Here is a 60,270-nt window from a genome sequence, read left to right on the forward strand (position 1 = left end):
CACCTTTGTAAAAAATGAGATGGAAAAAGTTAGATTCCATATTTAATATATGCGCAACATTTTATTGTAATATACATTTTCTAATTTTTATCTTATATTTTAAATATTCAACATAAAGCCCAATAAACATAGGCCTACATATCGACATGTGCTAAACAGCTTTAAGCTTCAAGGATGTTGTGCAACCACTAATGGTAAAGAAGACACTAAATCAAACTACTACATATTACACAATTACACTTCCGCTATTTCTAGTGTCGTCGAGCAGACCAGTTTTTTTACTTTCGTTTTCGCAGCAGAGCCGAAGCAAGACCGCATGCAGGTCAGTCACCTTAGACAAAATTACATCAAAAAGTAAGTAAAATTGGTCAAATGACTACACCAGGATGGTAAATGTAGTCGATAGAACAATATAATGTTAATAATAATGTAGTTTTACTGTATACAATATGTAGACGACTGGAACAGCGTGTTAGTGTGCAACTGAAGTTATGACCAGTCATCTTTGCGGGAGAGTACATTTATCTATGTGGGAACAATGTAGATTTACTGTATGATAAAGTTCTGCAGCAGCGTGTACTCAGTGTGTTATGAAAGTTATGACCAGTTACCTCTACAGGCTTTCTGAAGCAGAAACAGCCGACACCCATCAGAAAACAAGTGCAGAGGCGCCATTTCAGATATCAGGAAACGAGCAGGCGGACATGTTCTTTCACAGAGTAGAGCTTCAGTACTTTGAACAACGAAAATACATGTTATATCTGTATCAAGAGCTTTAGCTTACACTTTACATTTTACATAGGCTGTGTATCTTTTATTTTTAAACATGCAAAGGCTTTCCTGTCAGATGCACAACAATGGCTACAGCCTGGTTACAATCTAAAGTCCCAGGCCCTCCAACAGTGCAATATAGGCTACAAGATATTTGAAGTATACTTACAAAGACATATAAATAATAAATAATAAGGAAGGTTAGCGGTGCAAAAAAAGATGCAAGTGACGCAATGGTGCAAGTACAGTTCTGGAATAATTAAATCATGTACTGTACATGTGAAATAGAATAAACGGTTTAACAACTATTTAAAAAGATACTGGACATTGGAATAAAACAGTGATAGAAAGATAATAGTAATCATATTATTAATATGCGGTCTTTATGTTCTAAAAAGAACAGCTTTGGAGATGTTTCCTTTGTCTGTCAGTTGGATGTCAGGTGACCATTTCCTTTTTAAATTGTGTTTTTGAGATTTTATTTTTCAAACATCTGTTAGTGCAGTGCATACACACCTTTTTATAACTGGTGTTGCTGCTATGGCAACACTACAGCGGTGTGTGTCAATGTGGTTTATGGTGATCAGTGTAAGTTTTACTGTGATTTTCAGTTTTTCATTCTGGCGGAAAGTATTCTATGTTTATAAAATTGGACTTGTATTATGTGATGTTATATAAGTGCTTATAGTTTTTAATTGACTTAGTTGTATTGTTAATAAGCTGTGTCCACCTGACAGAGGGAGCACACACTGAAGAAAAAGGCTGTTGGATTCACATGATTTGAATGTCTACTTAAAGGGCCCATGTCATGGCCATTTCCACTGATCATAATTACATTGTTGAGGTATACTAAAATAGATTTATACTGTGCAATTTTCCAAACTCACATTGGTTTCGCATACAGCATCTCTGTCAAGCATGTGTATTCAGCAGTATTCACTCTCTCCACTAAACGACTCGTTGGAGCTCTTGCCCCCCCCCCCTCCCTGTGAGCCTAGTGTGCTCCGATTGGTCAGCTCGGCCACTCTGTTCTGATTAGTCAACCACCAGAGAGGCTCCGCCCATGTCTAACAGTGCTTTTTTCGGCTCGCTCTCAGCGGAACATCAGTCTTATAATGGCGTCGGTACAGCCGTATATTTTATACGCTAACTAACCGAACTGTACCTACAACTGTTGTTATAGAAGAGTGTGACGGCCCCAGGGCCTTTGTCTTACGATGGGGTGGAGCTGAAGAGGCTAATCAGCGCGATCACGGACACCTGGCCGGAGCCGAGGTGCTATTAAGCCCAGCTGCCCGGTGTCACACGGCGGCCCGTCTCTCTCCAAAGCGGCTCGGTGATCCTCTCCCCTCGACCACCTATCTCTGCATTTACCACAATAAATGTGCCGTGGTTTTGTAAACTCGTGTATGTCTCCTTGTCTTTCCGTTGTGGCCTACAAGCCGGTCATAACAAAGACTAAGTTATTTTTACCTGTAATAAACTACTACTGTTTGATGAGAAATCAAATCATGGTTTGCTATATATGAATGATATGTTATAGGAGCAAATAATTCAGGGAAGAAAGGATAGGCCTACTAAGTATTTCCATTAAACTTTATTTTTAGAAATGTACAAAATGAACATAAATATACATATATACACGGTATATCATCAATTACTCCCCGTTGTCGGCATCTTGCCTTTCGCAGCCGGGGCTTTTTAGGACGATGCATCAGTGTGGTAGTCCCGTCATGTATTGTCCGGCAGGATCTGGCTGGACGAAATCAAATGCAAATCACAAAATATTAGAGAAACTTAGTTGTTTTAGATTTGTTAGTAGTAGTTGTGGTAGGAGTGTGGATCTATCTAATGAACACAGTAGCTTGCCAGCTAATATGCTAACCTAGCTTTGTTTACCTTGGTAGCTAACACGATATGAACGCTAGCTCGGAGGAACGGCAACTATAATGTAGAGTAATAAAACTACTATGAACAAAAGCTAGTGGTTCATATTAGGCTAGCAATAACGTGTTTATAATTGCAATCTTATACGGGTAGTCTGCTACGTTCGGTCATTCATTGTAACGGTCATGAATACATTGTTTTTGCGCTAGCATGTATAGCTAGCCTCGTTAGCTATACATGCAGTATGTACATGTACTGTCACAATGTACGGTAAATCACCCGGAGTATACTGTATGAGTATTCCGTGTGTGACTGCAGACATTCTCCTGCTATGACAAACATGTAAGGCCATCTGCTGACATTGTAGTTGATATATTTAAACGCTAGCAACGTCGTTAGCCCAGTAAGCTGGGCTTGTTTAGTGTAATAAAATCACTATGAACAAAAGCTAGTGATTCATATTAGCCTAGCAAGAACGTGTTTACAATTGCAATCTTATACGGGTAGTCTGCTACATTCATTGTAGCTGGCATAACAAAAAGAAATTCCCGAGCAAACCCATGTCTAGCTCCGTTGGTTACCTCGGTAGCATACACGCTACGCCAGCTATAATGTAATTACGTTTCGCGACTGACCGTACGGCAAATCACCCGGAGTATACTGTCTATGAGTATTTCGTGTGTGAATGCAGACATTCTCCTGCTATGAGATACATGTACTGTATGCAAGGCCATCTGCTGATATTAGAGTTGATATATGGAAACGCTAGCAACTTAGTTAGCACAGTTAGCACTGTGTCAATGGCTTTGCAGTCCGACACAGTTTATACATTTAAACAGTCTTGTTTGATAAATACACAAATAACAATGCAAACTTACAGGTTGTGTACCCAAATCTTCCCCTGCTCCAAACGGTCCAAACAAACTAGGAATAGCATCGTTCTTCAGTTTCAAATGCTGTGCATATCTGGCCTCAAACTGGGCAATGTTTTGGAAGCTTTCGTCTTTGAAATGCCGGTTCTTCGAACCTCTGAAGGAACAGTATTAAAAAGAAATTTCAACCACTGACTTCGTCGTGGTTCTTCCGTCGGTAGGACAAACAGCTCAGATTTCTCCTCACATTTCAGGAAACAGGTCCTTGGCATTGGCATGACTGGATCGATTATGAACTGAACCAGAGCTTCCAACAGTAAATGTTAGGCTGGCAGAGGGTGCGGCCAGCGCAGCTGGGTGTGGCCATAGCTCTTCGGGATTGGTCCATTTTGTTCCGGGTACCGCATGACATCATGCCGTACCCGGAACTAAATGGAAGACTCAAATGGGCAGTGACGTATCTCCAACGAGGCGTTTTGGGGAGGTATTTTCTGTGTTAGAGTTTTACTCGCTACAGGGTGTACTTTGAGGGGTTTGACTCTGCACACCGTTTACATTTACAAAACCTTCATAACACACAAGGGGACGGGTAATAACCGGAAAAGCATGACATGGGAGCTTTAAAACTATTCAATTATGTTAAATACACACAATTATTTTATTTCAAGGAAACATTACATTTCTATGTTCATTTGAATATTTCCTTACCCTATGTTTAATCAACATTACTTTTAAATGTTCATTTTAGGCTTTGAATATGGTCAGTATATTGAATTTGTACCTGTTAAAGCAACATGAATGTTTTGTTTAAACTACATTCTATAGTGTTCTGTTTAATCTACCTAGCCTGCTCAAGGTACATTAAGGTAAAAACAACCTGCATATTGTTGTGGAGAAACCTCTGAAGTTGGGCCGGATGTCTTCGAGATCTTCACAACACTATGTTAACACTTATTTAACCTAAAAAAAAGAGTCAAAAGAGTTCCATTAGAATAAAGTTTGCTGAAGATTCAACAAAGTACAGTGTTTTGAACATGCTATCTTTATCTGCCAATTCCCTTCCTCACCGAACAGGTGCAAGGATTCCCATAATGAGAATATTCCACAGATGAACAGTTAACGTATGCGTTTCTGAGCACGGATGCTTTCAATGATTAGGGTTGTTATATAATCTGTCCCATACACACCAAACATATCCCACAATATACCACATAAGATTATTTCTGTGCAGAGATATCTTTTATGTTAAAGCTCCCATGTCATGCTTTTCCGGTTATTACCCGTCCCCTTGTGTGTTATGAAGGTTTTTATGCATGCAAACGGTGTCAAACCCCTCAAAGTACACCCTGTAGCGAGTAAAATTCTAACACAGAAAATACCTCCCCAAAACGCCTCGTTGGAGATACGTCACTGCCCATTTGAGTCTTCCATTTAGTTCCGGGTACGGCATGATGTCATGCGGTACCCGGAACAAAATGGACCAATCCGGAAGAGCTATGGTCACACCCAGCGGCGCTGGCCGCACCCTCTGCCAGCCTAACATTTACTGTTGGAAGCTCTGGTTCAGTTCACAATCGATCCAGTCATGCCACTGCCAAGGACCTGTTTCCTGAAATGTGAGGAGAAATCTGAGCTGTTTGTCCTACCGACGGAAGAACCACGACGAAGTCAGTGGTTGAAATTTCTTTTTAACACTGTTCCTTCAGAGGTTCGAAGAACGTTACTGTGTGCGCGGCATTTCACAGACGAAAGCTTCCAAAACATTGCCCAGTTTGAGGCCGGATATGCACAGCATTTGAAACTGAAGGACGATGCTATTCCTAGTTTGTTTGGACCGTTTGGAGCAGGCGAAGATTCGGGTACACAACCTGTAAGTTTGCATTGTTATTTGTGTATTTATCAAACAAGACTGTTTAAATGTATGAACTGTGTCGGACTGCTAAACCATTGACACAGTGCTAACTGTGCTAACTAAGTTGCTAGCGTTTCCATATATCAACTCTAATATCAGCAGATGGCCTTGCATACAGTACATGTATCTCATAGCAGGAGAATGTCTGCATTCACACACGAAATACTCATAGACAGTATACTCCGGGTGATTTGCCGTATGGTCAGTCGCGAAACGTAATTACATTATAGCTGGCGTAGCGTGTATGCTACCGAGCTAACCAACGGAGCTAGACATGGGTTTGCTCGGGATTTTTTTTTTTGTTATGCCAGCTACAATGAATGTAGCAGACTACCCATATAAGATTGCAATTGTAAACACGTTCTTGCTAGCCTAATATGAATCACTAGCTTTTGTTCATAGTGGTTTTATTACACTAAACAAGCCCAGCTTACTGGGCTAACGACGTTGCTAGCGTTTAAATATATCAACTACAATGTCAGCAGATGGCCTTACATGTTTGTCATGGCAGGAGAATGTCTGCAGTCACACACGGAATACTCATACAGTATACTCCGGGTGATTTACCGTACATTGTGACAGTACATGTACATACTGCATGTATAGCTAACGAGGCTAGCTATACATGCTAGCGCAAAAACAATGTATTCATGACCGTTACAATGAATGACCGAACGTAGCAGACTACCCGTATAAGATTGCAATTATAAACACGTTATTGCTAGCCTAATATGAACCACTAGCTTTTGTTCATAGTAGTTTTATTACACTACATTATAGTTGCCGTCTCTCCGAAGCTACCGTTCATATCGTGTTAGCTACCAAAGTAAACAAGAAAGCTAGGTTAGCATATTAGCTGGCAAGCTTACTGTGTTCATTAGATAGATGGATTAGATAGATCCACACTCCTACCACAACTACTACTAACGAATCTAAAACAACGAAATTTCTCTAATATTTTGTGATTTGCATTTGATTTCGTCCAGCCATATCCTGCCGGACAATACATGACGGGACTACCACACTGATGCATCGTCCTAAAAAGCCCCGGCTGCGAAAGGCAAGATGCCGACAACGGGGAGGAATTGATGATATGCCGTGTATATATGTATATTTATGTTCATTTTGTACATTTCTAAAAATAAAGTTTAATGGAAATACTTAGTAGGCCTATCCTTTCTTCCCTGAATTATTTGCTCCTATAACATATCATTCATATATAGCAAACCATGATTTGATTTCTCATCAAACAGTAGTAGTTTATTACAGGTAAAAATAACTTACTCTTTGTTATGACCGGCTCGTAGGCCACAACGGAAAGACAAGGAGACATACACGAGTTTACAAAACCATGGCACATTTATTGTGGTAAATGCAGAGATAGGTGGTCGAGGGGAGAGGATCGCCGAGTTCGTCCTTCTGCAGCCGCTTTGGAGAGAGACAGGGGCCGCCGTGTGACTCCGGGCAGCTGGGCTTAATAGCACGTCGGCTCCGGCCAGGTGTCCGTGATCGCCCTGATTAGCCTCTTCAGCTCCACCCCATCGTAAGACCTGCAACACACCTGCGCAAAGGCCCTGGGGCCGTCACACTCTTCTATAACAACAGTTGTAGGTACAGTTCGGTTAGTTAGCGTATAAAATATACGGCTGTACCGACGCCATTATAAGACTGATGTTCCGCTGAGAGCGAGCCTAAAAAAGCACTGTTAGACATGGGCGGAGCTTCTCTGGTGGTTGACTAATCAGAACAGAGTGGCCGAGCTGACCAATCGGAGCACATTAGGCTCACAGGGAGGGGGGGGCAAGAGCTCCAACGAGTCGTTTAGTGGAGAGAGTGAATACTGCTGAATACACATACTTGACAGAGATGCTGTATGCGAAACCAATGTGAGTTTGGAAAATTGCACAGTATAAATCTATTTTAGTATACCTCAACAATGTAATTATGATCAGTGGAAATGGCCATGACATGGGCCCTTTAATAAAGGCATTTTGTACTGATACACGATCCATCCTAATCTCTTATCTACAGCATTTATCAATACATTTTTAAAATAGATAATCAATACTAACAAAAACATTTATTTGAACAACATTAATGTGTTTTTTGAAGAATAAAACAATATTAACAACAGACATAACATCCATAACAGCTTTTGGCTTTTCCCATCATGCATCCTAAACTATAAAAAGAAAATTAACAAATACATTGAAAATAAAACACATTTTTTTATTAAAATGTGAAATGCTTTGCGTATACATTATTGTGACAGAACAAAGTACGGAAGCTTAAAGGAAACTATTCTCCTGAAAAATAAAGGTTCATTGTGCAAAATGGCAAAAAAGGCTTATTTTCTAACCATTATATTTCACAGTGAAGAATAAACTAAAACGGCCAAATCCTAGCAGAATGAATTACATTTTCTTGCAAATCCATTATTTAGATAGGAATGTGCTAATATGAAAGGGCACTTTAATACAAGAAAACAATGGCATTGCTTTGTAAAAATAAATAAAAGTATAATAATGGCCTGGTGCCTCACCACATTTGCAGTAAGGAATGTATAAAAAACAAACCACCCCCACATTTTAATATAGGGGAAAAACTGACATTTTGTAGCAGCTCAATTAGTTGAAATCTTGAAGTTAAATCTGACATCGCACTTTGATGCAAGTGGTAATGTTGGGAACTCATGACCCAAGGAAAAACACACACTTCTGAAACATGCTAATAAATACAGCAAAAAGCATGAACAAAGGAAGTGCAAGACAGTTTATACTGAAAGTCCAGTATAAATGCTGCTTTAAAAATGATATATTTTCAGTGTAGTCTAGCTATTAAACAAAAAACAGGGCTGTTCACATAATTATGGCTAGGGATGTCCCGATCCGATCACGTGATCGGGGATCGGAGCCGATCACGTGAAAATCGGATCGGGAGAAAAAAATCGGGGATCGGAATTTTTTTTTTTTTTTTTTTTTTTTTTTTTTTTATAAAATATTTTTATACATTTTATTTAATGTTACAAAACAAAAATGACCATGTTCACGTCTTAAAGTCATCCTGAGGCCTTAGTTTTGGGTTAAAATTACACAACATCATGTATGTGTTGCTTCTTTTGGGCTTGTTTTCATAGACCTGGTCAGTGGCGTTTTTATATGTACAAAAGTGGTGGGGCACAAAAAACTTAGATGTCTATATATAAGCTTCTGCAGTGACGTGCAGTGAGGTTCATGGCTGGTGAGGCACTGGCACTGACTCTTCAGGTTTACAAATATTATATTTTGACCTAAACCAAAATATAATATTATTTTCAAAAGCTTTTTTTGTCTGATGCTTCGATTAATTTTAAACAGACAGTTCAACAAAAGGATACCCAAAAAATGTAATTTTATCATTTAAATATTGAATTGTTCTCTCTTAGTAAGATCCCATTTTCAATCAAATTGCGGTCTTACCTTGACTTGAAGATGAAGTCCATTTGCCTATCCTTCTGGACAAAAATGTCTATAACTTTTTTGTAAAAGTCCTCCTTATGTTCTTGTAGTTTCAAAAGTCTATCATAAATCTAATCCATAGATTTATGATAAAAAAATTATAAAAGTAGGGTAGACATGTGGATGTTATCCGGCTGATCAAAACGTGCATTTATCTAACAGGTACGTTTCCCACAGATCTTATTTCCAGCTATTTTCTAAAATCCTCTCGAGAAATCTCATTGCTTTTTTGTCGAGGGAAGCCATGCGCAGCTTACTTCCTGGTTTTAGGACGCGTCACTGCAGCTCTCTCGTCTCCTCTTCACACACCACACTTTTCGCGGCACACGTACTTACAGCCAATCAGCTCTGAATGATTTGAGATGACGTATGGTGGGGATGGTAGCTCCATGCCCCTCTGGTCATTATTTTTTTGCCACACACATTTCATTACAAAATACTCTGAGCATGCGCAGTGTAGTTTTTACAGTCACCGTTGACTTCACAGCGAGAGGGAGGGGCATAATCAGGTTTTGTCCCACATGGCTCTAAACAGCTCAATAGGCACACACTGTGACTGTAGACACACTAATTAGAAGAACACAGACTAAAACAGCAATGTACAGACGAATCAGATGATTAAACATGATCTTAAAATATATTTTATATATTTTTTTATTTTTTTTTTTGCATTTTTGTAATCATTATTTGTAATACTTTCTGCTGACACTAGGTGGGGCTGTGCCCCTAATGACCAGTCGCCACTGGACCTGGTTGCTTATTTCTCTCAAATCTGGCAACAGTGGGCGCAGTGTCTAATAGTAGCAGTAAGCTAACAAGAGGCTACGTTCAGCTGGTGCCTCGGGAGTCGGGACAGAGAAAATGTCAGGAGTTTGGAAGTATTATAAAATTGAAAGCGAAGGCAGTGTAACAGCCAGATGCAATGTTTGCAAGGCGGAGGTTCCGCGTGGTGGAAAGAACAGAGCTACGTTCAACATGACCAATCTAATACAAACACCACCAACAACAACACGACGAGTACACAGCGGCCACTCAGGTAACGGCACTGAAACAACCGACACTTTCAGAGACTTTTAAAAGGAAAGAGAAACTGCCCCAGAACAGTGAAAAGGCCAACAAAATAACAGCCAAGATAGCTGAATTCATCGCGTTGGATGACCAGCCGTTATCTGTTACCTTTTTTTTCCTCTTAATGCATTGCATAAAGATCGGATCGGGAAAAATCGGTATCGGCAGATTGTCAAAATCAAATGATCGGAATCGGATCGGGAGCAAAAAAAGGTGATCGGGACATCCCTAATTATGGCTATATACTACAGATGGAGCCTCTTATTTTGGACTCCAGCATACAGCTTCCTGCCGACTGCCAGCCAGTTGCCAGCCAGTTGCCTGCCAAAGACCAGTATTCAGGAATGTTAGGCCCTCCCACTATTCTCCAATTTCAGGGTTTAACCAGGAGATGGCGCTATATATTAAATAACTAAGACTTAGTTTTTCACAATAGAAAATGCAGATATTATATAAAAAACTAAAGTTAAAATCTTGTTTTTAATGCCCCAAGAGCAATAACATCTTGTCACAAGCTTTTTGGAAGAAAAAGACTGACTCAAGAGACCTGTAGTTGACTAATTACAGGCCTCAATAAAGTTCTGCCATTGGTTGTGAAAAACAACGGTGGACATAGTGGAAAGTGAAATTGACATTGTCGAATTTAATAAAAATACAAAATAATGTATCTGTGTACGTGTTTTACTATGTGATCTGCACTTATCAAACATCTAATTAAGGCGAGACACCCCAGGTGAATAGGGTATTTTTAACTTAAAGATATCAGCTAAATATTTCTCCAGTTAATTACTTACAATAAGGCAATTGTTTTTTGTATTACAAGTTTTCTGAAATAGCATGTTTAAATATCCAAATGAACCATTATCTCATGAAATATGCGCATATTTTAACACATTTCAGGAACCGAAATCTGAACTTTGGATAAAGCCAGGATCAAAATTATTGTTTCATTTTGTAGTCATATTAGTATCTAAGGCTTTTACAGAAGGGATTTTGGATATCTCTTTGTATCACTCCATAAATCAGAAAATACTGTCAACAGCCCTAAAATATCAATTTTCACCATGTTTTTAGGTATAAAATGTTATATAATTCAGGCTATGAATTATATATGACCAAACCCTTCTGTAAAAGCCTTCATAATATTGATAGGAATATAACTGGAAGGTTTGGTGTATGTAACTGCTGAGTGATTCTACAATTTAGGGTACATTCCATGTCCATTGATGTCCATTGATGATAATTATAATTATTCTAACTATTTTCTTCAAAAATATCATATTTTGCCTATTATTGGAAAGCATGTTATAATATCACACAAACATTATGTGCATCCTATGCTTTATTTAGCTTGAAATGTGTCATGATGTTCTTAAATTGTCAGTTTTTGCTATGTCCGTTTTTCAGTTGAGGGTGTCTTGGATTCAAAATAATGAATAAAAACCATTAAAGTCAATTTAAAAAATGATTCATTTATTTCAAAAGTCTAAATACTAAAGAATAATAACATATTTTTAATTGATTTCCCCCTTTAAATAATTTAAATATCTTAATATATGAATGTCCGCAAAAGTTCTGTCAACTATGTTTCTAACAGAACTTCCCCCTTTAACTCAAAAATTGTTTGTCCCAATACCATGTCACCAGCATCACATGATGCCATGTTCCTCTTTGGCAGACATTTTGAACACACTGTGGTGATTGTCCTCTACATTTTTACAATATTTTATGTATAATAGCACATGGTCAATTAATATACTCATTGACAATCAACAATGTTACGTACATTGTTATGGTTTACAATTGTTTAATGATTTTAATTCAATTATATGTGCAAATGTGATGTTAACCTGTTCAAGAAAATGACATGTGGTCATCCAGGCAAGGCCTACCATTGAAATTATGGGTCAAAATAGGGAAATTGTCAACTAGGTTACCTGTCAACTGAGTTACCCAGTACTGTAATAACTGTAGTAACTTAGTTGACAGGTAACCTAGTTGACAATTTGTACGACATGTAGACGTCATTACACATCATTATCAATGGAATTTTGCACTTCTGCCTTGAAATTAACATAGTGCTGATGGTTAATAATGTGTCCAGTCAACTATGTTATTTGCGTCAAATGTTTGACTTTCATTGTCAACTATGTTGCACCTCATTTTTTCAAATTTAAAATATCTAAAATAGTGCTTCTGATATCCTTTATAGTATAATGTATATCTACACAGGTTGGAGTTTTACATGACATCTCTTAAAACTATCAAAATGACCTGTATGGTAGTTTTATAATACAAAATATCCCTAAACTTAATGACAGTGCTGAACATATCACATGAAAAAACAAAACTTTAATACAATTATTTTTTAAACTTTAAAAAATCTTTGGATATATGGTAGAATAGACTCAAGAGCCTTTCAAATTTGATTTTACTTGAAGTGCAGGACTTAATCAAATGATTGTAATGACATCAAGTTTGTCCGTAACATAGTTGACAAACTGAGTAGTGAAAACATCCTTTCCCTTAAAATAAAAAAATATATAAAAATGTTTAAGCTTTGCAACTAGTGGATATGTTACACTGAGGAATATACTAACTTGAACCACTGATTGTTCTATCTATACATTTTATTTGGCATTAGTAAATAATTATGCACATTTACAGATATTTTACATGATATGAGTGATAACACGTGTTATAAGGGCTATTTCGCACAATAGGTGTGCCTTGAGATTTTTACTTGTCCTTTGGTGTGCCTTGGGCACAAAAAGTTTGGGAACCACTGCTGTAGAGAAATGTAAACGTTCACCATCCCCCCCCCGCCTACTGTATGTTGCTTTTTGACATGTAAATGAGTAACTACCCCCCTCTGAGTGAATACCTGTTGTACCTGTCCGGGGCTAAGCCCATAGGACGATGCTCTGATGTCATCACCCTCGCACATTGGTCATATGTTTACAAAAAACGATGTTAACACTTTCTCGTTCTTAATATATGCTATATTTAGGGTCGATATGTGTTGAATTTACTTTAAAATAGCAGATCACTGTGATTCACTTCTCCGCGGCTCCTCCGTGCAGAGAGGCCCCCCCCCGTTGACAATTCACGAGCGTCTAACTCTCTCCCCCCTGTGAAGAGATATCACAGGGGGGGGTTGGGACACACACATTCCGATGGCCAATTCGTTTTAAACAAAGAGTGGGGTGGGGGCTGGTGAACGGTATGGTCAATGTTTGTAAACACTGTGACATTTTGACTTTATTTGATCATTTCAGTTAAAAACTAACGCTCATATTTCATATTACTGTTTTGCCTGGCTGGACCTGTAATTTACAGGAAAGGAGTGCACGCTACTAAAGAGACACGCTACCATGGAAACCAAACAATGGTGTTGCTGTATTGAAGTCCGAGTGGAAACAGTCATATTTGGAGCGTTATGTTAGAATGAAACAGCGAGGTCGTGACTCACAAAAAAAAAGTGTTACTTCACTAACTGTAAGCTTGTCACTCAGAGTAACCTACAGTTAACTTAACTGTTGGAAAAGAAAGATCAGAGTTAGGAGTGTGAACACACAGCTGAGAGCTGCCGTTTCATTCTGACTGTTTAAAAAACGGTAACAACGGACTATTTTTCTTAGCGGATGCATGTAAATTTAAATCAATACATAGAACTATGTTTTAAATCAATAAAAATATTTTCTAAATCCATAAAAGCATTTTAATTAATATTGGGAGTCATGTCGTTACTTTGTTGAGAATGTGGCCATGTAATAAGCGGGATAATTTGCAGCGACTTGGTCATTATGGGGAAAAATAACACCCAGGGATCAAGATCCCTCCGCGACGCGGAGGGATCAGTAATTTTTAGTGAATTACTGAGTTTAGGCACGTTAATAACATTTTAATGAAGTTGAATACAGTATATTCATATTTGTCAGTGATTTCATGTCAATTCGGCGAACATAAACGATTAAATTAGGATTAAAAATCGAGAGCCGGCTGCTGTTCGTTACGGTAACCCAACTAGGACACTTGACACAGTGGCTTTTGGCAAAGCACACAAAGAAAACAAAAAAAAACCGAGAGAGATGAGTTATTGTTATTACAACGTGACTTCACTATTATTTAACAACTATTTTTATTGGGTTCTTTTATTTGGGGTTAAGTACATTGTCAGAATAAGTGAGAAATGGATTTAACTTCTGTTAGACAGCTATCATACTGAATAAATATTTATGCAAAAATGTATGGCATTAATAATGTATATCTAATTACATTTAAAAATGTATGGCATTAATAATGTATATCTAATTACATTAACTGTGAATGTCTTTCATTTTATTTAAAATGAAATAAAATTACATAAAACATTTTCCATAAAAAAGTTGATTCAAGAACAAATCAGTACTTTTCTTATATGACTATTATTGCTAAATTTGAAAGGTCTTTACCAGCTTTGGAATTATATATATATATATATAGCACCTTCTGCCATCCCATCTCTACTGACATATGGATCTTAACAAAGATCCGCTATACATTAGTACCAGATATACTGTACACGGACATTTTAGTGAACCAGACCAGCTGTTTCCGCCGGGTCTTCGCTTCCCGGGCATCACGTTGTTTACAAGTGTGTTCAGATGCTAAATGACAAGTGCAAGTGACAATTGTTGTCGTCTTCTCTGTGAACGTTTTTTTCTCCGTTATTTTGCCATTTTCAGATTTAAATTTCGAGCGGAAAGCTAACCAGGAAGTAATAATTACTTAAGCGGAGAACGGAGAAAGTAAACGTTACAGCAGGCATAACAACAGCCGGTGTTTATTTTATTATAATATATATCATTTGTTTTAAAGCTCAATATATAGTTCTATCCGTGACATATGGATCTTAACAAAGATCCGCTATACATTAGTACCAGATATACTGTACACGGACATTTTAGTGAACCAGACCAGCTGTTTCCGCCGGGTCTTCGCTTCCCGGGCATCACGTTGTTTACAAGTGTGTTCAGATGCTAAATAAAAGTTTAGCTTGTACTTTTGATACCCCGCCTCTCGGCACCACAACATCCAGTTTACTGTATTTCACATGAGCGATGTCGAACATTGAAAAGTCCTTATAAAATCTCTGTTATTAGATCAGTACTTTTCTTATATGACTATTATTGACTTGAACACTGAGAATGTATTTATTAACTTCAGACATTTGAAATATTTGAAATCAGATGAAAACAAACTGTAACGGACCCTGCCGTGTTATCTATGATTACTATGCCTTACTGTACATTCATAATTTCAGCCGGAGGTAGGTGGTAGGCGTTGCGGAGGAGCAGATTGCGAGTGAGGTGCCTGTTCTAAACGAACTATTCCAGCTGTTATAAAGCATTAAATAAAAAGTAAGCAAGGAATACAGAATGTTTCGTTACGTAACTTTGTTGAGAATGTGGCCATGTACATGTAATACATGGGATCATTTGCAGCGACTTGGTCATTGTGGGGAAAAATAACACCCATCCTGATCGTTTCAATGAAGTTGAATACAGAATATTCATATTTGTCAGTGATTTCATGTCAATTCGGCCAACATAAACATCAATGATGATGATTAAATTAGGATTAAAAATCGGGAGAGCCGGCTCGTTCGTTTTTTCCGACTAAACAACATCTATTATTTAGAAGTTGATTTCACATGACTCCAGTGTGGAACCCCACTGCACCCCCTGGTGGATCAATGATCCATTGCAGCTGGCTTCACAATAATTAAATGTATTTATCATGGGGGCGGTATCAAGTCTGACTGGGGGCCGGCCGGCCATCACGGAACGTGCATGAACCGATCACGACCCTCGCACTTTAAACTGTCCAAAATAAGACGCTTCATCTGTATGTGGTGTTTCAATAAATATATATTTTAAAGCCCAACAAAAAAAACGTCAACAATTATTATATTCACCACAAACTCTCACCAGATCTGCTGGGTCCTCATTGAGGTTCACACCAGTGGCGGCCGGCCCATAGGGGCACTAGGGGCGCCGCCCCACCTCTTCCGCCATTCTAGATTGTCATTAAAAAAACGAACCTGTTTGATAAATGCACGTTTTCAGCTGGATAATATCCACTTTTGTAATTTTCGAATCATAAATCTAATCGATATATTTATGATTAGAAAATTATAAAACTAGGGTAGACATGAGATTATCCGGCTGAACAAAACGTGCATTCATCAAACAGGTTTGTTTTCCACAGATCTTATTTCCAGCTATTTTTCAAAATCCTCTGGAGAAATCCCATTGCTTTTTTGTCGAGGGAACCAGCAGCTTCCTTCCGGGTTTTAGGACGCGTCACTGCACCACTCTGTGAAAACTGAATAGACACACTGCACAAAAGGAATTTTAAGAAAGTAAAAAAAACTTGTTTCTGGGAAACAATTCTTATTTTTCGTCTAAAAAGTTGAATAATCTTGTTAAGAATGTTTTGCTTAAAGGTGCGGTAGATAAGTTTGAGAAACCGACTCGAGATACACTTTTTGTTATATTCCATGGAATGCTCTAAACATCCTGATAGCAATGAATATCTTAAGTGCTTTGACAAAAAATCCATAACAAAATATCATCTGTGGAAGCCGTAGTACTGTAAAAAGCACGACCAATCATCTGAGCCGGCCAGGCTAAAGTAACTGGATGGCCTACCTGCCTGTCAGCCTTCCATCTGTGCACAAACTTATCTCGTGCCCTGATTGGTCATGTGCGCGTTCGTGTGTGTTGGAGGAGGGGCTCTGTAAGGAAGTGGCAGATTTTTTCCAGTTGTGTATTTTCAAATTCTAGCGCACTCGAGCTGGTTTCTCCGAAATTACCTACCCCACCTTTAAGAAAAGTATTCTTACTTTGAGAAAATATATCTTACTTTTTCTTATTAAAAAATGTTATCTTATATTGAGCTAGAATTATTTATTCATTGTTGAGAGCTGTCGACAATGAATAAATATATATGAAATTTAAAATTGGTGTCTTTTCATCAGATTCTTAAATTGAGAAGTTGTGTGATTGTTTATTTCTTAAAATAAGAAAAAATAAATCTGTTCCATGCCGGGAATTTATGCAAACCAATACTTTAACTTGTCACTGGTTAATTCTATGAACAAATGTAATAGATAAACAGTTAAAATAGTCAGCTAAAATGTATGGATATTCTTTTTTGTACCTTAACAATACAACTAATGCTATTAATACTTACTCAGCGGGGGTAATGTTAGCATCGGGACGCGCACACAAGTTTCAGTCACACAGTCAACATTTCTCGGAATTTTCTAGTTTCATAAGAGATTCCAAAAAGAAGTGCCCTGGACTGCCTTTTTTCAAAACACAAGACAATATCAAATAACTGATAATACCGGTTATATATACAGGGTGCGTACGGGTGCTGGAAATCCTTGAAAATGCTTGAAATTGTACGAGGTGTTTTCAAGGTTTGAAAAGTGCTTGAATTTGGGATAAAGTGCTTGAAATTGTAAATGCTTTACTTCGCTTTTTAGATTAAAAGAAAATAAAGAAGTCGGAGCGCCTTAATTGCTTCGCTTTTACATAAAACAGCTCCGCTCCGGCCTTCCCGCGCAATGCGCGTGACCGGCAAGTGTTTTTGTTACGTGTGTGACCTGGGCATTCTGATGAGAGTGATAGATGACAGTATGCCAGGAGGTTGCCGTTTCAACGAGCGTTGGCTAGCAGAAGACAAATACAAGCCATGGCTAAGACGAGGGTCAAGCGAAGCCCAAGAGTAGCCTCCTGCAAAGTGTGCAACAATAACGATGCGAGAGTCTGCGCTGACGAGCCACACACCACACGAAAGGTACGCTGTAGTAGAGCATTTTAGATTAGGCTATCGTTGCATGTAAAATACATGACACTTTTCTCTGTGCGGCAAAACAAGCTCGCCAAAATGGCTTCACTAGTCTGGCAGTATTTTAAGTGTCCGAAAATGACAATAAAATAGCGGCATGCAACGTGTGTGTGAAGCAGAAATCCTGCAGCTCCACCCGCTGTGACGGACCGGTGAGCGGAGCAGAACACACATTAAGAGTTAGACCTAACGCACTTAGCTATTTTATCTACCTCTGGAACAAGCTAAACTAGTTATAAATATATTTATTCTTCACTGTCGGGTCGCTCATTACTGGATCAGTGAGCTGCAGGAGATACTGACGGGCTGTCAGGAGAGAGAGAGAGAGGGGGAGAGAGGAAAAGAGAGCGGTATCGGTATCGGCCGATACTGATTCCGGCGATCGGCTCCACAATTGGCGATCGGAGCATCCCTAATAATTGTATATGATATGTTTTATAATGATTGAAAGTGTTATCAAAGCTGGTAAAGTTGCAGCTAGTTTGAATGACTTTGTATACTGCAGGGTAGCTTGTGGATTTACTCCAGGTGGAACTAAAGTCTGATTTAACACTTGATTATATTTCACATCATTCATCCACATCTGTGAAGTAACTAAAGGGATTAAATACATGTAGTGGAGTAGAAGTACACCATTTACCTCTGACTTATGTTTACTGCCAACCTAAAAGTACCTCAAAAATAGTAATCAATAATATATTGAAAAGTTATTTGGCTGATTGTTTTATATTGGCTCAGCCAGGTTATATGGGATGCCCAGTCTACGTACAGATGGGTCACTCATTTTGAAATATTAAACTTAGTTTTCTTTTCTAACATTTTTAATTGTTCATCCTCATGTAGAATGCTATTACGAAACACACATTTGGTTGTTTATAGCATAAAGAACATCTGATTTAATGTGAGGTAGGGAAATAATCATTTGAGTATAAGTATGTGTATATAAACATGTAATTTACAACAGCTGTAAGATACTTGAAAAGCTTGAAAATGCACCTTGAAAATGCTTGAAAAGTGCTTGAATTTGACTTTGGAAAAGGTGTAAGAACCCTGTATATATATATTTAAGCAATAGCTCACGACAGGCCTGAAGTGAGCTATTGCTTTTATAAAACGGTTACCAAGTGTGGCAATATGAAAGAAAAATACACACTCTAATTTAAATAGTTTTTATTAGTAAATAATGATGTTCAAAATAAAATAGTCCCTCCGTTGCCTTCTGCACGAAAAACATAGTGCGAGGTGGTTGCTATGCAACAACACTAACAGCTAGCAAACATATTAGACAGAGAGCGTTGATCCATTATTTGGCTATTTATTTACATTCATTTGTATGTTGCCGTTTATTGTGCAGCCTCTAAAAAACTGTCCAGCATCAGTAGAGTGGCTTACGAGGTTACGTGTATAGGTTGAGGTTGTTCTAGGCTGTTGCTTGGCGTGGCGAGAATATTGCTCCACTTTCTCCGGCCAGTTGGTCTACCTGCTCTTCACGTAGCTCTGCATGTCGTCGTTTAGGTGCTTTTTTTCTGGAGATAGGCACTGCTCAATCCACTCCTCTATAGTAAGGCCACCCCGGGGGTCGAAGTTAACTTTAAATGTTTCCATCTTAAAGATCCCATGTCATGGCCATTTCTACTGATCATAATTCCATTGTTGAGGTCTACTAAAATAGATTTATAATGTGCAATTTTCCAAACTCACATTGGTTTCTCATACAGCATCTCTGTAAAGTCTGTGTATTCACCGGTATTCACTCTCTGTCCTAAACGGCTTGTTTATATCTTATTTATTTATTTATTTATGCATTTTGTTTAATCTCTCCAGTTTTAAACGATATTTCTGGTTTACTGTCCTATAGTATACATTGGAATGATTTCAAACCTGTTTTTATTTATCCTAATAATTATAAAGGAGTGCCTTGGAAATATTTGTTAACATAAATTGTGACCAAACCGTTTGAGACCCACTGAGATAACTTAGACTAAAGTGAACTATCTGACACTCAGAGTCCTTTACCTCACTGAGCCTCTCAGTCTGACAGGACAGAACTCTCCCTCCACATTATTGTAGAAACAGCTTCTTATATCCGTTAGCGCAGCAGAAGCTAACAACAATCCCCGCCGGTACTGGTGCGCCCCCCACCCCTCTCTCTCCCTCACTTTGGCTGTGAGCTGCGGGCGCCTGATAAGCCCCCATCCCCCACTTTCATCACTTACAGCGCCCATCGTACAGGGCAAATGGAAAATGTAACCGGGGTGAAAAGGGTGTTATCTTTACTTAATTATGAATGTTGTTACATCAAGGCTGAAAATTCTTTTTTTTTGGTATTATATTTGTGTTTAATCTTGTGGAAGTGCAGATCCCCTGTCCTCCACCAGGGGGTGCTGCAGCACCCTCAGCACCCCTACTTCCCACGGCCCTGGCTGTGAGCCTCACGAGCAGTGAGGAGCTGCTGTAAGGAGCAGACAGGGCTTCCGTGTCGGCGAAACAAATACAGCGAGAACAAGCGAAACTCATCCTGAGCACACAAACACTCACAGCCGAAGTAAAAACAATAAGTGTGGCTTGATATTGAGTAAGAAAAAGGTTTATAACGCTGTGAGCATGGGTCTGCGGAGAGCATGGGTCTGCGGAGAGCATTTCTCCACGATCCCAACGTAGTAGTCCGAAAAACGTTTACCCATTTAACAATCGTGGTAGATACCTTGTTTGTTTTAAACATCATAAATACACAAACAACAATGAATACTTACAGGTTGTGTACCTGAACTCCCGCTGGTCCAAACAAAGTAGGAACAGCATCGTTCTTCAGTACGCTGTACATATCCGGCATGAATCGCTGAAAGGTTTGGGAAGCTTTGTTTCGTGAAAGGCTGGCAGAGGGTGCGGCCATAGCTCTGGTCGTGGCTACTGGGTATCCCTACGTAGCGATACCCAGGAAGTAAACAATGGAAAATGAGAAATCTCCAACGAGGCGTTTTGGGGTTTTGTTAGAGTTTTACTCGCGACAGGGTGTATTTTGAGGGTTTTTGACTCTGCAGACCTTTTACATGCATAAAAACCTTCATAACACACAAGGGGACGGGTAATAACCGGAAAAGCATGACATGGGACCTTTAAGCTTTGTTAGTTAGTTTCGTAACGGACGTAATGTAACAGTTGTGACGGTTGTAGCGGAGGGATACTGACTGAAAAGTAACTACAATTCTACCCGTGATATACGCTCATTATATCAGATTGTGTGTGTGTGTGTGTGTGTGTGTGTGTGTGTGTGTGTGTGTGTGTGTGTGTGTGTGTGTGTGTGTGTGTGTGTGTGTGTGTGTGTGTGTGTGTGTGTGTGTGTGTGTGTGTGTGTGTGTGTGTGTGTGTGTGTGTGTGTGTGTGTGTGTGTGTGTGTGTGTGTGTGTGTGTGTGTGTGTGTGTGTGTGTGTGTGTGTGTTGGGGCTGCAGTATTTAGTATCAGGCCAAAGAGCAGAATTAATTGTAATTCTTCTTCCTTTAGCTTCTCGTCCTCAGGAAAGCTGTTTTCAGAAGAGCACAGGATGGCGACTGCAAAATCAGGTGAGTCCAGTCAGATATGTCCACTCTGGATTCAAGACTGTCTCTGTCCATGAATATAAATTAGGTGTCACCCCAAACAAATATTCTGTAATTAAATACAAATAAACATTATGTAATAAAGAAATGCATCACAGCTACTTAGCTGTCTGGTTCAAGGGTAAATGGACTGTACTTAATGTATAGCGCTTTATCTGGCATTTACGACCCTTCAAAGCACTTTATCTACAAGTCTTCACCCATTCACACCTAATTCATCCAGAGCAGTGCCACTTTCTCTGGGGAACTAACACATGCCATCGGGAGCTACTCAGGGTTAAGTATCTTGCCCCGATCCGTTGACATCTTGACTGCACAGGCTGGGATCTAACCCACAACCTTCTTGTTCAGTATTTTGTAGTTAAAATCAGTTTTTAGTAACTAAACCCCTTCATAGAGAGGCTGAAAACATTTTTTTTAACATTACAGCATGTTAAAATATTCTAGTAGTCTCAAGAATATTTAAATAAACCTGAAAAGGTGTAAATATGTGACCTAAAGAAATGCATCGCAGCTGCTTGGCTGCCCTAGGTTCACTTTCCGGATTTCTTCTCTTTTTTTGTTGATATTGTGTTCTGGTAGGTCTGGGTGTCTGTTTCCTATCTTGTTTAACATTGTAGACCACTGTACTGTCTATTTTAAGTTACATGTAATAAATAATCAAATTCTTTCTCTTTCAAATAACAGATCGTCCATATCCTCTAAAGCGCCGGAGCAGCCTTGAGTGGCTGCCACCTGACAGTGAGTAAAACTGAGCTGTGTTACTCTGCTTTAAGAACACCTGAGTGTTCAGTATTTTGTAGGTAAAATCTGCTGTTAGTAACCCTTAGGTTACACAGCAATGAAACTATACATTAATACATGGAAGTCTGCACATAGTCACCATTTCTAATTCTTTGTTTCTCACAGTGTCTGAGCTGAGGGTTGTTCTGCTGGGGAACAGCTGGTGTGAGAGGAGTTCAGTGGGGAACTTCATACTGGGAGGGACTGTGTTCAACACTGAGGAAGAACTGGACCACTGTCTGAGAGTGAGTGGAGAGATGGAGGGGAACAAAGTAGTTGTGATCAACACCCCAGATCTGCTGCACGCCAACATCTCTGAAAACAAACTGACAAAACATCTGGAAGACTTTGTTAGGCTCTCTGATCCTGGACCTCATGTGTTCCTGCTGGTTCTACAGCCTGAAGACTTCACTGAGGGACACAAACGGAGACTCTGCAGAGTCCTGGAACTCTTCAGTGATCAGTCATTTGATCATTCACTGATGCTGATATCACCATCCAGAGAGGAGGGTTCAGGTTTAATGGAACAAGACATGGAACAACCCCCATTACAAGACATGATCAGAAAATGTAGATACAGATACTTGAAGTGGAAGAACCTTCAACTTCCAGAGCTGTTAACACGTTTGGGTCAAACTGCAAAGGAGAACAACGGAGAGCCTGTGAGCTGTGATGTGTTTGAGGACACCACATCTGCTTTACCTGGTGATCATCTAAGTCAAAAACCAAAGGAAATATGGCATCCCCTCACCCTCACCGAAGCTGTTAAAGCTGCTGGTATGTGAAGGACAATGAAAAGTTGTTCATTTAAATCAGACGTGATAACATTTGAATATTAAGCTGCAAATTAATGATGTTCCCTTTCACAGGGCTGCGTGCGGTTAAGACAATCACTGCACAATTCCAATGGTCAAACCCTGTGACTGACAGTAAGTAAATTCGTCCCAGTGCTATTTATGTATTTGTAGCATCCTTTCTTCAGTATTAACAAATCCCACAACACAATTTATTTTTCTAGCCCTTAAGGGAAAAGAAACACTAAGATACAATTAAATAATCCACAATAAATACGAGTTAACTACTGTTTCCTGCAGTGGGTATACTGAGTTTTTGTAAAACCCGTTTTCATAAATTGGCTGCAGCGGCTAAACCAGAACACTGGCTCATCCAGGAAATGATTGGAGATAATGTGAGTGTATTTTAATTCTCTTAATGAGTTAATGTAATTGAATTCTTCTATCTGTATTACAGCATCTGCATTCAGAATTGTGCTGTTGGGAAACAGTCGAGACAAAAAGCAAAGAATCTGTAACTTTATAACCGAGGGCAAAGGTGTTAGTTTCCCAATAAACATCTCAAGCACACAATGTGGGACAACCCATGGAAAGTGGAAAGGAAAACAATTAACAGTTCTGAAGACTGCAGACATGTTCAGTCTTTGTGAAGAGAGCACGAGAAGAGAGGTGAAGAGCTGTGTGAGTCTTTGTCCTCCTGGACCCAATGTCCTTCTGCTGTTAGTGAAGCCTTCTGATTTCACTGAAGAGAACAGACTAACACTGAAGTTCATCCTGAGTCTGTTTGGTCCAGAAGCTTTTAAACACTCAATGGTCATCATGACACACAAAGTGAATCAAAGAGAAGAGAAGTCCCACATCGTGAATCAGCTGCTTGAAGACTGTGGAGGAAGACTCTACAACATGGTTGAACAGAGCCATGATTCATTGATGGAGAAGATTGAGAAGATAGTGCATGGAAACAAAGGAACGTTCCTCACCTTCACTGAAGACATCAAACCAGCTTTGAACCTGGTTCTGTATGGGAGGAAAGGAGCAGGGAAGACTTCAGCAGCCAAGGCCATTTTAGGTCAGGCAGAGTTTCCTTCAGTCTCCAACTCCTCAGAGTGTGTTAAACATCAGGGAGAGGTGTGTGGACACAGGGTTTCCCTGGTGGAGCTGCCTGCTTTGTGTGGAAAACCTCAGCAGGAAGTGATGGAGGAATCATTCAGGTGTGTCTCCCTCTGTGATCCTGAGGGCGTCCATGCCTTCATCCTGGTCCTACCTGTGGGTCCCCTCACTGATGAAGACAAGGGAGAGTTAGAGACCATCCAGAACACATTCAGCTCTCAAGTCAACAACTTCACCTTGATTCTGTTCACTGTGGAGTCAGATCCTACAGCTCCAGCTGTTGTTAACTTACTAAAGGAGAACACGGACCTCAAGGAGCTGCGTCAGAGATGTGGAGGAAGACATGTTGTTCTCAACATCAAGAACCAGCAGCAGATCCCAGAGCTGTTGGATGCTGTGGAAGAGATGAGAGGTAAAGGATCTAGGTGCTTCACAAAGGACATGTTCACCAAGGCTCAGATGGAGAAGGTTGTAGAGGTGGATAACACTAACAGAAGACTTAAAGCTGAACTGCAGGACGTTAAAAAGAAAAGTGAGATGGGAGATGTTGAAGAAAGTCAGAACAGAGAGTGTCTCAGGATGGTGCTGATTGGGAAGACTGGCAGTGGGAAGAGTGCAACTGGAAACACTATTTTGGGCAAAAAACCTTTTACATCGACTCTAAGCTCAGAGTCAGTGACCAAGTTTTGCGAAAAAGAAACAGGAGAGATTGATGGACGACCTGTCGCTGTGGTGGACACCCCCGGTCTGTTTGACACCACACTGTCCAATGATGATGTTCAACAGGAGATGGTGAAATGCATCAGCATGTTGTCTCCTGGACCTCATGTGTTCTTACTGGTGCTGACGATCGGCCGATTTACACAAGAGGAAAAAGACACAGTGGAACTGATCAAGAAATGTTTTGGCAAGAGATCTGGAGATTTCATCATCGTCATATTCACCAGAGGAGATGATCTGAAGGGTGAACCGATTGAGAGTTACATAAAACGGTCCGGTGACTTTTTGAAAAAACTGATAAATGACTGTGGAGGGAGATACCTGGTCTTCAACAACACAGATCAGACAAACCGCATGCAAGTCAGAGAGCTGATGGAGAAGACCAACAAAATGCTGAAAGAAAATGGTGGCAGCTGCTTCACCTCAGAGATGTTCCAAGAGGCCGAGGCGGCCATACAGAAGGAAGTGGAGAAGATCCTGAAGGAGAAGGAAGAAGAGATGCAGAGACAGAGGGAGGAGCTGCAAAGAAAACACGAGGAGGAAATGGAAGAAGTGAAGAGAAGAACGGAACAGGAGAGAGATGACATTCAGCAGGAGAGAGACAAACAGCTTCAGGAGATGGACGAAAAAATCCACAAGGAACGAGAGGAGAGAAGGAGGGAAGAGGAACGGAGAAGAAAAGAGGACATGGAGAAGAAAAGGCAGGATGACATTACAAAAAAGGAATGGGAGGAAAAACTTGAAGGAGAGTTGGACGACAAAAAAAAAGAGATGAGAAATCAGAAAGAAGACTGGGAGAAGGAGAGAGGAGAATGGTGGGAAAAACAACGTCAAGAAAATGAAAAGAGACGACAAGAGGAGCAGACAAGACTTCAGAAGCTGCAAGACGAATACGAGCAGGAAAGAGAACAACTTGAAATGAAAAGAAGAGAAGAAGATCTAAAGAGAAGTGAACAGAAGGAGAAGGAGGGACAGGAATTACAGGGAAAACATGAGAAAGAAAAGGAGGAGATGAAAAATAAATATGAAGAGGAGGCCAGAAAACAAGCTGAAGAATTCAACGGGTTCAAACAGGAATACTCCAAGGACTATGCCGCCTTGGTGGAGAAGCACATGGAGCAAATAGAGGACCTGAAGAAAGAGCATGAAGAACAAAAGAAACAGTCCCAACTGCTACAAGATCTTTCCAGACACAATGAAACACAATTGCAAAAGACAAAAGAGAGTCTTGAAAAAGATATAAAAGAAATGGAGGAAAAACATGAAAAAGAAGTCGAAGTACTAAAAAAAAAATACAAGGACAAACGGTGTGTCATCGCCTGATCTTCCCACTGACTCGTGCTCATCATGATGATACCAGATGGAACATCATGTCAACTTCATTCAACAGCAGGTTTCTGGATGATACTTCTCAACAGGGTCCAATCAGGAGACTAAGAAATACAAAACCAATTGTGACATTTTCACCTTGTAAATATTTTTAAATGACGATTGCACAGTTTCCAAACAGTTTTAGTTTTTTTTGAAGCCCCGAAAATGTTTTTACTGATTGCAAATGTTAGCTTTAAAAACAACTTTTTACTTTGTTTATCTGTTGTAATATTCTTCTGGACACTGTATGTGAGCACTCGATAACGTTTGTTGTATTTTGTATTATCAACATAAACAATTTTGCAAGTTAGAGAAGTCATCTATATTGAGTTTATGTGTCCAAACTCATTCTATCCCTGTGTAAAAATGACTGGCTCTTAGCTGCAATAATCGTCACAGTAAAGCTGCGTTCACACCGGATGCGATGAGGTTTTTGGGGGTGGCGCGATTACATGTAAAGTCAATGCAAAGACGCGGTGCGAATTAAGCGGTTGACGCGAATGCCGTGGCGCGATTGAGGCGATTGGAGGGGGCCGCGACAACCGCTCGAGTTACATTTGTTCAACTCGAGCGTCAAATTCGCTTGACACGTTCTCGCGGTAGCCAATCCGCAGTGAGGATCTCAGCCTGCCGTCATTGACGTTGAAACAGAAAACCAAAACATCAGCCGTTAGCTGTTAGCACTCAGAGCTCACAGCTCCCCATATATTTTCAGAAACTGGACGAAAGTTAAACAAGTACAAACCACAGACTGTCAGTGTCATGGTGAATACAGTCGCTGGTTTATTTATGTCTGTAGGCCGTTGTTGTGAGTGTGGACGGTCGGAGCATAACGTTAGCTTAGCCTCATCGATCCATTCTCCATTCAGACAACAGGCATTTTAAAAGGTGTTTCGCCTGCCGTCTGTCTGCAGACTTGTCAAAGCATTAATTCATGGTTTTTACTAACCGGTATCAGTATGTTGTTACTTCATCATCATTTTGAAACGTGTATTACAATTAAATCACGGTCAAATATGTTCATTTAATATTCCATATGTCATATATTTATGTATATATATATTTGTATATATAATATCTACATGTATATTTTCTATTTCAACATGTACATGTACATTTTCTATTTTATCTTGTTTTATTGTAAAATGCCTTGTCTTTTATGCTGCTGCAACAAAAACAATTTCCCAAATTGGGATCAATAAAGTACCATCTTATCTTATCTTATGTTATTCTACGGACATATTTTTTATTATTCCGCCGGAATTTTGCACCTCTTCGCCTCCTGCATTGAACATCGCAGAAACTCCGTTCAAACATCAAACCGTTCAGCTCGGTCGGGAATCGATGGCTATTACTTTTCTCATTCATAACTTTCATAATTCCAGAGATATATCCCATAATACATCACATTTTTAACATGGAAGTCAATGGAGAAATTCTTCAGACTTCAACAAATCTTCATGCGACTTCAACTGCTAACTGTTCATTCATACTTTCACTCAGAAACCTCATTCCAACTTTAAAATGTTACACATCTTTCTGACATTATTCGTGTAACACAACTTTTAAATCTGATTCTTACTTTTAGAGATATTAAACATTGTTCAGACCTTGTTAAAGAGGTTTTCTTCAGATTTTAACATTAACTAGAGTGTGTGATGTCAAAGCTAGAGGGTAGGAAATCTTGAAATGTGCCTTCATATTTCTTTTTAAAACTGCCATAATTCCCAAACCCTACATTCCTGAGACATAATTTTTCATGGCAAACGTAGGAAAACATCTCGTAGCTTGAAAAAGGACAAATAATTAAACAAAATAATTAAACAAAATGCCTCTTGAGGGCATGAAGTGACAAAAACGTTCAACATGTCTCCATTAACACCCATTGTAATTTCAGGCTGATATTTCCTCACAGCAGCAGCCGCACACCTTTAGTTAAACTGCCAAAAAGGCCACATTATTAACCCGAAAGTACACAAAAATTACACTTCAGATACTCATCTTCCTTGACATGCTTCACGTTTTTGAAATTTCACAGATATCTGTTATCGTTCTTCCACAAAACGTTCACATGTAAGAGGTTTATCTCTCATTCAGAACAATGCACACCTTTGATCTCTACGGAGCTCGTTAGCTCAACTATAAACACCTGTGTAATGGAACACGATGATGTCATCACTCCAACTGACAGCAGTCAGTTCTAACTGTTCATTTCATACTCACACACACACACACTCTCTCTCTCTCTCTCTCTCTCACAAACACACAGACACACACTCTCTCTCACACACAGTCTCTCTCTCTCTCTCTCTGACACACACAGACACACACACTCTCACACACAATGTTCCAAACGGCCCAAAACTTCACAGGTTTGGTAACGATGCAGCCATCAGCGCATCTAAGCATGTTATGGGGTGTCATCAAATGCCGTTGCCATGGCGACAGATCATTCACCATCAAGTTAGTTCAAAAGTTTGCAGTTCAAATATTCTGCTGCTTTTCCAAGCCTTTTTACTTTCGTTTCTTCACTCATCACACATTCAAGCCCCCAGTGTTCATGTATCATTTCAATCTAAATTCTTCACTTTCTTCTTACACATTACATTTCAGCATAGCAGTTTAGCGTCAGCTTTTCAGCATAAAGCATTCCCACTAGCAATTTCTTCAGGAATTGCATTCTCTAGTTAGCATATGCTTCCTGTTCCTGTCATTATCATAACTATCAGTCATTTTTGTTTTACAATGTGTTTTGCCTCATTGTTGCTTTAATAAATATATAATTCAAATAATTACATGTTATTTCCTTGCAAATATCTATATATTTAGATTTATTTTTATATTGGATAATATTTAGTTACAATGTAAAGCTTTGGATCAAAGCACATACACTTCCTCAGCTGATAGAGGTTTCCCAGTAATGCATCAATAACTTTAATCATGTAATATAATTCTGAAATGGGCCATTGTGCTTTCTGGAGTACTTCAAGTAACTTTTGTTCTTAAGTAGGATTTTCATTCAAGGAATTTTACCCTGCGCTATTACTTACGTAAAATGTAGTACTTCTTCCACTTCTAGATATAGCAGTGACTAATAAAACATGAACCTAACAGTGGTGATGATTAGTAGAATATATTATGTATGCTACATAATATAATTGGCATGTACTGATGTTCTATTCTGATACTGATTAGAAGAGAACTTGGTTTATTGCAAAGTTCTTAGAGGAATTTACTTTGGTGTATTGGTGCAGAACAATGAACATTAGAAGAGGGAGTAACATAAATGCCAAGTACTACAAAAGTCAAGAAACAAAGATATATATATCTAAAAATACAATTATGTAATAAATAGGAAACAAATATTTGTTCAAGGTAGAAGTTTTGAGCAAAATATTGTCAATTGAAGGGGATGTGTAACAGTTCAGAATGTGGCTATCAATTGAATATAAAGTGAAGAGATACAAGTCCAAAAGTAGTTTTTGTCATCATGATCAGTTATGATTGTACAACCCCTGTCCCTAAATGTATTAATGAACTGCTTATTTGTTTGAGTTTGTATGTAAGCATTTTAAAGACATCACAGACATTCAATAAAAGACAAGGGAATTATAATTTAAGGGGATTATTTAAATTCACTAATGTTAGGGTGCGCACATCCAAGCAAGGTTTTTGTATCTCTGTGTGTGGGGTAAAGCTTTGGAACAGTTTGAATGAGGAGCTCAGGGGATGTCCTAACGTAAAACTGTTTAAAAAAAAGGTATAAGGACATGATTTTTGCAAGATACAGGGATGAAGTTGTTTAATCAGGTGTTTACGGTTTATTTATTTATTCAAAAGCTGATACAAAAATACAAAAAACGAAGGAGCAGGCGAGGTAACAAAATAAAATAACTAACAAACCACATCCAGCGGACAAAAGGAACGGGAGCAGACAGACGGACGGACGGACGGGAACAGGCACAGGCACAGCACATGGACAAGACCAGGGGTCCTTCTCAGGTCGATTAAATGGAATCCTTGCGTCCCTGGGTGTTTCTCAATCGCGAGTACGCTTGCTTGGTAGCACATGTCTGCCGAGCATCTTGCTTCAGAAGCGAGTCAAGAATACTTCCTGGCATTCAGAAAACAAAGAGTGGAACACGCTAGCAAGTGTGCAGGTGTGCGTCATATGAGAGGCCCCGCCTTACATCTTCCGCCACAGATTTGGGGAAATTGGTCCGTGCGCAAAGCATTGTGGGGATTTTAAGACCGAGGAGTCTACTCATGTGCAGCCTCGATATTTCTCCAAACGGAGTACGCCGGGCTCGGTAGATTTCCAAGTATGCTGGACATTAGAACAGTCCTTCGGCGGCACTCGATGACGTAGTATGCTTGAAATAGTGGCTCTGCAGCAGCTTTACTCGCGATTGAGAAACACCCCCTCACTTGCGTCGTTTCCCTGCGTCTAGTCCCTCCCACCAGGGAAGCATGGAGAGACGCAAGGAAACCACGAGAAGCAGGGAAATTAGCTTTAAGAGCAATGGGACGTCCTTTCCTCCGGAGCGTCACGTGAAGCGACGTCCGTTTGTGATGACGCCGCACAGCTGATCGTCTGACAGCAGCTCTGTCCCCGTTATTTTCACAAACACCCCCGCTATGTTGGTACACATTTACTGACACAAACATTTGTATCATCTGTTGTAGACCCAAATACATTAAATAAAATAAGAACTCATTCTCAAAAAAGATAAACGCCATTCTTAAAATGTATAAACGAACAATAGTTAGATTAATATTGATTAGAGTGCACAATAGAAATAAAATAATTGAGAGAAGAAAAAGAGATATGTTATCTATCAAAACCCAGTTAGATTAAAGGGGACCTATCATGCAAAATGCACTTTTGTACGTCTTTTATTCATGAATATGTGTCCCCGGTGTTCCAGGGAACTCACCAAGTGTCAGAAAACACAACCCTCTCTATTTTCCTCCATACCCAAATCTCTAAAAAAGGGGCTGCAACGGATCTGATAAAAACTGATCCAGATTTGAACACTGTCCTAACGTCAGGACAGTGGCGCTACGGCTATTGGGCCAACTCCACCAATCAGGAGGAGACAGCCACGGCCATTGCCGTTCGAAAGCGCTGGAGACACTGTAGTACATATGCCAGGCCTCTAGATGGTGCTGTTCTGCCCTTATCTGCCCTTACAAACACAGAGCTAAACAATGTCAAATTGAGCAAAATGAGGCATGGCTAAAATGCATGATCTGTTTGGTATTTTGCAAAAAAAAAGTATAAATATGCCTTATATAGGTATGGTCCTACACTATATTATTCAAATATACCATGATAGGTCCACTTTAACAATCATTGGATTGCACACTTAGTTTGTTTGTGTGGATATGTAGCACATTAACATGTTAAATAGCACTTAATGACTGACTGAATGGAAATGACAATAAATGAAAATGTAAAACGAAAAAGCGATCATGAAAATGTTTCCAATAAATGAATAAAATGATTTTTCACCACTTTGTTGTTCAGATATATCACATATTTGTAACTGAATGATGCATTCATTGAAACAAAACACAGTATGAACTGAGGAGTGAGTCCCGTGAGTTTCATGTGTTTTCTCCACTCCGCTGGGAAACTGCTCTCATGTCAAGAAGCATCAGATCAGTGCATGCACTGCATCGTCCAATCAGTGAGCGATACACAGTAAGGGGGCGGAGCGAGTATCTGAGGATTTCATCGGAGGATGGTCTGGTGGTTCCTCGGTTATCGCTCCTCGCTCCTCGCTCCTCGCTCCTCCGGGAAACAAATAAGAGCCATGGGACGCTACTCAAGATGGCGCAGACAAATCAACTTCCGGTGATACCGAGGACCGAGGAGCGAGGAAATGAAAATAGTCCACCTGAGACGCAGCCTAAATAAAAAGGTGGAAAATGAAAACATAAATCCAAAACCATGACAGATATAGCCTTTTATATTTATCTTATACAAATATGACGTAAAAGAATAATATATATAGATATATATATATATCTATATATATATTGTAGTAATAATTATATAATCTATTTATAATTGTAAATGTATATTGTATGTACATATGTATGTACATACATTTAGATGTACATTTTTGTTACGGATGTGTAATTAGGATGATCGAAATAAAAATAAATCAAATCAAATCATGTTGATTTCATTATATCATATAAAAACTCTTATCTGTTTGATGAGGGAGATCTGCATTCATGATTACATGCTATTTTGATTATTGTTAACCAATTTACCGTTTAAGCAAAACGGTCATTCACATTCACTTTTCACATATGTGTTGTATTAGGTAGAAGATCAGAAACTGCATTGTCTCACTGAAAACAGCTCTAAAGAAAACCCAATTCCATACAAAGTACTTAACTTTCTACCAGTTGTAAAGTGTTGCTCACTTCAAAAGTGTATCTAAAAAAGTATCTTAGTAACAAAAACAAAAGCAAAAAGCATTAATGTTAACAACGCCTCTTATTTACATCATCCAGGGAAGCACACCAGTACATCTTCCTTATAGTTAATAAAGTAATTAAACAATAAAAAAGACAATACCATGGGGTCATTAAGATCTTTAAATTATTATTACCCTCTTCAGAGAGACTTCGTTGTAGTTAATAAAGTAATTAAACATTAGTTCACAAGCCATACAGCTTAAGAGCACATCCAGTTCACAAGCCCTACAATTTCAAAAGAACATCCTTAGTTAATAACAACTTCATAGGGGGTTTTAAAGTTGTGTGAATTAACTAAACATTACAAATACAATATCAGGGGGTGATTAACCTCTTTTTTAATTATTATTACCCTCTTTCAAAAAGAGAGTCCCTTGTAGTTAATAAAGTAATTAAACATTAGTTCACAAGCCATACAACTTAAGATAACATCCTTAGTTAACACAAATCATATTAAAAACTAATCTAATTTAGAGAGGACAATAAAAGTTTTAGGTGACTTGGTGAGTGGAAATGACTGGCTTTTTATCTAGTTTGCACGGATTTCTTTTTTACCTAGCTCCACCCCTCACTATCTTCTGGCATCACAGCAAAAGGAAGGGGGGGTGACAGAAGAGGTGAGAGGGGGACTGGGTGCGAGACAGTCTCACACAACTTCAAAGAGACTGCCTTAATTAACACTAGTTACAAACACTGATCAAAGGACAGACTTCAGAGGGTAATTAGATTGACATCAAAGGCTTATAACACGCCGGTGTGATATCACACCGGCATGTCATAACACCTCACCCCCCTTACATCAAAGGACATACATCAAAGGGCTAACTAGATTGACATCAAAGGCTTATAACATGCCGGTGTGATATCACACCTACATGTTACAACACCTCACCCCCCTCACATCAAAGGATATCACACCTATCTGTGATATCACACCTACACGTGATAACACCTCGACCAAAGGGGCTCATTAGCATATCAAAGGAGGTCATTTGCATAAGTAGTGGGGGGATGTGACCTGTCACTTTTTATGCATACTAATGTGATGGAAGCGGGATCAGTACTACTACTTCTGCTGTTTAAAGACATTTTATTTGTATCATTCTTTTATCAAAGCATTACTAAACTAATGTAAGGTCTGTAAGACAGGCGGTTGCTGTGGTTGTTGGGGCAGAGGTAAAGTTGAGTATTATCGGCAATGTAGTGGAAATGGATGCCATGTTTGCGGAGGATATGTCCGAGGGGAAAGATACAGGATAAAGAGCCAGAGGGTCCCTGTGCTACACATACCTATTTGTTACCAGTGTTGGGGTTGTTTCTCAAAAAAAGTAATGAAAGACAAGCCAAGACAAAGCTAATGACGTTCAAATCAAGTTTTATTTATTTATAAAGCACATTTAAAAGCGAGCCAAAGTGCTGTACATGTAATAAAAACACATTACTACAATCACAATCAAAAACAATAAATTACAACAGATATATATAAAAGAATAAATAAAAAAAAAACACAAGGAAAAGTCAGGAGTCGTGCTCCGCTCTAACTAGAAGGCCAGAGAGAAGAAGTGTGTTTTTAGTGTAGATTTAAAAACCCCTAGGGTCTGGGCCGACCTCACATGGAGGGGCAGAGTGTTCCAGAGCCTAGGGCCAGCTGCTGCGAAGGCTCGGTGCCCTCTGGTTTTAAGCCTGGTCTTGGGCACTACCAGCAGCAGCTGGTCAGCAGACCTTAAAGCTCTGGCTGGGGTGTAGCGATGGAGGAGTTCGGCTATATAGGCCGGAGCCAGCCCATTTAGTGCTTTAAAAACAAATAAAAGGATTTTAAAATCAATTCTGAACCGAACTGGAAGCCAGTGTAGTGAGGCCAGGCTTTTTGTGGCCAGTCAGCAAACGTGCAGCTGCGTTTTGGACTAGCTGCAGGCGTTTAATTGAGGCCTGGTCCATACCCACATACAGAGCGTTGCAATAGTCCAGTCTTGAGGTTACAAAGGCGTTAATAACCCTTTCTAAGTCATTAACCTGTTACGCACGGCCCCCCCCGGTACCGGACGGATAAACGCGTCATTTGCAGGAAACAACGTCTAAGGAATCTTAATATTTAATAAAACTATGAATGTTTTATATCCATGTAACGGGAAGAAACTCAGCTAACTGATCTTTTTAATTTTTTTTTCCAAAAATAACCCACAATGCAAACACTCAGCCTCTGAATTAGCCACGAGCAAAAAAATGTAACCTAAAACGGCACTTAAACTCACTCTAAGTCCCTTATTACTTATCCTAGATGCACAGCCAACCACTCGTTGTTGGTGTCCTGGAGACACTGAATCTAGTGGTGCCCTCCTCAACACTCAGTGATAAACATTTGCGACGCTATAAACGAAAGCGTACATCATAACATGTGGAGCTAAGTAGCTAGAAACGCTAACATGGCTTACCTTGGTCAAAACTGGTCTTCAATGGCATTAAAACGATAAAAAAACGATGCTGCAGTTAATCCATAGGTTAATCCAATGTGTCTGTGTCCTCTTTGAAATGATTTCTGATAATCCATAAGCAATAAAACTGCTTTTCCGTTTCCAGATGTCAGAGCTAGAGTACAGGCTCGCTCTGATGCAAAACTGCATGTGCGAAGCCCCCACCTTTTCTTTTTACCATGTGTGTGAGAGGGAGCCTCCCCCTTTGATTATATTGGCTCTAACGGTCAGAAAGGTGTGTAAACCATCAAAATCGAGCAAGGGGGGCCAGAGATATAGAAAAAAACCAATTTTCACCCAAATCACCTCAGAGGTGGGGTGGTTTTGGCTAAACCTCTCTAAAAAGGTCAAATGTCACTTGTTTTGCATCAATCTTGATACAGGGTACTTATTACATGTTGTACTTTGGATTCCTAAAGCTTTTAGTCTACTAACCCATCATTCAAGGGTAGTTTTCACTATCTGTAAAAAAGAATTTTTGGACGGACACTATAATTTACAGTTTTTTACTATGTAAAATCTGAATTTTCTTTAAAATAAAAAACATTTATATTGATTCTGACACCTCTACATCCAACTCACAGATGTAACCTTGCTTTGATAAAAATAATTATTCATATAACCCTTTTAGAAGTTAAGTTGTAGTCATTTGTTTTGGGCATGTCATTTTCGAGCCTGAAACATGAAAAACAGGCTTGGTGCTTAACAGGTTAAAAGATAAATACGACTTGGTTTTGGCCAATAGTCTTATTTAAAAAAAGCAGGATTTGACTACGGTGCTGACCTGCTTGTCGAATTTAAAAGTGCTAGTGAAGGTCACTCCAAGGTTCATGACAGAGGGGAGGATGTTTTTATTGAGAGACCCCAGAATATCAACCGGAGAGGCTGGAGGTTGGGGTCCAAAAAAGATGACCTCAGTCTTGCTCTCGTTGAGGTTGAGAACGTTTTTGCTCAGCCAGGATTGTATCTCTGTTAAGCAGTCCATCAACTGCTGTAGTGAGTGTTTGACATTTGCTTTGAGAGGCAGATATATCTGTACATCGTCGGCGTAGCAGTGGAAGGGAATATTGTGTCTAGTGAGAATTGAACCTAGGGGCAGGATGTACAGTAGAAAAAGGATGGGGCCCAGAATCGAGCCTTGGGGAACCCCACAGGTAAGAGGGGCTTTGGCAGAGGAGAAGGCACCTAGCTGCACTGAGAAGCTACGGTCTGTCAGGTAGGACCTGAACCATGCAAGGGCAGAGCCTGTGATGCCAGCAGACTGTTCAAGCCGTGACAGCAGGATGCTATGGTCCACAGTGTCAAAGGCAGCTGTCAGGTCTAACAGCACCAAGACAGCTGGGCTACCTGAGTCGGCGGCTAGGAGCAGATCATTAAAAACTCTTAAAAGGGCTGTTTCAGTACTGTGCATGGGTTTGAAGCCAGACTGAAACTTTTCATGGATTCCATGGATGGTTAAAAAAGACTGCAGCTGGGCGTAGACTACTCGCTCCAGGGCTTTAGATAAAAAAGGTAGCTGGGAGATGGGCCTAAAATTTGCGAGAATGGAGGGTTCGAGATTTTTCTTTTTAAGGAGTGGCTTAACCACGGCATGTTTGAAGGCAGCTGGGACACATCCTGAGCTAAGAGAGGTGTTTAAAAGTAATAAAATACTTGCTCCAACTGATTCTAAAACATCTCTGAGAAGGCGAGAGGGAATGCTGTCTGAGGTGCAGTTTGTCGGCCGCAGGTGCTTGACTACATCCGAGAGAGAAGAGAGGGATACAGGCTCAAAGTGGTCGAGGACAGCAGGGCACAGAAAAGGAGCAGGATCTGGGGTAGCACTAGTGTGGGCTAGCCTAAGAGCAGATACCTTTTCAATAAAAAATGTAAGAAACTTATCACAGAGAGTAGTCGATGGGACAATCGAAGAAACATCACAGGGATTAATGATAGAGTTGAGGACATTAAAAAGAACCTGAGGTTTATGGCTGTTTTTGGAGATCAACAGAGAAATGTGCTCTGTTTTGGCTGCTTTGACTGCCGTCTGGTAGTCAGAGAGGCAAGCACGAAGGATTTCTAGGGAGACATGGAGTTTATCCTTTTTCCATTTTCTCTCTGCACGCCTGCAGGTGCTTCTAAGTGCGCGAGTACAGTCATTGAGCCACGGCTCTGAGACAACTTTGGTGCGTCTAAGCGTAAAAGGAGCAACAGAATCCAGTATTAGTGTGCATGTCGAGTCAAACATGGAGATAAGCTCATCAGCATTAAAAGCACAGTTCACATCTAATTTACAGATCGGAGAAGCATTAAAAACATCAGAAAACTGTGAGGGGTTAATCGAACGCAGACGACGCGCCGGGGCACGTGATTCGACTCCTGCGGAAGGGATGGAGGTTGTAAACAGAACCGGTAAATGGTCTGAGATACGCGTTGCTGCACATATTTCATCCACAGATACAGACAGTCCAAACGATAATACTAAGTCCAAAGTGTGTCCTTTTTCGTGTGTTGGGCCACGGACTGAACGAGACCAAAGGAATCAAGGAGATTTAAAAAGTCCCTAACCAGAGGTTTGGACTCGCAACACACATGGACATTGAAGTCTCCGGAGATCAAAACACGGTCATATTTCACCATGATCCCGGACAGAAAGTCAGAAAAGTCATTTATAAAATCCTTATTGCACTTTGGCGGACGATACACGACTGCGCAGAGTATAGGCGAGGCCGGGTTCAGTTCAAAAAGCTGCAACTCAAAGCTAGCATAGCTAGTTACAGGGTGAAGCAATCGGCATTGGAGGCTAGCTCTAAACACTGATGCTATGCCCCCACCATGGCCGGTGGCACAGGGGGAGCTGAAGAATGTACAGTCAGGAGGAAGAAGTTCAGAGAACGGTGTATACTCGCCAGCGTGGACCCAGGTCTCCGTCAGGAACATAAAATCCAGTTCACGAGAGGTAAAGAAGTCGTTTAGCAGGAACGTTTTGTTTGCTATCGACCTAGCATTTAGCAAAGCCATGCAAAGTCTTCGCTCCGGGCTTGCCGAAAGCAAAACCCAAGGTCTTGAACCTTCCTCCGATGCAGGGGTCGGAGATTGAATCTGTGTTGCAGTATAAGTATCTTGGAATTATAATTGACAATTCGCTTTCTTTTAAACCACACATTGTGGAATTCTTGAAAAAATTAAGAATACAATTAGGTTTTTTCTTTAGAAACAAGTCCTGTTTTTCCTATGAGGCCAAAAAGAGACTAGTGTCTGCAACCTTTCTGTCTGTGCTGGATTATGGAGATGTGGTTTATATGAATGCATCGGCTTTGCTCCGAGAACTTTTTCCTTTGAACTGAACCAAAGGTCCGTACTGAACTGGGGAAGAGGGCGTTCAGTTACGCTGCCCCTCAAGCTTGGAACCTGCTTCAAACTGAGCTGAAACTCAGAGAGCAGGGGGGTATACTACGAATCTAGTTCAACATATCCTGGATATGTTTTGAGTTATCCGGTTGACTAAATCCAAAAGAAAAACGCTCTCGCTAAACGGTCCTACAACGCTGGCTATCAACTCGATCGCTCAAGCCAGCCGTGTTCGATCTAGTTAGGTGCGCGTTCACATAAAAGGGGTGGTATTTGGAGTGTTCGACCAATCACAAACATGGACAAGCCGTGTACTGACAGCGCAGCGCGTCATATATTTGCTGAATGAAAAGTCAACTAATATTAGTCAAATATGAAGACGTTACACTTTAAACATTCATGTCTTAAACACTTTATCCAGGATAAAAGCCACATAGTTGCACCTGCAAGGTGAATACAGCTGGTAAAAGAAAAAGTGTTTGAATACGTTCATTAACAGGTTTATGATATCACTGCCCCGTCCAAGACACGAGTGGATCTGACTTTAATTACATTTGACTCAAGTGTTTCGTCAACTTAATGTGTTGCTTAAAATCATACTTCTGCATACAGTATGTGACACTGTGAGTGTTGCACGGCCAGATACGGCTCAAGAAGCTGACTCAGATAAGGAAATATATGATACATTATGATGTGATATGATATGAATGATAATGGGACACATCGCCGTCTGCACTCACAGTGCCGCGGACTGTACTTAATGTTACTCTGATCCGGTTACTTATGTTGTGGCAGATATTTAAGTAAGCTTTCTTAACGCTAATGTTATAATAGTCAGATTGCTCTGAAGATGGGAGGGGATATTCTATTAATTTTCACGTTCACACAGTCGGTGATTTTGGCCGGCCGTCTTTCCTGCAACGGCAGTTTAAACTGTATTTCCTTTCTCCTCCTGTCATATGAATTGATTGCTTTAAACTCCGCACACTGAGCTCTGATTGGTCAGCAGGCAGTGCTTTTATGGAACCTATCCTGCTCCGGAGGATAGCCGTTCAGAATAAGTTATCTAGCCCGCTAAAAAGTGAACCAGCTTCGTAGGACCGGAAACCCCTGAAGTTAGCCGGCTAAACGAAAATCTTGCTTCGTAGTATAGGCCCCTGGTCTCATTAAACACACTCAAAGCTACTTTAACTGTGTTGTGATTAGGGCTGTCAAGTTAACGCGTTAATAACGCGTTAACGCAAAAAAAAATTAATGCCACTAATTATTTTAACGCGATTAACGCATGTGTATTTTTTGTCCTCGGCCGCCGTAGTTTCAGAGCGCATCGAGTGTAAAATACCATCTACAAGCTGATGCTGACAGCCCCGCTCCAGCCGCCCGCTTGTGGCAGACCACACTTCCACGCAGGCCCGGACTGGCCATCGGGAGGACCGGGAGGGAGTGTGTATGTGTGGCGCGACTCGTGCGAGCGAGGCACACCTTACGTGTTGTTGTTAGCATCTGGTGCTAGCTAGCTGCGCTAACGGATATAAGGAGCTGTTTCAATGACATTTTGCCGACAACTGCGCCGAGCACTTGACTTTATGCAGGTAGCCAGACAGTGGGACATTGTACGAAAAGTCAGCACACTCAGCACGGATAGTACGCGCAACATGATTGCATACATGCCAACCTTTCCAAATCCAAAAGAGGTAGGTTTGCTCGCGGCAAATGTGCACGCCCAAATTAGGTAATCAGAAGAAATGGAACCCCAGTAATTACATGTATAAACCATGTATTTAACATATATTGCATCATTTTATGCATTTTTCAGAAAAAGTGGTAGTTTGGTAAACAGTGACATCAACGACATGTTTGGTCTGTAAAATGCCCGAAAAGTAAAAGAATGGGAGATAAATATCCCAAAGTCTCCACATTTTATTATATTTTTAATGTGTTTCTGGTGCATAATCTCTTTCAGTTGCATTGTTGGAGAAGCCTGTGACATAAGATTTTCAACGACATAATTACTCTGTAGCTATGTTAGTTTGACAATAAAGAACCTTGAACCTTGAACCTTGACAGTGTAGAGCAGGGGTGCCCAACCTTTTTTGAACCGAGAGCTACTTTTAAAGTGGCCAGTCTGCCGAGATCTACAGTCCAAATAGAGAGGCGCAGCCATTACTGACAGCCTACTACCAGGTAAATACACACTTCTACTTGTATAAAACTGACTTTGTACGATTAATACTTCATAAAATACTGCAGATCCTTTATCTTACCTCTTTCTAATCTACACACACACAAGTATTTAACTGAAGTTACACAACAGTGTTGTTGATACAGAGTTGGAGTTTATTCACACGTCACAAACTACAGTGGGTAATGTTTTCAAGAAACATTGAACAGTGCTGCCACATATGACACAGGAAAAAAATAAAAGACTCTGAACCCTTTCTTTGTCATTATATAAAAATAGTGTTGCTACAAAAGTATAAATTAGTTTTAATAATAAGACAACTCAGATCTGAAGCTACACAGGAATCTGCTGCCAGAGTGCAATAAAAAAGACTAAATTAATAGAATCAAACCCTTTTTTTGTTGCATTTTAATAGAGTATAAAATAAATGCCTTTAAAATAGGATGCAAGCAACACTAGTTTCTTAACCTGAATTGATAATAGACTATAATCAATTTAAACAGAACAGATCTTAAAGTTTGCATTCTTATACCATGTTGTACAATCATTATAATGAATAAGTTCAAACAAACTAAAACTTACAGCTGATTAATAACGGTATCTAACTTGAGTTTTTATTATATCAAAAACCTGTTGAAATGCTACTGTTATTTTTACTGTCCCCAAAAAGCGTGTCGGCAGCCTCCAGGAATGCTTCTTTCACAACTTCGCCGTCTTTGAAAGACTTCATGTGTTTGGCAGAACGTGACTGACACGATAAGATGCTATGGTAGCAGCCTTGCTCTTGTTGTTGGGCCTGGTGAAAATGGACTGCTGTGCATTTAGCTGTCCTTTCAGGTCCCTCACCTTTTGGGAGCGTAGGGCAGAATTAGGAGGGAATTCCGTCTCGTAGCGTTTGTGCACTGTTTTGAAATGCCGCTCCTAAATTACCCTTCTTCGATAAAGCCACGCTCGCATTGCAGATGAGACAGATGGACTTTGAATTGGAATAGATACAAAAATAATCATCCTCCCCACTCGGAGTGAAAATTATATATTTTGGGCTCTTTTGCTTCTGCCATAATTGTTGTCTTGTGTGTGCGGACTGCACAGCAAACTAGTGCCCACTGCCTACCAGCCACGCCCCGATAAATCACAAAGCTTTGATGCGTTCAAGTGCATTATTCTGGCACAGGAAGATTATGTTATAGGACATTAACGATAAAACAGAATATTGTCGTTCTATTTTTAGACACATCTCGCGATCGACTGAAACACAGAGGACTGTTTGTATGATGGGATCACAGACACGCTGCAAACGGTGTCCGCCAAAAGTCGAGTCCAGTGTCTATGTAGTGTCATTTTTATTTGTTATAGTTTGGGAAGATTGAAAATCGGTAGGGAGAGTCAGCTAAATCGGTAGGCGGTAGAAACATGTCAAAAGCGGTAGACTACCGCCCAAATCGGTAGGGTTGGCAGGTATGTGATTGCGTCCAGGCAGCTCCCGTTCGAGCATATATGTCTTGAGCTGCACATAGCTCCAACGATCCATCACAGTGTCTCCACATTCATTCACACACACACACACACACACACACACACACACACACACACACACACACACACACACACACACACACACACACACACACACACACACACACACACACACACACACACACACACACACACACACACACACACACACACACACACACACACACACACACACACACACACACACACACACACACACACACACACACACACACTGTATTATTGTATGTAATCCTATTGCATTGGAGGTGCAAATCTGGCTTTATTGAGGAGCAGAAATACACATGCTGTCGGGTCGAGCCGAGAAGACTAAGACAAAGTGAAAGGGACACACACACTGTAGGTGCCCCGGAGGTACCGTCAACATATATGTCCGGGCGGAAACAATACCCCCAACCCGTAGTTCCATGCGTGAATTATGTACCCTAGTTAAATAGTGGTCACTACACAAGCCCCCCCAGAATTCAACCATGGACACAATCCTCGCGTCCGGGAGGAAGCACCACAGGGCCGAGGAGGGCGGGCCATGGAACGGGCCGTCGTCAGGGGGCCGCAGGAGAGGGTCGCGTCGTGGGGACAGGCGTGAAACACCCGGAGGTCCCCAGCAGGGAGGAGCACTGCCCGGCCGCAGGCGAAGGCACAGCGGCGGCGGGCACGAAGTCCTCGGGAGGAAGGAGCCGTGTCCCCGGGAGGAGGGAGCCGTGGACAGGGGAGAGGCCAGACGGGGCGCCGCCGAGGCGAACCGTGAGCCGCGGTTAGAGGAGAGGCCAGGCAGGGTCCCGAAGCGCGCCACCCGCGGGCCGATGAAGGCACGGGTGACGTTCGAAACCGCCGAGGCGAGGGAAGAGGCGAGACGGGGTCCAGAAGCGCGCCACACACGGGCCAAAGAAGGCGAGTGTGACGTCCGAAACCGCCGTCGAGGTGGTGAAAAACGAGAGGGTCCACACGAGGCCGACCAGACATGGTCGAACCTCCTCTCAGGCACCAGAAAAAAACCTCAAAAGGTCGTCCTGTCCACGAACAAAAACAGGTGGGCGAAATAGCGAGAGGATCCACGCGAGGCCGACCAGACATGATCGAACCTCCTCTCCGGCACCACAAAAAACAAAAACAAAAACAAAACAGTCGGATGTCGATAGCCGCTGGTAGCTGCTAGTCATCGTCAGCCGTTGCTAGCAGTCGTCGTTAGCCGTTGGTAGCAGCTAGCCGTTAGCTGTCGTGGCTAGCTGTCATGGCTAGCTGTCGTCAGCAGTCGAGGCTACCCGGTCTCGACGGCCGGTAGCCGCTGTCGGCGGCGGCGGCCCCGGAGCCTCTGCTAGGCGGCGTGCCCTCACCAGGGAAGGTGCTGCAGCGTGCAGTGGCAAGCACCTCGGGGGAAAATCGCGGGGCGGCCAGGAGGAACCGGCATCTTCGGCCAAAGCGCGGGGCTCAACACTAGCCGAGTTAGCTAGCGCAGCCTGGACAAGCAGCCGCATGTCCCGAAGAACCAGCTCCACGAAGCAGAAGTCGGGTCCCTCCATACCTAGCAGGTCGTGCATCGTCTCCTCGTAGCAGGAAGGCTTGCTGCCCTCCAGCGCCGAGACGAAGCGGGAATGGCGAGCGACGTTCCCAGCCATTCCGTGGCTGGGAACCTCAGTCTCAGTCCGTGCGCACGAGGCAGCCACGGAGGTCTCCAAAAATCTCCGGCATTTCGAGAAAAACAAGAGTTTTTTGCCGTGTTCGGTTCAGTCCCGGAACCTTCGCGAGACTTATGTCAGGGTCACCAATGTAGTGCCGAGAGAAGGGAGACGGAGGCGGTGCATTGGAGGTGCAAATCTGGCTTTATTGAGGAGCAGAAATACACATGCTGTCGTGTCGAGCCGAGAAGACTAAGACAAAGTGAAAGGGACACACACACTGTAGGTACCCCGGAGGTACCGTCAACATATATGTCCGGGCGGAAACAATACCCCCAACCCGTAGTTCCATGCGTGAATTATGTACCCTAGTTAAATAGTGGTCACTACAAAAGCATATTTGTCCACTCATATGTTGATAAGAGTATTAAAAACTTGAAAAATATCCCTCTAAGGTACATTTAGAACAGATAAAAAATGTGCGATTAATTTGCGATTAATCGCGATTAACTATGGACAATCATGCGATTAATCGCGATTAAATATTTTAATCGACTGACAGCCCTAGTTGTGATAAATAAATAAAATAAATAACAATTATAATGAGATAGCTAAGTCATTATAATGAATTAGCTATCTCATTATAATGACTTAGCTATCTGAGCAGTAGACGAGCAACTCTTGAAGTATCCAAAGTTTATGTGGATGTTTCTTCTAGGTGGCTAAAATTCATTTTTGCATTATATTATTTTGTTTTTTAGAGTGTTAACCTCTTGTGGGCAGCGTGTAAACACAACATTAACAAACAGTATCAATCGGAAAATTCAGAGACCTTTACCTGGAGGACAAACAAGTAATTGTATGCATAATTTAGAATATTTTCACTGCTATATCTTGCCGTCTTTAATCAGTTTTTGCTTCAAAGCCAGGAAACAAAGCTATTATCTATGATCTCCCCAGGGACCCAAACTACATTGACAAAAACGGTAATTTAAGAACGCAGAAAATGGTAAATACGAGTGTACAGCTGCAGATACTGGTTATTTATTTTGTGTTATTGTGTGACTTTGGTGAATGCAGACTAGCCAAAGCAACATAACTAATTAAGCAATTAACCAGCAAGACCAGCAAGAAATATCCAAAGTAAAATGGATGTTTTATTCAATGGTGTCTTTGGCGAGAACTTAGAAAACTTGAGTTCCAGATAAAGCAGCAAAAATATTCTAAATAAAGAGTTTTATCTTAAACTGAAACAGATGTTTTTAGGTGGATGTTTCTTTTATGTGGCTAAAATACATTTGATTTCAATGTATTTGCTTGTTCACCACCTACAAACACAACACTAACATACATTATCATCAGGAAATGTAGAGACTTTTACTTTGAAGACACTGAACTACAAAATAAAACATCAGAGACGAGTCGAATAAAACACTGTATTTGAATTTTATTATTTTCTTTCGAGTGATACATCTACGTAAAAGATTCATGGCCTCGCATGACAAATACGGTACAGTTTTTTTTACAGCTATTACAAGATATTTAAAGAACAATAGTGTTTTTACATTCTGCGAGATATGTATAGGACCTAACAGGAGGTCAGTATACGCTGCGGCTCGCCCAATCAAGCCGTTAAAAACAAATCTCAACATCACAGTTATGAATGTAAACCAAAAATGTAGTGCTGCAGATAGCCGTCATCTTTCAAAAGTGATACGAAAGGTCCATGGTCATCCCTCGGGGGCCATTTATTTAAAAATAGAGGGACCATTTTCCAAGATAGCCGCCATTTCCAGTCGTGGAATCAGTATTTTTCCACATCATTTTAACCACTGGATGCATTTTGATGATTGGTGTTGGATCATATGTTTTTGACTGTGGGGAAATCACAAAAACTTCTCCAGAGCTTTGTGTGTCATTTCAAACTCAAAATGTGGGGCTTATTAGAAAGCATTTGAGACACTACACCACATTAATACTAGGGTTTTGTCTACACCGGGTAACAGGAGCGCTGCGCCCTCAAACCAAAATGCAGATTTTCCCCATAAAATGTTAAAGTGATACCAAAAAACAATATTTCTGTTCGTCAAAAACGGTATAATTCCTCCAGAAATGTGAGTATCAAACGGAGCGTAGACGCAGAGACAGCTTTGTTTTTACGGAGCTCCGACGTCACGTCGTTGTTTACGTCCGCAGAGACATCTTGTTTACGAGTGTCATGTTCTCGAGATAATTGATATATCTTATAAACAAGATCAGAGACACAGTACTCATACTATATCTTTCTAGAAAAACCCCTGAATACTCATACTAGTCTTCTAGCATTTGTAATTCCTGACGTCTGAATTTGGTTTAAAATGCTTAATTGTATGATTTGACACCAAGATAATTTATATAGGGATTTTATGGCAAACAAAATGACATTACCGAGTCATCATTGGTGGCCATCTTGGGTTTTGGCTAACGGGCTTTTTCTACCTCAAAGTTTGCTTTTGAAAGTGTACAAATATCTCCAGCACTATACTTCATCTTCAGGGAGCGTTCCCAGAAGTCTACTGAACAGAACGACAACATTTTTGGAAACTTTAAAGATAAGATTACATGACATTGGATCTTAAATGGTGTGTGATTGACAGTCTCTCACACACACACACACACACACACAGAGATGTTGACGTGTGTGGCCAAGGTGGCAATGGCACATGAGCTCAAACGCCTCGTTTCGTGACGTACAAAAAGGGGAAATTCACAAGAGAATAGCAAATCTTAAAGGTTTCCCAGCCTCTTCTGCAGAGTTACAGTCAGGTGTGTCGAAGCACCGGTGGAGTTGTTGTGTATTTGTTTCAAAAAGTTTTTAAAAAGCACGTCTTAAAGGGTCGGGAGCGGAGGTGAAAGCATTTACACGCCTGCAAGCTCTTTGTATGTAAAAATAATACAAATGATATACTGAATGCACGAGTCAGCCATGTTTGAGATGATTACAGTACCTTTTATAGCATCATCCCTGCGGGGGGGAAGGACTCCGTCGCGTTTCCCCTCGTTTAAAAACATTCTGTATAATCAGCAGTAGATGGAGACACTGATGCAGCTTTAGAAAGCCTCAACATAACACCACGTTTTTAAGTATTTGACAGTAAAACACAAATTAAAATGTTTAAAAAAACTGATATTTTTCAAGATATAGTGATAATCAGTTTGTGTTATGGCGAGCAGTTCCTCTGATTTCTGAAGAAGAGTGGTGCAGGAATGAGTCCTAAAAACCTGGACATGAGTCAGCATTTTAGCACTTCCTGTGCCCTGGTCTCGAGGTCAATGGGTTTCTGAATGTGTTTTTGGTCTGAAATCAGGTCTATGGTTAACAGAAGCTGAAGAGATGTCAACGTTTTGTTTTACGACATAAATTACTTCAGTAAATACCCCACTGGTGGATTTAAAAACGCCGGTTGCTAACAAGTGTCTAGATGAGACGATTAAACGTCATCACGCCCAACATTAGCCGCCTTTAGCTTAGCGGTGGTGACGTGAAGTCATGTGACCGTGCTGTAGTTCCTTTATAGCCCAACATTAGCCGCCTTTAGCTTAGCGGTGGTGACGTGAAGTCATGTGACCGTGCTGTAGTTCCTTTATAGCCCAACATTAGCTACCTTTAGCTTAGCGGTGGTGACGTGAAGTCATGTGACCGTGCTGTAGTTCCTTTATCGCCCAACATTAGCCACCTTTAGCTTAGCGGTGGTGACGTGAAGTCATGTGACCGTGCTGTAGTTCCTTTATAGCCCAACATTAGCCACCTTTAGCTTAGCGGTGGTGACGTGAAGTCATGTGACCGTGCTGTAGTTCCTTTATAGCCCAACATAAGCCGCCTTTAGCTTAGCGGTGGTGACGTGAAGTCATGTGACCGTGCTGTAGTTCCTTTATAGCCCAACATTAGCCACCTTTAGCTTAGCGGTGGTGACGTGAAGTCATGTGACCGTGCTGTAGTTCCTTTATAGCCCAACATTAGCCTCCTTTAGCTTAGCGGTGGTGACGTGAAGTCATGTGACCGTGCTGTAGTTCCTTTATAGCCCAACATTAGCCACCTTTAGCTTAGCGGTGGTGACGTGAAGTCATGTGACCATGCTGTAGTTCCATTATAGCCCAACATTAGCCACCTTTAGCTTAGCGGTGGTGAAGTGAAGTCATGTGACCGTGCTGTAGTTCCTTTATAGCCCAACATTAGCCACCTTTAGCTTAGCGGTGGTGAAGTGAAGTCATGTGACCGTGCTGTAGTTCCTTTATAGCCCAACATTAGCTTTTTACTTCAGAAATCATAAAGTGGTGTGAATATGTGGAGATTATCCTGCTGAACTAAACGTGTCAGTATCAGAAACGTTTGTTTGACACGGAGATTAATTTCAGAAATAATCCAAAATTACATGGAGAAATCCCATTGGACCAGGGAGATGCTGCCTTCAGGGTCCAACACAGAAATACCTCATCCCTGCACCGCTGTATTAGAGTAAGAACTATAATTGTGGGAGTGTCGGCAGGTCGTTGTGTTGACGGAGTAAGACTTGCTGTTCTGTAATTCCCTTTTTTTTGGTTTATCCTAGTTTCCATCAAGTGAACACAAGTGGTAGCGAACACAGAGCATCGTTAACCCTTCACTTCACTGAAGGATGCACACATTACAACACGGGAACAAAGTGTTGTAAGTTATGATCTAAACACTGAACAAAAATGCACTCGGCATCTTTGGGGATTCCTTCAAAGTTTTGTGGACATTTTTATATAAATACGACTTTAAGTCCTCATTAAATATCTGCTTCAAGTATAAAATGATTAATCTTCAATAATTGTTCGGATATAATTAACTTCCCTTGTTCTTTTTTCACCTTTTAACACATACATAATTTATCTTTCCACCGAATCATACGGTGGCCAACAGGTGCAAAACCGTCAACATCTCTTCCATTAGGAGAAACGATGCAGATAAAAAAACACGTTCTAAAATACACAAAGAAACATCTTCACCGGAGCGCTTGGGGACGTTCAGGCTGAACAACTGTCTCAGAGTTAGTCGTCTCATAACTGGGAGTGTTTGTCACCAGAGAAGTACACACATCCTTTACTCAGGTAGAAGTACAGATACTCGTGTTTAAAAATACTCTGGTAAAAGTAGAAGTACTGACTAAACTTCTTTACTCACGTAAAAGTAAAGTAGTATGGGCTTTGAAATGTACTTAAGTAAAAAGTACCCATAACTACTAGCTGTTTAAAGAGTACCTGATACACGGATCGTGTTCAAATCATGGATGTATAATAAGAACTGGATACAGCGTGGGAGGCGGGGTCTCGTTCTTTCCCATGAGAGCTGCTCATTGGCTCATGAGGACAAAATGGCCCAACTTTTGAGAGAGCGAAACGTCACAGATTACCCAGCATGCCTGGCTGTCAGAGCAGAAGAACCCGTATGTGCGCTCACAGAGCATGCGCAGTTGAGTTGCCCCTTAAGCCCCGCCCCCGAGCTCCCACTCTCAGATGCGTGTTCATAATGCCGAGGAAAATAACTCTCAGAATAACGTTATTAGCACATTTTTACAACTTGAGGACCGAATGTTTTTAATAAGGGCTATACAAGTGTTCATACTGGGTAGTTTATTTAGTTAAAAAAAAATTATCCAACGATTTACAGATGTCTCTTTCCCAATGTAAGTCAATGGGAAAAAGTGTTTCCGGGCCCAGAGACTGATACGGAAGTGTAGTACCGCCGTTTGGCCACAACGAATATTTTCCTCAGAGTCCGGCGCACTTCCTGGGGGCTTGGTTCAAATCAATAGGCACGCAATGACTCTAAATAATAATGATCACACCACCAAACACACATTCAAACTAAAGTAACCAGCCTGTTTGGAAAATGTAAGAAGTAGAAAGTACAGGTATTTGGGTTCAACATGTAAGAAGTAGAAAGTACAGGTATTTGTTTTCAAAATGTAAGAAGTCAAAGTAAAAAGTCGTCAGAAAAATAAGTCGTGGAGTAAAGTACTGATACCAGAAAAATGTACTTAAATACAGTAACAAAATATTTGTACTTCACTACTTCCCACCTTCAGTATATCTGAAATGACTAGGTTAGCTACGTTAGCTAGCTAGCTCACAGCAGATCTGCAGTAACATCAGAAGGAGTCATGTGATCACATTGTTAAAATAAGACCATAAAACATTTCAGGTAAGTTTCCAACAACAGAGACAGTTCTCTAAACGCTGCACGTGTTGTCAAGCTGCTGAAGATGTTTCGGGAACATTTGTGTTTTTATATCTGCGTCCTTTCTGAAGCTGCAGCGTGTTTCTCCTGATGGAAGAGTTTTGTTGACGCGTGTTCGCACCCGTCGGAAAGCGTAGAAACACACAAGGAAACACTGCTCTGTTTGTAGAAGTGTTAACTGTGCTCTTTCCCAAACACATGGAGAACAATTATTTTTAAAAGGAAACTAAAACTGCTTGGATCCATCTATCCGTCCCAACTCAAGTTTATAAAATAATCTTTTAGATACGCCTGCAAAGTGTCTTCATTGAATGTCGCTACTAAATCTAATATATGTAATCTTTAATAAATACTTTCCCTCCCTTTAGAGCGCCTGTTTGTTTCTCAGCGCCGACGCCTGCGTTTGATCTACCGACGAGTCCGCTTCTTTCCCTCGTCTTTCTACTGATGAAGACGAGGGAGAGGCAGTTTCAGTAGAGGGGGAGGACAGAGAGAGGAAGAGGGGGAGGTGAAATGGAGAGGAAGGTGTTTCCGTTCCCTATCCGTCGGTGCCGTTCTTGTTGGTGTTGATGCTGTCGGGTGTCTTCCCGTCTTTTCGCGGCGGCATCCTCTCGTTGATACGATCTAGACCGCGAGCCTCCTCGAAGTTTCGGATCTTCCTCGTGGGGGAGATATCTTGAATGGCTGCGGAGAAACGAGAACACATCAAATGAATCAAAAGGGTGGAGAAACCCTGGAGGAACTTCCTACTGATGTCCCAACATTTAAACATTCAGGGTTCCCAATGGCTTCAGAATGATTCATAGGACGTCTTCATATTCAGGGGGTCACTGTACATTATTTAAATATATTGTTATTGTATTTAATTATATTCTAACGCACACTATAACTTGAATTGTTTAACATGTTTTTTATTATTTTATAGCAACTGTGCCTGAACTCGTCCGGCGGTGGCTCAATCTGTAGGTAATTATCCTGGGAACCATAGGGTCGCCGGTTCAATTCCCCGAACAGACGTTAATATAGAGAGAGTGGCCTGGTACTTGGAGAGGTCCCAGTTCCTCTCTACGCCCTTGAGCAAGGTTTATTTTTTAGCTTAAAATCAATGATAAGAAGCCGATGTACCGAATGACATCATCTTCATAGTGTGCATTATTTAAACATTAGATTGTATTTACTTGCCAATCCCTGGACTTTTTCAGGTCTTCATGAAACACTTGCATGTCCACCGTGACCTTTGACCCCTAACCCATCACAGTCCTCCTGCTTTTTATTCATTTTACTTTATTATTTGCTATTTGTTTGTTTTGTTGTCTGTCCTGACCTCATGTAAAGCTGCCTTGGGTCTTGGGGTTTAAAAACACTCGATAAATAAAGTATTTTGCTTCTGAAAATGTAGAAATAGAATAATAATACAAGTCCTTTCTACCCTCTAGTGCAGCGGTTTTTATTTTAATTAGAAATGGAGCTGGCCATCAGTAACAAACAGACATTTGCATTACACGGTTTAGTTGAATACTCGATTCTGATTGGTCAATTCAGAACATGTGACACGTTGTTAATCCAGTAGAACAGACCGCTGTCAAAGACTTTAATGACCGTTGCTAAGGAGGATCAAGAAAGTAATTAAAAAAATCTTAATAATGAAAATGTTTCCACACAAATCATAATGTTTTACAAATTATGTGGCGGCCCACTTGTAATGCCTTCGCGGACCACTAGGGGGCCGCGGACCACAGGTTGGGAGCCGCTGCTCTAGTGTCTATTCTTCTTGTGTTTAATTAGCCTTTGTGATGTGAACGCACAGCCTGCCACAGAACAGATGAGTGAAACCAACCCAATCTCACAAAAAACGTGTAATAGCTCCGTTGGTCCACAACCACGTAGTATATTCACAAATAACCCTCTCAAGACGTGGATACAATATGTTGTAAAAAAATACATGGAGCTCAAATAATCTTCGTAATATCTATCAAACTATGGATCCTACTCATCCACTGGACGTCGATTCTGAAAGTACAATATACACTTCTCGCTGGAAATGTCATCAAAAAGCATTTTAACGGACAAACTATCCTACAATTTAGGATTTTCCCCTCACGCTGGGAAAGTTTGCGATCACGTGACACGGACACCGGTCATTAGAAATGAATAGGAAAACATATTGTATCCATGTCACGTCTTGAGAGGGTTATTTGTGAATATACTACGTTTTTCCGTGTGGACGAACGTCGCTATTACACGTTGTTTTGTGAGACTGGTTTGTCCTGCCACAGAACACATGAAAACCACAACTACCGTCACAGAAACAGCTCACACAGAGGAGACTTACGGAAACGTCCGGAACATCCAGGGAACCAGAGGAAACGTGAGCAGATACAAAGCAAACTCGTTCAGAAACAAACTCTTACATCATTTCACTTTTTATATGTTCGATAACAGAGGAACAAGGGGGCAGAGGAGCTCTTGCAGAACCAGACGTCTGTGAACTAGTACTTCTACTTTTACTACAAGATCTGAGTACTTCTACTTTTACTACAAGATCTGAGTACTTAAAGTAGTGATTAAATCATTTAAATATTTAGCTAAAAGTAATTATTGAACAGCTAAATTAATAAGATGATTAAACGGTGGACTAGTAGTTTTTATATAATAATAATAATGAATACACAGTTGAGATGAATATCTAAGGTATGAATGGAAGTGAAAAGTTATTATTGAATAGTGGAAATAACCCTTTATATTTGATAGATATTAGATATTAGATAACATAAGAGTCCCTATGACTGCAGAAGCACTTCCTGGCTCTTCCCACAGGGGGGGGGCAGTCTGCAGATAAACAACTAACAGGATTAAGTTGTGGAAACATCCGGCAGGGACGCCCCGCTCTGAGCTCTGAGTCTTAGAGAGCTTTCCTCTGACAGGGAACTCTCCTCTACAAACAGGGCTTACTGGAGAGACACTGGGCTTACTGGGAGAGACACTGGGCTTACTGGAGAGACACTGGGCTTACTGGAGAGACACTGGGCTTACTGGAGAGACACTGGGCTTACTGGAGAGACACTGGGTTTACTGGAGAGACACTGGGCTTACTGGAGAGACACTGGGCTTACTGGAGAGACACTGGGCTTACTGGAGAGACACTGGGCTTACTGGAGAGACACTGGGCTTACTGGGAGAGACACTGGGCTTACTGGGAGAGACACTGGGCTTACTGGGAGAGACACTGGGCTTACTGGGAGAGACACTGGGCTTACTGGAGAGACACTGGGCTTACTGGGAGAGACACTGGGCTTACTGGGAGAGACACTGGGCTTACTGGAGAGACACTGGGCTTACTGGGAGAGACACTGGGCTTACTGGAGAGACACTGGGCTTACTGGGAGAGACACTGGGCTTACTGGAGAGACACTGGGCTTACTGGAGAGACACTGGGCTTACTGGAGAGACACTGGGCTTACTGGAGAGACACTGGGTTTACTGGAGAGACACTGGGCTTACTGGAGAGACACTGGGCTTACTGGAGAGACACTGGGCTTACTGGGAGAGACACTGGGCTTACTGGAGAGACACTGGGCTTACTGGAGAGACACTGGGTTTACTGGAGAGACACTGGGCTTACTGGAGAGACTGGGCTTACTGGAGAGACACTGGGCTCACTGGAGAGACACTGGGCTCTTAAAACACTTTCATGATCAATCATTATAAAACATATCATATATATTATTCTGAAATGGACCAATCTGCACAATGACTACTTTCACTGTCGCTACTTTCACTATATTTTGATGATCATACTTTTCTACTTTTACTTGAGGAACATTTTGAATGCAGGACTTTTACTGTAACAGAGTATTCCTACACTCTGGTACTTCTACTTTTACTCAAGTACAAGATCTGAGTACTTCTACTTTTACTCAAGTACTAGATCTGAGTACTTCTACTTTTACTCAAGTACAAGATCTGAGTACTTCTACTTTTACTCAAGTACAAGATCTGAGTACTTCTACTTTTACTCAAGTACAACATCTGAGTACTTAGATCTTTATCTTCAGCGTCAACGTTTACATGTGTATTTTCTACTCTTTTTTAATTGGTTATTATGTGCAATTCTTTTTTTTACATGCTGCTGCAACAAAAACACGTCCCACTTTGTGATGAATAAAGTACATCTGATCTTATCGGCCATCTAGCACGTCTAAAGTGCTTCATAACATTTGACAGTCCTGGTATCAGGGTTATCTAACAGACGCTGATAATGCAAGAGTAACACAGCCGTGATGGATAGAAACTGAGACACGAACAGGACTACAGAAGTGTTTAAAGGGAACCACACACAGAGAGTGAACAGCTGACTGCGTACCTTGTGCTTTAGCTGCCTCAATGGTAGCTACGTTAAAGAGAATTAAAGGAGGAGAAAAGGCAGTCGTCAACAACAACAAACACAACAACAGTGATGTAAAACCCCCGGAGACAAACAGAGTGAAACCGTCAGCAGAAACATGTCAGTGAGGAGCTCTAAGATGGAGTTAAAGGGTCATCAGGACTTACAGGTGTGCAGAGGAGGATTTGGTGCTAAGAATCTTAAAAGGGGGGAAGGGGCACTTTGTGAACTAATGACTATTTACAAACCCTTTAAAGCCTTGATTTCATCCCTTCAGTTCATAATGTGTCACAACATGTATGGATTCAGAGTTTTCCATATACTCACTGTCCTAAGTGTTTTAGTTTTTTAGCTTTTAAAGGTCTCCTATTATGCAAAATCCACTTTTATACATCAACATGTGTCCCCTCTGTGTAAAGAGACTCCCTACCCTGAACATCAGCAGGAGAGGACTCTTTAAAGTAGAGACACTACATACTGATATACACCTGAACATCAGCAGGAGAGGACTCTTTAAAGTAGAGACACTACATACTGATATACACCTGAACATCAGCAGGAGAGGACTCTTTAAAGTAGAGACACTACATACTGATATACACCTGAACATCAGCAGGAGAGGACTCTTTAAAGTAGAGACACTACATACTGATATACACCCGAAAAATCAGCTGGAGAGGACTCTTTAAAGTAGAGACACTACATACTGATATACACCTGAACATCAGCAGGAGAGGACTCTTTAAAGTAGAGACACTACATACTGATATACACCTGAACATCAGCAGGAGAGGACTCTTTAAAGTAGAGACACTACATACTGATATACACCTGAACATCAGCAGGAGAGGACTCTTTAAAGTAGAGACACTACATACTGATATACACCTGAACATCAGCAGGAGAGGACTCTTTAAAGTAGAGACACTACATACTGATATACACCTGAACATCAGCAAGAGAGAACTCTTTAAAGTAGAGACACTACATACTGATATACACCTGAAACATCAGCGGGAGAGGACTCTTAAAGTAGAGACACTACAAACTGATATACACCTGAACATCAGCAGGAGAGGACTCTTTAAAGTAGAGACACTACATACTGATATACACCTGAAACATCAGCAGGAGAGGACTCTTTAAAGTAGAGACACGACATACTGATATACACCTGAACATCAGCAGGAGAGGACTCTTTAAAGTAGAGACACTACATACTGATATATACCTGAACATCAGCAGGAGAGGACTCTTTAAAGTAGAGACACTACAAACTGATATACACCTGAACATCAGCAGGAGAGGACTCTTTAAAGTAGAGACACTACATACTGATATACACCTGAACATCAGCAGGAGAGGACTCTTTAAAGTAGAGACACTACATACTGATATACACCTGAACATCAGCAGGAGAGGACTCTTTAAAGTAGAGACACTACATACTGATATACACCTGAACATCAGCAGGAGAGGACTCTTTAAAGTAGAGACACTACAAACTGATATACACCTGAACATCAGCAGGAGAGGACTCTTTAAAGTAGAGACACTACATACCGATATACACGCTGAACATCAGCAGGAGAGGACTCTTTAAAGTAGAGACACTACATACTGATATACACCTGAACATCAGCAGGAGAGGACTCTTTAAAGTAGAGACACTACATACTGATGTACACCTGAACATCAGCAGGAGAGGACTCTTTAAAGTAGAGACACTACATACTGATGTACACCTGAACATCAGCAGGAGAGGACTCTTTAAAGTAGAGACACTACATACTGATATATACCTGAACATCAGCAGGAGAGGACTCTTTAAAGTAGAGACACTACATACTGATATACACCTGAACATCAGCAGGAGAGAACTCTTTAGTTTAATTTGAGCATTGTGTAACAATTTGAAACAGCAAATGATACTGTTGCTAACAAGCTAGCTAGCTATGAGCGGAGACTATAGGAAGTGTTGGAATTGAGACACAGCATTAACAAATATTCATTCATCATCTTTTTGTTGTCATGGTCTCTTTGTTGTTTCTCTCGTTGATCTGAGAACTGAGAAGGACAATGACATTCTCCTAAAGGTCACCATCAGGTGGTTTTCTCCTTCATGGCTCTGCTACTTCTGTTAGCCTCGTGCGAAACAGAGCCAGACTCCCAGCATGCACTCTGGTGGGCGAGGCTCTGATCTAAAGGTCTGGACATGGGGGGGGGGGCGCTCAAGTCTAAGAGTAGAGAGCACTTCCTGTTGTGGGTCATTGATCCTGAAACCTACTGTTTTATCTTCGTTTTTGAGATGTTTATATTGTATAATTGTTCTGACCTGAGCTCCTCCAACAAAGCAACATATATAATAAAATACAAAAATACAAATGCTTTGGAGTGCAGAGTTGGAGAGGAGCCAAAGACACGGCAGCCATCTTTTGAGTATGAGATAAATGTACCTGAATTTCTACCTTTGGTTTCAGCAGGATTTAAAGGTCACCTATCAAGATATTTGTAGGCATATATTATGGGTCTATAATATATATATAATATATAAAAAACATGTCTGTGAAGTGTTTTGCTCAAAATACCAAACAGATCATGCATTTTAGACATCCCTCTATTTCAGCCCTGTTACTAAAGTGCTGATTCTGGGTCCGTAGCTTAATACTCAGCTAAACGCTGCCGTGATGAAACTCCATATCATGTTCCAAACCACATCAAGGATTCTCTCTGAAACAGTATGGAGCTCAAACTCTTTCTCTCTCTCAGGTTTATCACAAGGTGAGTTCCTTTTGATTTCCTGCTTCTTCACACATGCTCTCCAGTACAGGTTAGCTCTGACTGTTAGCGATGCTAATGTAAACACAGACCATATTACGTCCAAAACACGTGGCGCATTGTTTCTGACAGCAACGTTTCTGATTGGCCCGTGGGTGTAAAGCCCGCCCACATTTCAGATATTACGTCATATCGGACGCAAACCTGGATCAGCTTTTATTTTCTGACGCTGCGTGAGTCTCCTGACGCACCGGGGACACATGGTGACGTAGAAAAGACATCAGAAAGTGCATTTTGCACGATAGGAGACTTTTAAGTATGGATTTATTATAGAAAATGCATCAACCTTCACATCAGTGTGTGTGTCTTCACACCGTTTCCCTGATCCTACGGCGGCAGAATAAACTACTCACCCATCTTTGATATAAGCTTATAGTTAGGGCTGGCTCAGGCTTACCTTGAACCTTGAAAAAATAAAAAGGTTTGCACACGTTTGAAAACACATGTTGGGTGACGGGGGCGGGGGGGGGAAATGTCACTTTTGGGGGTGGAGCTGAATGGTAGATAGGAGGAGGAAGATGGAGGTTACGGAGAATAAAACCCACTCACCAGTCTGTAGGGTCTGCTTCCCCCCCGACAACACCTCCCACAGGAAGAGTCCCGGTCGGGGTGAGGCCTTTCAGCGTCAACACGTTCTCACTCTCCTCCCTGAACACACACACAGCACACACACTTTACATTTCAGCAGCACACACACACACCTGAGAGGCAATAATAGGCAATCTGTCCAATCCAAATGATCCAGATGATAAAACTTCAAAATCAACCCAAACTGTATCAAAACCAGCCCACAGAGAGCACACATATGGACATTTTCTGGTTTAAACTGCTTTTTGTGATCCTGAAAATCACAGAAATGGACCCTTAATAATACCAAAATACCATTTTATCACTGATATAGAGTGTTAGTCGACAAAACAAGATATCTAAAGACCACACCTTGGAGAAGCTGGGATGGACTTTTTAACATTTTGACCAAATCGAAAATTGAAAAAAATCTTAAAGACTTAACAATACATGTTTCTTCCACAGATTTTTCCAGATACATGCTGACTGTGTTTATATACATGTACAAATACAGTAATAAGATTCATCCAAATACCTTATTTGTTATTTACATTCCACAGATTAAGTGGAAATGCAGTGGAATCTTTTTAATGCTATTTTATTTCTGAAATATTTTGGACTGTTTATTTCTTGTGGCTTAATTTCTCTTGTGTACATTGCGTTGTACCTACCTACCTACCTACCTACCCACCCACCTACCACCTACCCACCCACCCACCTACCTACCTACCTACCTACCACAGGTCACCTACCTACCCACCCACCCCACCCACCCACCTACCTACCTACCCACCTACCTACCTACCTACACCTACCTACCACACACCTCCCTACCTACCACAGGTCACCTACCTACCTACCCACCACCCACTCCACCACTCCCACCGACCTACCTACCACCACCACCCACCTACCACCTACCTACCTACCTACCTACCTACCTACCACCTACCTACCTACCACCTACCCCCGACCTACCTACCTACCTACCTACCCCCCTACCTACCTACCTACCTACCGCCTACCTACCACCTCACCTACCTACCTACCTACCCTACCTACCTACCTACCTACCTACCTACCTACCTACCTACCTACCTACCTACCTACCTACCTACCTACTGCTCTTTGGTACGAACGAAGGGAACCGAGTCGTACTTGGTGAGAGCCGTTCTTTTTATCGTTGGTTCACTGCCTGCCATAAATCCACTCGCCTTTACAGGAACTTGCTTTCCTGAATGCAAATGTTCCGTAGATGATGGCATAACGCACGCTGCTTGAGTAGTAGTCTGGCTGAGAGATGTAGCAAGTTATACATTGTTCTGTGAGTAAAAGTAGATTTCTGGCAATACAGTCAATCATTATCCTGGTGATTGCTTCGCAGATAAACCTATTAGCCCCGCCCCCTTAAAAAACAGCTCTTTTGAACGGCTCTCGGAAAGGAACGGAGCCATAACATCCGGCTCCCTTCAAAGAGCCATAATGTAAGAGTACTACCAAGTCTACCAAATAAAGTAAGGTGTGTATAAAGAGCACGAGGCTGCATATCTCTGCAGGTCGATGTGTTACCTGAGCACGGAGAAGACTCGAGCCATCTTCCCCACGGCACGGATCTTATTCCTGATCACCTCCTTACGCATCGCTGACGTCCCACCTGGAGCACAGAGAAGGAAACAGTGAAATACTCAATACTGCTGCGTACATGCTTTACGAGTTAATGGACGTACCTAAAACATATATAAAATATAATATATTGAAGTGACTGTTATTTTGTATATATTGATTGTTGTGTTTTTATCTTAATGTGTGTATATGTGTAAATGTGTCTGTTGACTGTGTATATATATAGGATATACATATTTTATACTTAAGCAATAGCTCACGACAGGCCGTGGTATATGGCCATTATATCAACAGTTGGGCGTGGTCTGCCCGACGCGAAAGCGCACGTACTTCTCCGTTACTCCGTACTCTCCGCTGCTTTCTTGTGCCAGTTTGAAAAGCAAACTGCAGGCAGTTTGCTTTTCAGCCCAACTGTATACTGTTTTTCTCACGCGGAGGGATACTGACTTGTTGTGAAAAGTAACTTACAATTCTACCATGGTATACGCTCAGTATATCACGGCTAAGAACCATCAGATTGCTTGATTTGACTTGTCCATTTTATAAATATTTGTATACATATCTGTACATTGTATAATTGTATTTTTGTTTTCTGGATTGTTGGAAACGGTATTTCGATCTCTCTGTCTGGACACACAAACTGAAAGATTGACATTAAAGTTGACTTTGACTTTGAATATATATTGTAGTAGTACAATGTGCA

At 40.9% G+C, this 60,270-nt stretch overlaps 2 protein-coding genes across 5 annotated transcripts; one reads left to right on the plus strand and one right to left on the minus strand.

Annotated features, from left to right (window-relative positions):
• The first annotated feature begins 283 nt into the window (after positions 1 to 283).
• Positions 284 to 27,235, plus strand: LOC117489101. Of its 2 annotated transcripts, none has more exons than XM_034138342.1 (6): positions 284 to 322; positions 21,412 to 21,470; positions 22,194 to 22,247; positions 22,416 to 23,066; positions 23,159 to 23,218; positions 23,541 to 27,235. In XM_034138342.1, the coding sequence occupies exons 2-6, from the start codon at positions 21,452 to 21,454 to the stop codon at positions 26,234 to 26,236; spliced, it is 3,480 nt and encodes a 1,159-aa protein (XP_033994233.1). In that variant the 5' UTR covers positions 284 to 322; positions 21,412 to 21,451; the 3' UTR covers positions 26,237 to 27,235. The 2 variants fall into 2 exon arrangements, with proteins under 2 accessions (XP_033994233.1, XP_033994232.1); XM_034138341.1 differs by having other exon boundaries at positions 297 to 354.
• Positions 27,236 to 50,055: 22,820 nt separating this feature from the next.
• On the minus strand, positions 50,056 to 59,598 carry LOC117489097 (serine/threonine-protein phosphatase 2B catalytic subunit beta isoform-like; the record flags this gene model as incomplete). 3 transcript variants are annotated; one of them, XM_034138336.1, is given in 4 exon segments in its annotated part: positions 50,657 to 50,830; positions 54,519 to 54,545; positions 57,927 to 58,025; positions 59,514 to 59,598. In XM_034138336.1, coding segments are annotated over 3 exon segments (194 nt in total), but the record flags the coding sequence as incomplete, so codon positions are not given.
• Positions 59,599 to 60,270: the final 672 nt, after the last annotated feature.

The sequence above is a fragment of the Trematomus bernacchii genome, unplaced genomic scaffold, assembly GCF_902827165.1.
Source record: "Trematomus bernacchii unplaced genomic scaffold, fTreBer1.1, whole genome shotgun sequence".
Lineage (NCBI taxonomy): Eukaryota > Metazoa > Chordata > Actinopteri > Perciformes > Nototheniidae > Trematomus > Trematomus bernacchii.

Coding starts and splice junctions, on each gene's coding strand:
- LOC117489101 (XM_034138341.1), top strand. CDS start 317: ATGCAGGTCAGTCACCTTAGACAAAATTACATCAAAAA. Junction 22,248..22,415: donor TGAGTGGCTGCCACCTGACA/GTGAGTAAAACT, acceptor TGTTTCTCACAG/TGTCTGAGCTGAGGGTTGTT. Junction 23,067..23,158: donor CGAAGCTGTTAAAGCTGCTG/GTATGTGAAGGA, acceptor TCCCTTTCACAG/GGCTGCGTGCGGTTAAGACA.